The following is a 72089-nucleotide window of genomic DNA, read 5'->3' as shown; positions in this document are numbered from 1 at the left end:
GTTTTCTAGGCATTTTATAATTAATTATTACAATTTTAGTTATAGTACCTTAGGATTTAATTATTAGTAAAATAAGCATTTTTATGCATTTTATGATATTTTGGTGACTCGTAAGGCAAACTTGGGCCTCAAGAGTGATTAATGGGCTAATTAAGTGTATAGGATGCCAATTCAGGTCAAAGAATACAAGCGTAACACCCCTAACCCGTCTCCGTCACCGGATTAAGGTTACAGAGCATTACCGAACAATTAGAATAATATTAATACCATAACATTAAATAAATTAATCTCAATCAAAAACCTATCAAACATATGCATTTAGTCCCTAAATCTAGCCTTCATGGCCTTAAAAATAATTGTCGAAACCATTTTTTTGAAAACGGGAATCAACTTTGAAAATGAAAATGAGAGTCGCCACCAATCTTTTTTCGAGGTGTGATCGGGTCACCTTGAGATTTTAATAAAACATATTGATTTACTAAAATATTGATTTTGGTCTTTGAAACGTGAGAAAACAGGTTCGAGAGTCGGTTATGTGCGAGGAAAGTGAGCACCCTCGCGACGCCCAAAAATTGGTACCGAATTGATTGTTTAATATCTTAATATTGAAATTTTAAAAAGATTATAAAATACAATCCTCTGAAAGGAAAATTTGAATAAACCGAATTGAGTGATGAGATGCACTCATTTCAAAGAAATAAATTATCACAGTCAGTAAGTTAGGGTGAAATATTTTAATCTTCGAAGTTAAGTGTATCTTTTAACTTTTAAAACTCATATATTTGAAAATGATACTTGGTTATTTAGGTCAAACGACAAATTAGAACCTAGTAAGTTAGGATCCTATTTCTCAAAATTCCTGAACACCGAATATTGCCCTTATTTTAAAAATCCTTAATTCGAGGTAGTAAAATGTTAGATCCAGTAAGTTAGGGTCCAACATTTTGAAATCCCGAAAAAAACTTTATTTAGAACTTGTGTGGTTTTATTGCAAAATAAATACTTGGCTATCTAAATTCATCGAAAAGAATTGAAGCCCAATGAGTTAGGGCACAATCCTCTCGAGAATCGTGAACACCGAGCATATTTGTAAATTTACGAAATAGAATGACTTTAATGCTTTAATGAAACACCATTTTTAAAAGATTTCAAAATAATATTAAAGCAATGATATATATTTTAGAGATGAATAATTTAATAAGCTATTTATGAAAGAATAATAATATTATATGAGAAATATTATCATTTAAATATAATATATATAAAAAATATACAAAAGATGAGTTTTAAAACATAATAAAACATCAAAAACCTACACAAATCATATCAAAATTTCATAAAATATATAGAATAACCAATAATGAATTAAATAATAACAAGTCTAGTTTGAAAATAAAAGAATATAGTAGATTTAAAAGTTTAATGCATGATAAATTTAAAACGATATTAATTTAAAATATTAAAATAACACTAGGAAAAAGATAAATATGCCAAAATAATAACTAATTTAATTTAAAATTAAGTTAATAAAAGTTTAATTAAAATGGAACAACATTAAAGGAAAAATAAAGCAAAGTAAGATAAGGTAATGGAATAAAAATTAAACTGAAATAAAAACAAAATTAAACAAGCAACAAACATAAATAGAAAATAAAAGAAGGATTAAATTTATATTCAATTAAAAACTGAGGGACTAAAACAGCAAATAAACGCATAGGTTTGGACATCCAGGTCCAAACAATGAAAACGACGTCGCTTAATTGAGGACTTAAATGAAATCGAAGTTAAATACACAGTACAAATTAAAAAAAACAAAAGAGAACTGACTCGTAGCAGCACCCAAATATAAAGGGGCTTATAGTGCAAATAGACCATTGAGCAAAAACACGCGGATCCTTCCCTCGGGTCGGGTCACCGCGCGGGTCGCTATGGGCAACTGACGTCATTTTTGGCCATTGAGGTTAAGGCCCAAAATGGCGCCTTTTAGGTCCTCTATAAAAACTTTTTTTTTTAAATCTCATTTCTTCCTTTGTTTTCCAAAAAAAAATTCAGAAAACCTCTCCCCCCATCTCCTTCAAAACACCGAATTTGGCAGGTTAGCTCGCCGGACCAATGCGGCGACCGTCGGTCACCGGTGATGGTGGCACCGTACGCGGTGGCTGAAAAACCAAAAAGTCCCCGTTTTCCTTCGTTTTTTGATTTTAAGACTAAAAAGGGGCTAATTTTCATCAGAATCGGCAAACCTCGGTCTCGCGACGGCACGAAAGGTAAGTTTTTTAAGCTTTCCCTTGCTTATTCTACTCCTTTTTTCGAATCAAAAAGAAAAAGAAAAAAAACGAAAGAAAAAATAAACTATAAAATAAACGAGAGACTACTTTCAGAAAAAAAGACTTCTAAATTCGTTCTATTTTTTTGATTGTATTCGTCCGTAAAAAATTACAATGGCTTTCTGTTTTCTTTTATATTCGCCTATTCAAAATAAAAATAAAATAAGAAAATACAATCTATTTTTTTCTTTCTCTGTTGCGCTTGTTTGTTTGCGTTCGCTGCAGGTACGGGCATACGGAGGTGCAGTGACGTGGAGGGGATGCGTGGTGATGTGGCGCGGGGGGAAGCCTGCTGGATGTGGCGCTGAAGGTTGTTTGCTGCTAGGGTTTCTGCTATCGGGTTGGGCTGAATTAGGTTTTGGGTTAGGGTTTTAATCTATTGGGCTAGATGTTTTAGCTTTAATTTTGGGCTTCTGTTTATTGGACTGTTCAATGAACTTTGTTATTAATTTAGTATTTGGTTTTTTTATTTCTGGTTTGGGCCCCGGGCAAAATTGGCCTTACAATAATATAAAATTTATTTGGGACTAATTTGAAACAAAATAAAAGATTTGAGAAAAAGTTAAAAAATTTTGAAAATAGGGGTCACACGGTCGTGTCACAGGCCATGTACCAGATTGTGTAACTCTCTGACTTGTGAAACATGGTCATGTCGCAGGTCGTGTGCTAGGCCGTGTAACTCACAAACTTAAACCACTAAGAATTTACAAATGACAAACAACCGGGTACATAATCATGTGACAACCCGTGTCCCAGGCCATGTGATCCATAAATTGACCCTAACTTCAAGCCATTTCAAGGCCAAACCATACCTAACCAACCATTCCATTTGTGTACACATTCAAGAGACTTAAAAATCAGTCAAACACATCTAAACATACAATTTCAAAAATCCTATTTTATCTAACCAATATGCTTTTCAAATGGACCATATTTATACCAAAACATCATTAACCAAAACAAGTAAATATTTCCACTTTCCAAGCAAAAAAATCTAGTTCCTTAACTACCAATTATAATCACAAACATACCAGCAAATATCATGTATTTCAAGTACCTAAAAGCGGAAAAAATGACCTAACTTGACAAGGCATTAAAAGTCCATCAATCCCAAACACAAACTTCAAAAGCATATACATACTAAATCAACCATTAACACATTCATGAACTACCATTACAAAAGTTCCTATACATGTCATTTATAACCTTGGCCAAAATACACAAAAACTACCGAAATGGTTGTTGGATAGTGTGATTGATCCTCGACAAGCTTCCAACTGATCGAGCTTCTGATAATCTATAAAACAAAGGAAAGTAATTACGTAAGCAACGAGTGTTTAGTAAACTCGTATAAACTCAAACATAGCTTACCATTTCTTTAGTTCAAACTAAAGAATAATCATAATATCATTACCAAGACCATAAAATTAGCAAAAGCCTATACAAGCACCGTCAAACTCACAAGTTAGTAGATCCATCCATGATACATATGAGTTTTAAACATATAGTAAGTAGATTTCATGTATACATCATTTAATTCATCAACCTTTTCATAAGATCATGAATCATTTCATTTGTATACTTAACATGCCATTTCCTTTACTTACCCATTGAACCATCTTGAATTGTATTGGATACTCGAGAATGCTCACACATAGTGTGCCTTTCCATATAATTGTAACATTTCCTTTTCAATAATGCTCACACGAGCTATGAAATGGGCTTGCTCAACCGAGCTGTGGGTTAGAATGTTAGCTACACAATGCTGCTCACATGAGCTGTGGAGAATCCGCAACAAATGCAGGACCTCAATCATCGGTACGACATGTAAGACCAGCACCTGAAACATGAAATCTCTAATGACATGTCATTCGTATCCTAAGAATTCTTAAGGTTCAAACGTGATTCGTTGTCCGTCAGTTTTTCATACATTGATACGTATAAAATTTCAAGTCCATTTATATTAACACAACATTGTAAATAATCAATTTAGCTATTCATTAATACAATCTTAATTCATATGAACTTACCTCTATAACTTTGGTCGTAGATGTAGAGTTGAGCACTAATCTGAAGCTTTAGTCTTTCCTTGATTTAAGTCTGTTTGTTGTTTATATTGATCTAAATAGATAATGTTATTCAGTTAAGCACTTCAAGTATTCAATTCAATCCATAATTCATAGTTATGTAAAATTACAAAATTACCCTAATACTTTAACTTTTCACAATTTAGTCTTTAAGGTCATAAATTGAATATTACTCATTTTAACCTAAGTCCATGTTAACCAATGTTACAAGGGACATTGGAACAACCCATTATTACCAATATTTCACAATAAAACCCATGGATTTACACTTTCAACAATTTAATCCCTATTTTAAAATTCATCAAAAATCATTTAACAAAATATGTTTGTTTAACAACCAAGATTAATAATCTATCAAAGAACTTCAAAACCTATTCAAAAAAAACCATGGAAAGTCCCTCAACCTTTAACAGTTTTACAAATTAACCCCCGGGCTAGCTAGATTAACCTAAAACGAACTCAAAAACATAAAAATCATTAAAAACGAGTTGAAAAACACATACCATGCACTAGAACAAGCTTAGCCCAAACAAGCATTCAACAATAGAGTTCCTCTCCTCTTTATAATCGGTTAAAGACAAAAATAAAAAGACGATAACATGTTTTAATTTCTTTTGTTTTAGTTTACTTACTAAATTACTATTTTATCCTTGTTTATTAACTTACGAAACAACTACCTCATGTCTATATTTGTCCACCATAAACATATATGGTATAATTACCATCTAAGCCCGTTAACTTTCCTTTCCTTAGCTATTTAGCTCTTTTAACTAATAGATACTCACTTATACAACCTTTTTACTTACTTAACAATTTAAATTTCAAAATTTCTTAACGAAAATTTAATACAACCTTAAAATAATCTTGTAGACATTAAATAAATATTAAAATAATAATTCACTTGTCAGAATTGTAGTCCCAAAACCACTATTTTCGACACCACTGAAAATGGGTTGTTACAACTCTTACCTTAATGGAATTTTTGTCCCTGAAAATCTTATCCGAAAATAGGTTCTGGTATACTTTCATAACTTCTTTCGGTTCCCAAGTAGCTCCCTCAACTCCATGACGTTGCCAAAGAACCTTAACTAATGCTATATATTTATTCCTTAACTCTTTAACTTCTCGGAATAAAATTCTGATCGTTCTTAACTGTATAACATATTTGGCTGAATCTCAACATCAATAGGTGAAATCACATGTGAAGGGTCTGATCGATACTTCCGTAACATCGACACATGAAATAAATTATGTACTTTCTCCAACTTAGACGGTAAAGCCAAACGATAAGCCACTAGCCCAATCCTCTCAATGATCTCATATGGTCTGATGAATTGTGGACTAAGCTTCCCTTTTCACTCAAAACGGAGAACTTTTCTCCAAGGCGATACTTTTAGGAACGCTTCGTCGCCAATTTGAAATTCAATGTCTTTTCTATTCAAATCTGCATATGATTTTTGTCGATCAAAAGCAGCTTTCAAACTATTACGTATTACTTTAACTTTTTCTTCGATTTCTCGAATCAAATCAACATCGAATAGCTTTTTCTCACTCAGCTCAGACCATATAGTGGAGTTCTACATTTTCGTCCATACAAAGCTTCATACGGCGCCATTTTAATACTCGCTTGATAAATATTATTATAGGCAAACTCAGCCAACGAAAGAAATTTCTCCCAACTACCCTTGAACTTTAAAATACAACAACAGAGCATATCTTCGAGTACCTGTATCACTCGCTTAGACTGACCATCAATCTGTGGATGAAATGTTGTACTGAAATGCAGTCGAGTACCCAGAGATTCATGTAATTTACTCTAAAATCGAGAATTGAACCACGGATCTATATTAGAGATAATAGACACTGGAACCCTATGTAGTCTAACAATCTTAAAAATGTATAATTCTGCCAACTCTTCAAGTGTATAATCCGTACGCATCAGAATGGAATTTACAGATTTAGTCAAACGATTCATAATAACCCATATAGCATCTTTCTTCAGAGAAGATAAGGGTAGCCCTAATATATCGTAACTTGTTCCCATTTACACTCTGGAATCATCACAGGCTATAATAACCCAGAAGGTACTTGATGCTCAACTTTGACTTGCTGAGAAATCAAACATTTCGATACAAACTCTGAAATCACCAGTGCATCTGTTTCAAATCACCATATATTTTATTACTATAAGGGTGTATCAAAAAATTACTACTGTGAGCTTCTTGTAAAATTTCTGAATGACGTCAGAATTTCTCCAAACACATATTCTATTTCAAAAATACAAACTACCATTAGAAGTAACATGAAATTCTGAATCAGGTGTCGTTTCAAACAGCTTCTGATTAGAGATCACCTAGGAGTCACTTTTTTTAGCTTTATAAATCTAGTGTAGAAATATCGGTCTAGCTTTTAATTCTGCTACATTGGAACCATCATAAATCAACGTTAACTTAGTGTTCAAAGCTCGTAAAGCAAAGAAAGACTTTCTACATAAAGCATCGACAACAACATTAGTTTTTCCTAGATGATAATCAATGATCAAAACGTAATATTTTAGCAACTTTAACCATTTACGTTGTCTCAGATTTAATTCTTTAATCTTTTGTGATCCGTTAAGATATGAATTTTTTATCCATCCAAATATTTTTGCCAAATCTTTAAAGCAAACACAATAGCTACAAGCTCTAAATCATGAGTCGGGTAATTTTTCTCACACGATTTCAACTGACGGGAAGTATAAGCTACCACTTTGCACTTTTGCATTAAAGTACAGCCTAAACCATTCAGTGAAGCATCACTATAAATCACAAATTCATTGCCAGACTCAGGTTGAATCAACATAGGGGCTTCGATCAACAACACTTTCAACTGATCAAAACTTTATTGACATTTTTCGAGCCTTTCAAACTTGACATCTTTCTAAAATAGTTTCGTCAATGATGTAGAAATCATCGAAAACCCTTTTACAAATCTCCGAAAATATCTGGCTCGATCTAAGAAACTTCTTATATCAGAAACATTTCTCGGAGGCTTCCAGTCCACTACAAATCTGCCTAGATACAGTCAAAATATTCTGTTCATCAAATCCATAAACACAGCAGGTGCATTGGTTAAACCAAACGACATAACAAAAAATTCATAATGTCCGTACCTGGTTCTAAAAGCAATTTTTGACACATCCGAATCTTTAACTTGTAATTGATAATATCCAGAACGGAGGTCAATCTTTGAAAATATTGTCGCACTTTCAGTTGATCAAACAAATCATCGATACATAGTAAAGGATACTTGTTTTTTATCGTGACTTTGTTAAGCTGCCTATAGTTAATACATAATCTCATAGACCTATTTTTTTCTTAACAAACAATACAGGAGCACCATAGGGAGAAAAAATAGGCCAAACAAAGCCTCTGTCTATCAATTCGTACAACTGTGCTTTCAACTCTTTTAATTCTGTAGGTGCATTCTATACAGAGCTATCAATACCGGAGAAGTTCTCGGTACTAACTCAATAGAAAATTCAACCTCTCTGACTAGCAGTAACCCTATTAACTCATTTGGAAACACATCTGAGAATTCACAAACAGTCAGAATTGACTATAATTTCAATTTTGAAGCCCTGGAATCAAATATATAAGCTAGATACGCCTCACAACCCTTTTTGACATATTTCTGAGCAGAAATCATATTAGCTATACTATCAAATCTATCAGATTCAACATTGACTGTATCACCATTCTAACATTTCAACAAAATTTACTTTCGTCTACAATTCACAACAGCATCATGCAGAGTTAACCAATCTATACTAAGAATCACATCAAATTCATCAAATGGTAATAGCATCAAATCAATTGAAAGTTGCAATCCTAAATTATCAGGGGACATTTTCTACAAACCTTATTAACTAACACATACAAACCTAAAGGATTCGTTACTTTGATCACAAATTCAGTTGACTCATAAGGTATTTTCTTATCCGACACTAAGGTTGTGGATATATATAAGCGCGTTGACCCCAGCTCAATCAAAGCATTAAAATTAGTATCAAAGATAGAAAATGTATCGGTAATCATAACAGGTGTCGAAGCTTCCTCTCAAGCTCGAATTGCATATGCCCTAGCTAGTGCTCGAGCCTCAAATCTAACTATAGACTCTTTCATTCCACTTCAACTATTACCCACATTACCCACATTACCACTTCAACTATTACCCACATTACCACTATCTTTCATTCCACTCGAACGAGTGTTTTGAACTTTCTCTATCAGATCTTTCAGGGCAATCTCTAAGGAAATGGTCATAGGAACCACATTTGAAGCACAATCCGTCTCTCAATCTGCATTCTCCGAAATGTCGTCTATTACACTATTGACATTCAGGTTTATTATTTCGAACACTCCCTTCACTTACTACAGAAGTAGCCTGAGGTCCTGAACTTCAATGTTGCTTTCCTTTATCTCTTCCCGAAAATCCTGCTGAAGCTAATGTACAACTGTGACAGTCCTTTGTTTTCTTTGATGGAGACGAAAATAATTTTCCTATAGGTCATTTACCAGTGTCACGAGCCTCGAAATTTGCCTTTCTTTTAGCTTTACTTAGTTCTTCCACTTTATGTGCTCGATCTACAAAAACCATGAATTGTTTCAATTCTAGAATCTCAACTAACAGTTTGATATCTTCGTTGAAACCGTCTTCAAACTGGATACACATAACAGCCTCTGATGGTATACAGTTTCGAACATACTTTTTAAGTCATACAAACTCTCTTTCATATTCGGCTACAGCCATATGGCCCTATTTTAACTCAAGGAACTCTTTTCGTTGTTTGTCAAGATACCGCTAACTAACATATTTCTTCCTAAATTCTATCTGAAAGAATCACAATTCACACGATCCTTTGGTACCACAGTAATCAAAGTATTCCACCACTAATATGCTGAGTCTTTCAACAAAGATCCTGCACATTTTAAACATTCAACAAGAGAACAAGACAGTTAATCAAAAACCCTCACTGTATTTTCTAACCAAAATCCAGCTTTTTCAGGATCTTCTTCAGTTGTTCCACTAAACTCTTCAGCCTCATACTTATGCATTTTATCAACCAAAGGTTTTCTTACGCGTACTTGTTCCAAACCTTGAGAAATAAAGGGGACAGGTTGGGGTACAGGAGGGGGTGGTCGTTGAGCCATTGGGTTCATTCTAACAAACTCAGAAAATTCTTTAGACCTCATTTGGAACAAGGCTTCTTTCGCCTCACTTCCCCGACCCTCAGCTACAGGCCCACTTTTAGTTTCTCCATGAACGGAGGCTTGTGCATTACTGTCAACCTCATTGGAATCAACTCGGTTGGATGAGATCTTTTATCTATATGAAAACATAATTCATTTTGAGCCAGGAGATATCACACTACGACAGGTAATATAATGACATGTGTCGAAACCATTTTTTTGAAAACAAAAATTTAGTTGTCGACTTTAAAAAACAAAAACTGGAGTCGCCACCAATCCTTTATTGAGGTGTGATCGACTCACCTTAAAAATGATTCTGGTCTACGAAATTTGAGAAAATGGGTTCGGGAGTCAGTTACACACGAGGAAGGGTTAGCACCCTCGTAACGCCCAAAAATCGGTACCAAATTGATTATTGGATGTCTTAATGTCAAGGGTTAAAAAGATTTTTAAAATTCAAATGATGAAACTTGAAAAGGATAATCAATTGTTCAAGTCACGCGAAGAAATTGAGACCCAATACGTTAGGGTACAATTTCTCAAAATCCCCGAATTTTGAATATCACTTTTGCTTTATAAGTAAATATTCATTTCGAGGAAGCAATTATGTCATGCCCAATACGTTAGGACATAACAAATTAAGCTCCCAAAAATGATTTTTACTTATATATTTTAAATAACGAATATTCTCGGTTATTTGGAATTAACAAAGAAAATCGGAACCCAATACGTTAGGGCTCAATTTTCCTCGAAAATCCCTAACTTTGAATATCGTTTTTATTTTGAAAACCTTTGAATCATAAAAAATGATTTTAACGTTTTGACAAAATCAAAATGTATTTGAAAAATGTGTTAAAATGTTAATGCAATATGAAACAAATATTTTAATTTAAATTATGTGTATACATAAGTATGATATATAAACAATTTTAGCAAATATGTATATGGATATGAGAGAAAAACGTAAGTCATAAAAAACACAAAGATAAAATACATATAAAATATATTAATACATTTTTAAAAATGTATAAGTATAATGTATTAGTAAATATAAAAACATGAAAAATATTTAAAATAGCCTTGAAAGGATTGCAAAAATATATGTACACGTTATAAAAATGTATAAACATATGAATTATAAAACATGAAAATATAAATATCATAAAAAATATGAATGTATATAAAATATATATAAACTATAAAAATAAAATGATATGATAATAAAATATATCGTACTACATATATGCATTTAAAACATTTAGAATATATATATATATATTATATATATATATATATGCATATATATACATACAATAATAATAATATAGTAATAATTATACAAATAAACAATATAAACAATATAATAATGAAAATAATAAAAACTAAAAAAACAAATTAAAGATTAAGTTTCAAAACCAAACGGAATTTGAGAGCTAAATTTTAAAATAAAAATAAGAAAGGGAGTAATTTAAACACGCGCAACAAAGGGGAGGATCAAAAAAACAATTTACCCAAACCATCCGAAGCATTGCGCAATATTGGATTAAATCAAAACATTAATAATGTTTCATGGAAAAATTTGAAAATAAACAACAATGATTTTGAAATGATGAGATAAAATGGAAGGATTAAAAGTGTAAATAACCCATTAGTGCTTAAAACCCTTTTCAATCTCAAATTTAAATGCCATTCTGCAGCAGCAATAGCCGCAAAAACTGTTTCATCTCCTTCCCAGCTCTTCACGCCAAAATTCCCCCCTTTTAACTTCGATTTGGACAAAACGAAACAAACGATGCCGACGGCGCCTCTGCTGGTAAGAATCTCCTCCCTTTCTTTTACTTTTCGTTTTTAAAAAAAAAAGTAAAATACAAAAGAAAAAGATGAGACAAAAACCAAAAAAGAAACAGTAAAAAAAACTTGGAAAGAACAAATCACCTTCAAAAATTTGTTTTTCCGATTCTTTCTTTCGATTTCAAGATTTCAATATATGTGTGTGTAACCCTTTTACAGATTTGATTTGGCTTTATATAGCCGAAACAATAGAGAAAGAAACTATCGGGGGAAAAAAAACTCTCCTCCCTTTTGTCGTAATTTCTGCTATCATTTCTATTCGTGGTTCATGGCTTGTTCAGGTACGTGCATCGTGCGAAGCTACCAGACGTGGGTGAGACAATGTGGGCAGTTGCTATGCGTTCGTGCGTGAAGGCGATTGCTGCAACGTGGGGGCGAGGGTGACGCCGATCTGCGCTTATTGCCAAAGGTTTCATTGTTCATTTTTTGTGTTTTAGGCTAATGGGTTAGGTATTTGGGCTGTTTGGGTATTGGGCTTGTAATTTGGTTATCGGGTCAGGGTGTTATTGGGTTTAGTAATAGGCTATTATATACAGGTTTATGCATTTGGGCCCGAGCTAAAATGGTCTATTACAGCTGCCCCTCTTTGCTTGTTGTCGTGTAACGGGAACAGAGCAAAGACTTTAAGATGGCCAATTTTGCCCGGGCATACTGGACCTTAGCGCTCTTCAAATAGCCTCATTCCAACCTACTGCGTCTGCAGAGGTATAGGAATCGGTGCTTCAATCCACTCCACTGTAACATCAAGGAGATAGGACTTGTACCTTGTAGCTTCTCAAAAGAACAAAACTTGTAATCTCTAGTCTGCTCCACCGTAACTTCAGGGAGATAAGACTCGTAGCTTCAACTTATTCTGCTGCAACTTCAAAGATGAGTCTGATTCTATCTGCTTTACTGTAATTTTAGAAAGGTCCGTGGTGTTAATCCGCTCCACTGCATCTTCAGAGGGATAGGATTATCTTATTCAATTTATCCAATTACAATTTCGAGGAAACAAGATCCGCCGTCGTCGTTGAAATCTGTTCAACTGCACTGCTAAGGAGGTAAGATCCGCCGTTGTGGCTTCAATCTTTTTGATTGCGCTGTCGGGGAAACCAGATCTGCCGCTGTGACTTCAATCTGCTCCACTGCACTGCCAGGGAAGTAAGATCCATCGCTGTGGCTTCAATCCTTTTAATTGCGCTGTCGGGGAAACCAGATCTGCCGTTGTGACTTCAATCTACTCCACTGCACCGCCAGGGAAATAAGATCCGCCGTTGTGGCTTCAATCTTTTAAATTGCGCTATCGGGGAAACCAGATCCGCCGTTGTGACTTCAATCTGCTCCACTGCACCGCCAGGGAAGTAAGATCTGCCGTTGTGGCTTCAATCTTTTTAATTGCGCTGTCGAAGAAACCAGATCCGCCGTTGTGACTTCAATCTGCTCCAATACACCGCCAGAGAACTAAGATCCGCCGTTGTGGCTTTAATCTTTTAAATTGCGCTGTCGGGGAAACCAGATCTGCCGTTGTGACTTCAATCTGCTCCACTGCACCGCCAGGGAAGTAAGATCCGCCGTTGTGGCTTCAATCTTTTTAATTACGCTGTCGAAGAAACCAGATCCGCCGTTGTAACTTCAATCTGCTCCACTACACCGCCAGGGAAGTAAGATCTGCCGTTGTGGCTTCAATCTTTTAAATTGCGCTGTCGAGGAAACCAGATCCGCCGTTGTGACTTCAATCTGCTCCACTGCACCGCCAGGGAAGTAAGATCTGCCGTTGTGGCTTCAATCTTTTTAATTGCGCTGTCGAAGAAACCAGATCCGCCGTTGTGACTTCAATCTGCTCCACTGCACCGCCAAGGAAGTAAGATCCGCCATTGTGGCTTCAATCTTTTAAATTGCGCTGTCGAAGAAACCAGATCTGCCGTTGTGACTTCAATCTGCTCCACTACACCGCCAGGGAAGTAAGATCTGCCGTTGTGGCTTCAATCTTTTAAATTGCGCTGTCAGGGAAACCAGATCCGCCGTTGTGACTTCAATCTGCTCCACTGCACCACCAGGGAAGTAAGATTCGCCGTTGTGGCTTCAATCTTTTTAATTGCGCTGTCGAAGAAACTAGATACGCCGTTGTGACTTCAATCTACTCCACTGCACCGCCAGGGAAGTAAGATCCGCCATTGTGGCTTCAATCTTTTAAATTGCGCTGTCGGGGAGACCAGATCCGCCGTTGTGACTTCAATCTGCTCCGCTACAATGCCCAGGAAATAAGATCCGCCGTTGTGGCTTCAATCTTTTTAATTACGCTGTCGAAGAAACCAGATCCGCCGTTGTGACTTCAATCTGCTCCACTGCACCGCCAGGGAAGTAAGATCCGCCATTGTGGCTTCAATCTTTTAAATTACGCTGTCGAAGAAACCAGATCTGCCGTTGTGACTTCAATCTGCTCCACTACACTGCTAGGGAAGTAAGATCTGCCGTTGTGGCTTCAATCTTTTAAATTGCGCTGTCGGGGAAACCAGATCCGCCGTTGTGACTTCAATCTGCTCCACTGCACCGCCAGGGAAGTAAGATTCGCCGTTGTGGCTTCAATCTTTTTAATTACGCTGTCGAAGAAACCAGATCCGCCGTTGTGACTTCAATCTGCTCCACTGCACCGCCAGGGAAGTAAGATCCGCCATTGTGGCTTCAATCTTTTAAATTGCGCTGTCGGGGAAACCAGATCCGCCGTTGTGACTTCAATCTGCTCCGCTACAACGCCCAGGAAATAAGATCCGCCATTGTGGCTTCAATCTTTTTAATTGCGCTGTCGAAGAAACCAGATCCGCCGTTGTGACTTCAATCTGCACCGCCAAGGAAGTAAGATCCGCCATTGTGGCTTCAATCTTTTAAATTGCGCTGTCGAAGAAACCAGATCTGCCGTTGTGACTTCAATCTGCTCCACTACACTACTAGGGAAGTAAGATCTGACGTTGTGGCTTCAATCTTTTAAATTGCGCTGTCGGGGAAACCAGATCCGCCGTTGTGACTTCAATCTGCTCCACTGCACCGCCAGGGAAGTAAGATTCACCGTTGTGGCTTCAATCTTTTTAATTGCGCTGTCGAAGAAACCAGAACCGCCGTTGTGACTTCAATCTGCTCCACTGCACCGCCAGGGAAGTAAGATCCGCCATTGTGGCTTCAATCTTTTAAATTGCGCTGTCGGGGAAACCAGATCCGCCGTTGTGACTTCAATCTGCTCCGCTACAACGCCCAGGAAATAAAAATCTGTTATTTTCAACCTACTCCACTGCTGTTCAAGAAGATAAGGCTGAAGTTTTATCGGTTTGTTCTCTAGGGAACATGACCTGTAAAATTTAAATTATGAACCTAATTATGCCTAGTGATTAGGATGTCATGATCAGAATGAATCAAATGCTCCTAACTAGACATGTATGAATGATATTTGAATGAATGTAAAATATTTCGAGAATGATCCCGCTCAGGTTGTCATTACTCAAAGTTTGTTAAGACCGTATCACTGACGCACTACAACGTCCTCTTGCTCAGCTCGCATCTCCAAAGAAGCGCTTGATCAGATTGCCCCCACTGTGAACTTCAAAGTTCAATCCACTGGGATGCAACATTTGTACCGTCTTTCTCCCGCTGTAACCCAAGGGTAGAAAAATCTGGCCTTTTCTCAATCCTCTCCTATCGTAAATCAATGATATAGAATGTAAAGCTCTTTGGTCTTTTACACCAATTCTACGGCGCCATGCCAAATGCTCATGCACCAATGAAGGATTCTTATCCAAGGAAACCTCTTCCTATTGCTTGGTGATCGTTGTTTGCTTGTTTATTGAAGCCTCGTCACCAACCTAATCATCTTATCACTTTGTTCAATCAATGTTTTTGACAACAAAATCTAAAGAGAAAGTCTTAATTTAGACTCTTCCTTCTCGAATTTCCAACCTTTAAACTCGGTGCGTTCTAAACAATAGTTATGTTTCAGGTTACTGTATTATTTAGAAACTTCTAGAGTGGTACGCAAAACTTCCCTTGTGAAAGTTTTATTAGTCCATTGATCATTATTCTAATGCAACATGCTTGCAAAAAAATCATAACGATGGATAAAATAGAATTAATTTGAGAGCATATCTTGAAATTAATAAATTATCAAGGATATTAAGAATAAAAAAAGAATTGATTGGGAACACGTATCTTGAAAAAGAATGAAGTCTTTCAAGAACAACAAATTCAAAATAAATAGTATGAAGACTAGGTGCCCCAGATATCGCAGCTTGAACTTCTCTGTACAAACTTCCTGAAGACCATTCTGAGTTTGACATGTGTTTAGGAAATCTACAATACTCTGTCGATGCCCCCAAGATGTCGCGTACACTTTTCTGCTGATTCAGGTGTATAGCAAGAACACTGCATGCTTCATCCAATCAAAATCTGAGCCATTCTGATCACTTCCAGCCCTATTCTGATCAAAATTTGAGCCGCCATTATTACCTCATGCCCCATTTTGATCAATATTTGAGCAGCCCTTTTCAGGTTTTCAATTCAAATCCTCTTTGGTCTAAGGCACCCTTTGCGGGTTTTCACCTTAGCCTCTCCATTTTTACTTTTTCCATTTTTCATTTTTCATTTTCATTTTTTCACATCTTTTTTCTTCTTTTTTTTTTGTGACTCAAAGTGCCCTTTGCAGGTTTTTACCTTGACCCTCTCATTCTTTAAGCGAAGCATTTCTTGACTGAATCTGAGTTTACAGGATTAGACAAGTTTTTACTATCCATCTCACTCAAGATCAGTGCTCCTCCAGAAAAGGTCTTCTTTACACCATAAGGACATTCCCACTTTGGCACTCATTTTTCTCTAAAATCCTTTCGTAGAGGAAGGATCTTTTTCAATACCAGGTTTCCCTCGTGGAATTTTCTGGGACGAACCTTTTTGTTGTAAGCTAGCATCATCCGTTTTTGGTACATCTGACCGTGACGAATAGCCTTTTTCCTTCAATTAAGTTCAACTGATCTTATTGAGATTGGATCTTCATCCTACTTATTTCACCAATACCGGAGAAAAGAATTTCAACTTCAATGGAAAACTGTGATAAGCTAAAGAGAAAGGCATTGCCCCAGCGGGGTTCTCTTTCTTTTTTTTTTCCCCTTTTTTGTTTTTTTTTGTTTTCTCTCTTTTTTTAGATTGAATCTGCACTTATATGATTAGGCAAGTCCTGGTCATCTCTTTCGATCAGAATCAATATTATTCCCGATAAGGTCTTCCCCATAACTTCCACTTTCATTTTGTATGCGAAAGATCTTCTTTGGCATCAGGTTTCTCTCATAGAGCCTTTTGGGGTGAAATTTAACTATGACGAGAAAATTTTAGATCTTTCTCTTCAATTAGGATCAAATCTAACAAAAATACGGAAAAAATTACAACTTGACTTCAACGGAATAAGCCAGAGAAGAAGGTATTGCCCCGGTAAAGAATTCTAACTACATCGTTCATGATGTGAATCTTGAACATACTACTGATTTTTGACGTTGTCTTTGTTGCTCAAATTACAATATCGATTAACTCCAAGCACGCACCCCAAGATGACCATGCGATAACATCTTTGAACTCTCAAGTAACTTAACAAGGTCTTGCTTCATTTCTCCAGTTATGCATGTTCTCTTAAAGTCACAATCTCCATTGTCTCTTCAAAAGGTAAAAATTGTTCTCTTCTTGCTCTACCATCCTCAACAAGTCTGGAGATAGGCTACAATCTATGCCATTTCCAAAGTCATGAAATCCTTCTAAACACATGTTTTACTCAAAAGAGGATTCTGAATCTGTAGCAGCGTCACTCACGTCATTGATATCTAGGGACCCGTAATAAATACCAAAAAAAATATACAAAAGAAATGTATAAATTTATGAACAACTATTTATACAATATGATTATGAATGAATGAATAATGTGGAAGAAAATCCAAAAGAATGAAAGAATAACTTTTCAGACAGACTGGAAGAATATTGGTTCAAAAAAAATGATCGCAATGATGCACTTCATTAAAATAACGACATTCAGACATGAGCCTATTTCACAAAGGAATTCTTATTGCCTCTAGGCTAAAAACAACAAGTGCATTTTGAACATTACTCTAAATAAGTCCTAAATACTACAGAGATTTCTTTTGCAGTCTAATTGTTTAGGACACTCCCAAGTTTATAAGTATGGATATCTAATAAGGTCCCTTTTCAATTGTGTCTTCATGTATGGCATTGATGTGAACGTTCTCCTACACTTTTTCATACATCGCATTCACCCCATTATCAATATGATTAGGTAGCGAATTTTCTTCACTCGATGAATCCTCAAATCTAACAATGTCCATATTGATGAGCCTTTCAACCAATTTCTTGAAAGCGGTGCAATTTTCTATCGAATGCCCTGCAATTCCTGCATGGTATTCACACTGAGCATTTGCATTATACCATTTAGGAAATGGGGACAACATCGGTTTCAAATAGAAGGGAGACACCACATATGCATTAAATAGGCTTTGATACAGCTCACTATAGGACATCGGTATAGGCGTGAACTGAAGTCCTTCTGTATTTGTCTTCGTGTAAGATTCTCGCTTTAAAGGGCTCTGACGGTTAGTGATTTCTGTCTTTGGTCGGCCCACAGTGATTGGTTTTGAGTGACCCTTTTTATATCTACCTATATTATCCTCATTATTCCCCTTCTTCCTTGGGGCCTTTAAAGTATTGATTTGAGAGTTCCACTCTCGCCCCTTCCGTTTGTAACGATCTTCAAACTGTTTTAGGAACTCCACCCTTGTCTGTTCTATTTTTGCTTAATCATCAATGACAATAGGATTAGTTGAATCACCTATCGAGTTGGAACCTGAGCCAATCTGGAAATTCACCGTGTCGAGGTCTTTGATGCGATATTGGGGTGGGATGTTAACAATTACCCTTTGTGGATATGCATTTGGTTGTGCTTGGGTATTTGTTGGAGTGAAGCCTGAAGGATATTTAGAGTCCTCATTATTATCCCCAAAGTGGGCCACTGGGGTCTTTCCTCTTTCTAACCCTTTAGCCAATAAGCGGGTTAATCGGCACATTATATTTCTTTGGAATTCTAACAACCGATCTCTCATATCTTCTTTGAAATTTGGTCAATTGCTCTCTGTATTCCGCACTTGCATTTGCTCTAATTTCTCCAAACTTTGGTCCATTTCTCTAGTCTTTGCTTGAATGCCGTAAGGATGTTGGTTTTCCAAATTAACTGAAATAATTTTACTCAATTAGGCTATTTCAATAGATTTTAATGCATATGATGCAATGTAATGCAAATGCATGAGATGAATGCAAAAAGAGACGTTGATTCTGATTCAATTCCATTTAGAAAACTTTTCTAGAAGATAAATTTCTTTACATAAAGCGGATACATATATACAGCTTTGCCCTCATACTCCAAGCGAGGACATCTTTTCCTTCTTCATCTAGATGCTAAGATAAATCTTGTGAATTCTTCAAAAAGGGGTATCTCCTCTACCTCTTTTTTACTTGATCCTGGTTATAATCCAACGTCTACCCATCCCCGTAATGCTCCTCAATTTCTTTAAGGTAGTTGGAATGTCAGAAACTCTTGGATAATCAGCTTGACCTTGAGGCACGAAGCAAAGTTATGTATTCCTCCATCACCCTTCTCTTATCACTTTTTCTTGGACCATATTCGGACAACCATATTGTCATCCACTTTATCAAGAAACCCATTTTCTTATGACAAGCTCTCTATTTAGCAACCGAATGTGAATCAACATCTCTTTTCTATAATGAAATGCCATGCAGTCAAAATGTCATGCATTCAAAACAAAACACAATAAGTTAGTAACAGGTATAAACATTAAATCCAATACAATCAAGAAATAATAAAAACTCCTAGCCAGGTATCTACTAAGGTTCAAAGTAATTCTACCTAGGGTGGGTTCCTAAGGTTCACTATATGAGGTTTTGGCTTCTAGAGCAAGGGTACCCGAACCAGCAGATTCCTCGATCCTCATCCATCAAAAGTTCATATGGACCAAGTTTGGTTCAGGGGAATACATTTCCCTATGGCTGCACGGAGATGAAAATCTCACGAAGACATAGGTACAGATGTATTCCGAAAGCGATCCACTATCCTGCACGGAGGTGAAAACCTCACGAAGGACTAGTTTCTCATTCCCACCTAAAGGGGTAAAATTGACCATGAAATGGAAAATGCAAATAAACTAACGGACTTAGATCAATCAAGCAAGCATATGATAAAACCAATGAATGCAAATGGGAAAATCATGATTTAAATCAACTTTAATTTTCGATAAAAAAGACACAAAATAATCAATTTATGGCTTGACTCTCTAAGGTCCCCAGCGGAGTCGCCAAGCTGTCGAAACCATTTTTTTGAAAATAAAAATTTAGTTGTCGACTTTAAAAAACAAAAACTGGAGTCGCCACCGATCCTTTATTGAGGTGTGATCGGCTCACCTTAAAAATGATTCTGGTCTACGAAATTTGAGAAAATGGGTTTGGGAGTCAGTTACGCACGAGGAAGGGTTAGCACCCTCGTAACGTCCAAAAATCGGTACCAAATTGATTATTGGAAGTCTTAATGTCAAGGGTTAAAAAGATTTTTAAAATTCAAATGATGAAACTTGAAAAGGATAATCAATTGTTCTAGTCACGCGAAGAAATTGAGACCCAATACGTTAGGGTACAATTTCTCAAAATCCCCGAATTTTGAATATCACTTTTGCTTTATAAGTAAATCTTCATTTCGAGGAAGCAATTATGTCATGCCCAATACGTTAGGACATAACAAATTAAGTTCCCAAAAATGATTTTTACTTATATATTTTAAATAACGAATATTCTCGGTTATTTGGAATTAACAAAGAAAATCGGAACCCAATACGTTAGGGCTCAATTTTCCTCGAAAATCCCTAACTTTGAATATCATTTTATTTTGAAAACCTTTGAATCATAAAAATGATTTTAATGTTTTGACAAAATCAAAATGTATTTGAAAATGTGTTAAAATGTCAATGCAATATGAAACAAATATTTTAATTTAAATTATGTGTATACATAAGTATGATATATAAACAATTTTAGCAAATATGTATATGGATATGAGAGAAAAACGTAAGTCATAAAAAAACAAAGATAAAATACATATAAAATATATTAATACATTTTTAAAAATGTATAAGTATAATGTATTAGTAAATATAAAAACATGAAAAATATTTAAAATAGCCTTGAAAGGATTGCAAAAATATATGTACACGTTATAAAAATGTATAAACATATGAATTATAAAACATGAAAATATAAATATCATAAAAAATACGAATGTATATAAAATATATATAAACTATAAAAATAAAATGATATGATAATAAAATATATACGTACTACATATATGCATTTAAAACATTTAGAATATACATATATATATTAACATATATATATATGCGTACATATATACATACAATAATAATATAGTAATAATTATACTAATAAACAATATAAACAATATAATAATGAAAATAATAAAAAAACTAAAAAAAACAAATTAAAGATTAAGTTTCAAAACCAAATGGAATTTGAGAGCTAAATTTGAAAATAAAAATAAGAAAGGGAGTAATTTAAACACGCGCAACAAAGGGGAGGATCAAAAAAACAATTTACCCAAACCACCCGAAGCATTGCGCAATATTGGATTAAATCAAAACATTAATAATGTTTCATGGAAAAATTTGAAAACAAACAACAATGATTTTGAAATGATGAGATAAAATGGAAGGATTAAAAGTGTAAATAACCCATCAGTGCTTAAAACCCTTTTCAATCTCAAATTTAAACGCTATTCTGCAGCAGCAATAGCCACAAAAACTGTTTCATCTCCTTCCCAGCTCTTCACGCCAAAATTCCCCCCTTTTAACTTCGATTTGGACAAAACGAAACAAACGATGCCGACGGCACCTCTGCTGGTAAGAATCTCCTCCATTTCTTTTACTTTTCGTTTTTAAAAAAAAAGAAAGTAAGATACAAAAGAAAAAGATGAGACAAAAACAAAAAAAGAAACAGTAAAAAAAACTTGGAAAGAACAAATCACCTTCAAAATTTGTTTTTTCTGATTCTTTTCTTTCGTATTTCAGTATTTCAATATATGTGTGTGTAACCCTTTTACAGATTTGATTTGGCTTTATATAGCCGAAACAATGGAGAAAGAAACTATCGGGGAAAAAAAAATCTCCTCCCTTTTGTCGTAATTTTTGCTATCATTTCTATTCGTGGTTCATGGCTTGTTGCAGGTACGTGCATCGTGCGAAGCTACCAGACGTGGGCAGTTGCTATGCGTTCGTGCGTGAAGGCGATTGCCGCAACGTGGGGGCGAGGGCGACGCCGATCTGCTGCTTATTGCCAAAGGTTTCTGCTGTTCATTTTTTTGTGTTTTAGGCTAATGGGTTAGGTATTTGGGCTGTTTGGGTATTGGGCTTGTAATTTGGTTATTGGGTCAGGGTGTTATTGGGTTTAGTAATAGGCTATTATATACAGGTTTATGCATTTGGGCCCGGGCTAAAATGGCCTATTACAACATGTATTTCTAGACTCCATACATGCTACATTTAGTCCAAGAAACGACTAAGTCGTAGCTCTGATGCCACTAAATGTAACACCCTTAACCTGCATCCAATGTCAGATTTGGGTTACAAAGTATTACTGAACAACCAAAATAACATTAACATCATTACATTAAATAAATTAATTGTAATAAAAAATATATCAAACTTGTGCATTCAGTCCCTAAATCAAGACTTCGAGGCCCTAAAAATAACATAGAAGCAATTCGGGACTAATTTGAAACAAAACATAGTATTTGGGAAAATTTTGAAAGATACTAAAAACATGGGTAACACTGCCGTGTGACATAGCCCACGCCATGTAACAATCGAATAAGGGACACACGACTGTGTCCTTACTCGTGCAACTCACTAAGTTGGGTCACACGGCCATGTCGTAGGCCGTGTGCCAGATCGTGTAACTCTCAGACTTGCGACACATGGCCGTGTAAATCACTGACTTAAAGCACTAATAATTTACAAACGACACATGACCATGTTGTTGGATCACCGGCACCCCTACGGCGCAACGGAAAAATTTAATAATCGGCGACCCTAATCACGGATCCATGTGTGAGGAACGAATTGGGGTGAAAAGGGTTACGAAATTACCTAATGCTGTTCTGAGTAGACAGCAACTTCTCAACAACGTGTAGTCTGATCTACAGTCGAACTAAGCCACAATCTATCGAGACTCCGACCTCTACGTGATCCACCCAGTTGACTACGAATGGAAGAAATCCCCAAAAGCTTTTGAGAGTGAATTTTCTTTGACTTGCTAGACCAAAACAAAGAAAAACGGATACTTATATCCTTATTATTTATTTTTAGGGTTTTTTATTTATGAATTAAAATAAATATAATAATATTTTAAACCGAAAATTATAATTACATTAATTATAATATAATTTGGTAAACCATATATTTATTTGAATTCATATGATAACCTCATTATGTGTACAACAACCTTGTACATAATGTGTTGGAAATCGAATTAAATTAATTCTATAATTAATTTAATTCAAGTGACACCTATAAACAATACCAACTATGGTTTATTCCGTTCATTTTAACTATAGGGTGTGACCCTGTAGGTTCTTGTAACGTTAGCAGTAATACTAGAACGATTCCACTGTTACAAACAATGAGTGGCATCTAGCAATGCATCATTGCTACCTAAGTCACATCATGATTCGACATAACCTTTTATGATTATCCTTTTATGCAATAATCCTTAAGTTCTTTATCTCTGGATTGGACACAAGTCATGGAATAGTCACACTTGTATAGTCCATTCCATGTTCATTGATATTTTAAGCAGACTACGATATACAAATAAGTATGACATCTCATATCAACTTATTTGAGCATGGCCATGCATTTCTAGTCTCACTTAATCAAGTGGCCTAAGATATTACTCCCATTATGTAGGAGGGACTTATTCTATATCGACCAACCATATCCCTCTACATCGATTGTGGTATACCCAACACCAGCCTTTATAGAACAATCAGTTACGGTGTACATTTGACTGTATCAAAATATACTACTCACGATGTTGGGATTATGATGATCTCAAGTCTGAGGATCATATACATATTAATCACTATGAGTAATGTCGTGACAATTACATAATAATCCAAGAAACATACTCATAATGGGTCATCCAATATGTTGTTCTCTAACACACATATTCATGCATCGATTCGATATTCCATATCAATGATAACTCTTTATCATCAATCAACTACATGTTAGTCTTAATGCATTATTGTTGTCCTATCCAACAATAATACTTGACTAAGGATCTTTTAAGAATAATCATATTATTCTTAGTACATTATTAGAAAACAGTTTATTTATACACACAGAAAAGAAACTGAAATAATAATGGTAACGCCTTATATTAATAAACATGATAAATCAAGTATGTTATTACAACCATCTCATGATTGATCTTTGGGCATACTCTAACACATGTGACATACCGTGTCCCAGGCCGTGTGATCCATAAATTGACCTTAAATTTAAGACATTTTAAGGCTAAACCATACCTAACCAACCATTCCATTTGTGTACACATTCAAGAGACTTAAATATCATTCAAACAAATCTAACATACGATTTCAAACATCATATTTCATCAAACCAATATGCCATTCAAATGCACCACATTTATACCAAAACATCATTAACCAAAACAAGTAAATATTGCCATATTTCAAGCATAAAAATCTAGTTCCATAACTATCAAATAACAGCATATATAATCACTTGCATATCATCACAAACATACCAACAAAGATCATGTATTTCAAGTACCTAAAAGTGGCAAAAATGACCTAACTTGACAAGGCATTAAAAGTCCATCAATCCCAAACACAAACTTCAAAAGCATATACATACTAAATCAACCATTAACACATTCATGAACTACCATTACAAAAGGTCCTATACATTTCATTTATAACCTTGGCCAAAATACACAAAAACTACCGAAATGGTTGCTAGGTAGTGTGATTGAACCTTGACAAGCTTCCAACCAATCGAGCTTCTGGTAATTTATAAAACAAAGGAAAGTAAATACGTAAGTAACGAGTGTTTAGTAAGCTCGTATAAACTCAAATATAACATACCATTTCTTTAGTATAAACTATAGAATAAGCACAATATTGTTACCAAGACCATAAGCTTAGCAAAAGCAGATACAAGCACCATCTATTCATAAGTTAGTAGGTCCATCCATGATACATATGAGTTAAAACATATAGTAAGTAGATTTCATGTATAAATCATTTAATTCATCAACCTTTTCATAAGATCATGAATCATTTCATTTTTATACTTACCATGCCAATTCCATTACTTACCTGTTGAACCATCTAGAACTGCATTAGATACTCGGGAATGCTCACAGATAGTGTGCCTTTCCATACCGTAACATTTTCTTTTTAATAGTGCTCACACGAGCTGTGGGTCGGAATGTTAGCTACACAATGCTATTCACACGAGCTGTGGAGAATCTACAACAAATGCAGGACTTCAGCCATCAATAAGACTAATAGTACTAGAAAGAACATATATTTTCTCCTTACTTATTGGTTAATTTGTCCCCATTTAGTTATCTTTAGCACATATTTTAGCATTTTCAGTTCAGTAAATTGCATTTTATAACTCAGTGGATCTTAGCCTATTTATCTTTAATTTTGTCATGTTTTGGTACCAATGTCGCTACATGAGTATTTTCATATTGCGCCCAGAATTGTCACCGTATCTGACAGCTGTCCAAATAAGAACAAAAATGTGTGCGCTGTCCAGTCTAGTATAACCAACTTGTACGTACAGAGGCAACATGATTCTGATGAAAAGAACACATGGGCCATTTAGGAAGAACATAAATATTCACGTGAAAAGAAAAAAAAGAGGTTTTTTTGGGAGTATTATCTTCTTCAATCTATCTTTTGAAGCTTTCGACTATGCGGCTTAAGCCTTCTACGGGTGAACCGACATGAAAGGGATGCAGCTTAGCTCTTGATGAAGAGCCCTGAGTGCGACACAAGAAGGAGTTGAGAGATCAAGTCGAGATTTTCTAGGAAGAGTACTCTCCACTTGTTCTTTTATATTTCTTTTCTAAATGATGGTGATTACTTTCTATTTCATGTTTGTACGGAAGTACACATGATTTCTAGGTTAAATGTTATTTTATTCAGTCTTACTTCTACTGTTTAATCTTTGGGTTTGAATGTTTTTAGCATGGAAGTGTTATTGCAGTTACTGACATTGGAAAGTGCAGCGACAAATCAAGCAAACAAGCATGACAATGGAAGTTGCTTAAGGATTAAAGGAATTTAATCCACTTTTTCTTAACAGTGTTCCATTGCCATCATTGGAAGATGTGGCTAATGTGCATGTTTAAGTCTTAGATTCAATATGGAATTTAAGCTTGGTAAGATATTCATTGCAATTTAATAGATTGACAATCACCTATCCTTTTATACCTTTGAGCACTTAGTATTCTGTTGAATATTCACATTAGGGATCCCAATTTAGCTTTATCATATTTTATCTTATTGTTTTCAAGTTCTTAATTCGACAACTACCCTCACAATTTATCTTGTTCCTATCTATTTATTGCACTGACATTGATAGACAAAAGACAACCATCGTTGTGTGATCGATATCCTACAGACTCATATATGTCTACTATACTTGCATCGACAGTGTACGCTTGCACATTATTGCTGTGACGTTAAATAGTCGATCAAGTTTTGGCGCTGTTGCTGGGGATGGAGTTTGTTTGATGTTTATTTTTGTTTGTTCTTATTTCAAAATATTTAGTTGTTACTAACTATTTCTTTTTGTCGCTATTTTCATATTTTATTTTAGGTGTTGTATGACCCGAAGTAATTCAAAGTTTATTACAGATTTTGATCCAAAAATTGAAAGAACCGTTTGGAGGAGACTTCGAGAACAAAGGAATATGGCTTTACCAAGAAACTATGAAGTCATACCCCCGATGCAGAACCAAAATGGTAATGACTCATCATTGTCGCAAGACGCTCAAATACAAAACAGGACAATACGAGATTTTGTAGTACCTGTCTTGGATGACTTACAACCGGGAGTTGTTAGGCCAGCAATCCAAGCTGGAAATTTTGAACTCAAGCCAGTAATGTTTCAAATGCTGAATTCTAATGGGCAATATGTTGGACTACCTCATGAAGATGCAAGAAAACATCTTAAATTGTTTTTATTGATTTGTGATTCCTTTAGTCAACAAGGCATTCCTAATGACGATCTGAAGATGCAATTATTGCCTTATTCCTTATAGGGAAGAGCTCGTACTTGGTTCCTTAGGGTACATACCGGATCAATTACTTCTTGGAATGCACTAGCAACATAGTTTGTTTTACAATGAATACTCGTCTCCAAAATATTCACACTATATGGAAACGTTATAAATATTTGCTTCGACATTGTCCCATGCACGACATTCAAAAGGAAACACAAATATTTCTATAATGGGCTAAATTCACACACAAGGAATCTTGTCGACGCATCAGCCAATGGTCCCTTGTTGGATTGTACTTATAATGATGCTATTAGAATTCTAGAAAAAATTGCTCAGAATGATTATCGATATCCTATCTCTAGGCTACATAAGCAAAACCTACTCCGGGAGTTATTGAACTGGACGTAAAATCTACACTTAATGCTCAAGTTTTTTTTTTTTGCAAATATGATAAAAAAAATATGCAAGGGACCAGTGACATTGCACCTATACAAGTTGCTTAACAAGTTGATGTTCCTACCTTTTTTTGTGAGATTTTTAGTGACAACCATAGCTATGAAGATTGTCCACAACATGCAAAGAATTCCTTTTATGTCAGTAACATCTGAAATAATTCTTATGGCAACTCTTATAATAATTCTACACGCAATCAACAACCTTGGAAAACTCAAAATGCTAGAAAAATGTTGCGACATTCTGATATTGGAATATATCTACTCAAGGAAATTACAATCCAAGACAAGGGAATTATAATCAACAACAGCAGAACTGCAATCAACACACTCAGATTCATCCACAACAAAGCTAGATGCATCCACATCAGAATCAGATGCAACCACAACACTCTTTAATGCCGCATCAACATGTTCAAGAGCATCGACGACAACAGTACACGCAAGATTCTCGTTTTGACCTGTTAGCAGCTCTCGAGGCTTTAATGCGAGAGCATATGACTCGCACAGAAGCTATTATGTAAGGGAATTCATCTTCTATTCAAGTGTTAGAGGCACAATTAGGACAACTTGCTTCAAATATGAATACTCGACCATCGGGCACACTACCTACTAACACAAAAATTCCCAGTTTGAGGGGTAAAGAACACTATAAGACTATCCCTCTCAAGAGTGGTAAACAAACTGGCGAGCCGACTACAGGTTCTACTGTAACACCTCAAGATACTGGTGAAGTGATCCCTAGTGAGAAGGTTGAATCTGAAGAGCTTGTCGATGTACCAAACAAAGAAGTTCCACAAATTTTCACTCATATGCCTAATGTCTGACCCACGAAACTGTCGACACAATCAGATGTATCTCCACCTTTACCTTTTCCACAAAGATTCAAGGAGAATAAGCAAGACAAGTAGTACCAACAGTTCCTAAACACACTGAAGCAACTTCATGTCAATATTCCTTTAGTAGACGCTCTTGTGCGAATTCTAAATTATGGGAAATTTATGAAAGAGCTCTTGTCCAAGAAGAAGAAGCTCAGTGATATAGAAACAATTGCACTCACAGAAGGCTGTAGAACTATTTTGACAAATAAGTTGCCCCCTAAAATGAAAGATCTTAGGAGCTTTACTATCTCATATTCAATTGGCAACCATTATTTGGGCAAGGCTTTCTGCGACTTGGGAGCTAGCGTCAACCTAATTCTACTATCTACTTTCAGAAAGCTGGGAATTGGTCTCATGAAACCTACTACAGTGACATTACAACTAGTTGATCGATCCTTGGCTCAACCCGAACGAAAAATCAAAGATATCTTAGTTTGTATGGATAATTTTGTTTTTTCGGCTGATTTTATCATACTTGAATGTGAGGCAGACAAGAAGGTTCCTATAATCTTTGGACGACCATTTTTAGCCACCAAATGAACTCTTATTGATGTTTACAAAGGTGAACTGACCATGTGACTAAATGATAAGCACGTTACCTACAGTGTTTTCGAATCTATTCAATGCAAGGATAAAAAAATGTCATATTATCGATGTGTTAGATGATCTAATTGAAGAAGAATTTAATAAACAAAGCATAATACTTTCTGAAGAGTTTGCAGTGACATCTAATGATGAATTCATAGATAATTGTGACTGCATGGTTGAAGCTAATAATATTAAACTCAGGCATGGATGGAAAATTGAATCCTTAGACTTAGCCAATAGAACAATTCCAATTTTCAAGCCATCTATCAACAAAGCTCCTACTCTGGAATTGAAACCACTACCAACTCATCTTAAATGTGTCTTTCTTGGTGATAACAATACTCTCTCAGTTATTATCTTCGCAACACTGGATGTAACTCAAGAAGAGAAATTGGTCCATATTCTTAACCAACATAAACGAGCTATTACTTGGAGTATTACCGATATCTGAAGCATTAATCCATCTTTTTGCATGCACAAGATCAAGTTGGAAGATGAAGGTAACCAATTCATTGAGCAACAAAAAAGATTAAACGAGAAGATGAAGGAAGTTGTTAAGAAATAAATTATAAAATGGCTTGATGCTGGAATTAATTACCCTATTTCTGATAACAAGTAGGTAAGTCTAGTGCAATGCATTCTTAAAAAAATGGCATCACTATGGTTAGCAATGATAAAGACGAATTAATTCCTACACGTATTCCTACGGGATGGTGGGTCTGTATGGATTATTGCAAACTTAATGCTGCTAAAAGGAAGGACCACTTCCTACTTCCTTTCATTGACCAAATATTGGACAGGCTTGCTGGAAGAGCCTATTACTGCTTCTTAGACGACTATTTTGGATACAAACAAATTGCTATTGTACCGGAAGGTCAAGAGAAAACAACTTTCACCTGTCCCTTTGGTACTTTTGTTTTTTTCCGTATGCCTTTCGATCTTTACAATGCACCAGCCACATTTCAAAGGTGCATGATGGCAATATTCTCGGATATGATTAAAGATTCTTTAGAGGTTTTTATGGATTATTTCTCAGTTTATGGGAATGATTTTGATCATTGCGCTGACAATTTGGATAAAGCATTGCAACGATGTGAAGACACGCATCTTGTTCTAAATTGGGAAAAATGTCATTTCATGGCAACTGAAGACATTGTGTTAGGCCTTCGCATCTCTAGTCAAGACATTGAAGTAGACAAAGCTAAAGAGGAAATCATTGAGAAATTACCTCCACCAACAAATGTGAAAGGTATTCATAGTTTTCTTGGGCATACGGGGTTTTACCGAAGATTTATTAAAGATTTCTCAAAAATTGCAAAGCTCTTATGCTCATTGCTGGAACAAAATAAAAAATTCCTCTTTGACGATGCATGTTTGGAGGCATTCATTCAATTAAAGATGTATCTAGTAAATGCACCCATTGTCGTTGCACCAGATCGGTCTCAACCTTTTGAAGTTATGTGTGATGCAAACAACATTGCTTTGGGTGTTGTTCTAGGACAACGCAAAGGAAAAATATTTCATGCCATCTATTATGCTAGCAAAACTCTTACAGAGTCTCAAATCAATTATACCACTATAGAGAAAGAATTTTTGGTTGTAGTCTTTACTTTTGACAAGTTTCGTTCTTATCTTGTTAGTGCGAAGGTTACTATTTTTACTGATCACTCGGTGTTGAGATATCTTTTTGCAAGGAAGGATGCAAAACCAAGACTGATACGCTGGACCTTACTATTGCAAGAATTCGACATCGAGATAAAAGACCACAAGGGTTCAGAGAATCAAGTTGCAGACCATCTGTCTCAATTGGAAGTTTTTAGTGAAAATGGAAACATACTCCAAATTGTCGACACATTCCCAGATGAGAAGTTATTTGCTATAGATGCAACCCCTTGGTATGCGGATTTGGTTAATTATCTAGTGTGTGGAAAACCCCCGTTGGGTGTCACATGCCATAAGAAAGAAAGATTTGTTCTTGAAATAGTGAAGTATCATTGGAACAAGTCGTATTTATTAAAGGTATGCAATGACAAAATCATTCGGCATTGTGTTCCGGAAGAGGAGATGCTTTCAATCCTGAAGCACTATCATGATACTCCTTATGGAGGTCATTTCAGTGGCATGCGAACTGCTGCTAAGATTCTCCAATTAGGATTTTACTGGCCTTCATTATTAAAAGACGCCTACAATTTTGTGAATCAATACGATAGGTGTCAGTGCATTGGCTCTATATCCCGACACAATGAAATGTTGCAGTAGCCAATTATGGAGGTTGAATTATTCAATGTTTGGGGTATGGATTTTATGGGACCCTTTCCAAATTCATTTGGAAATCTTTATAAATTAGTAATTGTTGACTACGTCTCAAAGTGGGTTGAAGCTGTTGCAGTCCCAAAGGATGAAGTAAAGACAACGCTTAAATTTTTTCACAAGCATATAATCATCCGCTTTGGCACACCAAAAGCATTGATTAGTGATCAAGGTACACACTTTCATTACAACCAAGTGGCCGCTGCACTAAAGAGATATGGAGTTAATCATAGAATGGCTATTACTTATCATCCGCAAACTAATGGACAAGTCGAAGTATTGAATCAACAAATTAAAAACATTCTTGAAAAGGTTGTGAACTCTTCGAGGAAAGATTGGTCTTCCAAACTGGATGACACTTTATGGGCATTGCGGACATCATACAAAACCCATTAGGGATGTCGTCATATCAATTGGTTTTCGGGAAAGCATGTCACTTGCCAGTTGAACTGGAGCACAAAGCAATCTGGGCAATTAAACAAGTGAACATGGACTATGAAGCTATTGGAAAGAAAAAGCTGTTGGATATCACTGAACTAAAGGAAATTATGCAAAATACCTATGAAAACGCTACAATTTACAAGGAAAAGACCAAACGATGGCATGACAGAATTATTTTGCAGCGATAATTTATCGCGGATCAACAAGTTTTATTATTCAATTCTAGATGAAACTGCACCCGGGTAAATTGCGCTCACGTTGGTCTGGACCTTTCAAAATTGTTAAAATATTTCCTCATGGTGCAGTTACACTCAGAAATTTGCATGATGGACACCAATTCAAAGCAAATGGCCAGCGATTGAAACATTATTTTGGGAATATTAATCAAAAGCACGCAAAGACCATTAAATTGGTCCAAAATTTTTAATTTTTATTGAATTTATCATTATGTTATTTTATTTTTTTTGTTCAAGCTTGTTTTATTTTTTTATTTTATTTTTGCAAAATAATTAGGTTATCAACGCACTTGGGCTTTATTGTCAACGTAGTTTGTACTATTGTACTGTCACTTATGACTCATCAAGAATGAGAACATATTAGAAATTTCAATTCCCACCGTTTGATCAAAGTCACCTAGCCGTCTGATCTATCTGAGCAGGTGCAATTCTCATTCGACATAATTATACCAGCTAGCTTTATATCCCTTTACAAAATTCAAGCCTTTCCATCTTCTTCTTTCACTTACTATAAACCCCCATTCATTGTGCCGACTGTAACACATACAAAGTAGCCATTTTTATTCACTTTCTCTTCTCCAAAATCGTACCTTTACAACTTTAAACCATCTTCACTCCACAAAAAAAGAAAAATATGGCAAGAATGAAAGGATTAGTCAAGAAAGCCACCAATCCTGTTGAAGAACACTCATCCTCTGCAACTATAGTTTGTGAATCTGAATCCTTCATGCCAACAGAGAAAAAAGAGCTAGTGATATTGTTAATGAAAATAGCTGAGGACCAGTTTCAAGACAACATTTTGAAGCGACATTTCCACACAGAATAGGACATTCTCCTTTTGCAACAGTGAGACTTAGGCAAGCAAGTCTACAAAACCATCTCTAAGCTGAAGTGGGAGACTTTCTACACTTATCCTGAAAGCTATTCTCCTTCATTGGTACTTGAGTTTTACGCTAACCTTTATGACCATGAGTTAGAGTTTATCTTTGTTCGAGAAGGCTTAATCCCATGGGATGCTAAAATGATCAATGAGTTGTACAGCACTAAAGTTGATGTAGGTGAACATTTCAAGTTTATTCGGGATATCACCGATGACAAAAGGGGCCTATTGGTGAAGGATTTTTGTGTCGAAAGAGTGTTGTGGACAAGTTAACATCAAAAAAAATTATACGATGTACCGCCACTTCCTGACACTACAAAGCAAAATCTGGTTTCATTTTGTCAAATACAGGCTGCTGCCCTCTACTCACAGCACCACAGTCAACCTCGATAGAATGTGTCTGATACATTCAATTTTCAAGGGTAGAAAGATTGATGTTGGTGCAATACTCCACCAAGAAATTGCTGACTACACCGCAAGTCAAACTGGAATTTTGGTTTTCCCGTCGTTGGTGATGCTACTGTGCCAACAGAAAGGGATCGTGCCCCATGATGATGAAGAGATCCTGGAGAATAAGGGCCCAATAAATGAAACCTATATTTTAAGAATGACTCATGGCAAAGATACACTAAGAATAAAAGGAGCAGAGACTAACAAGATAAGGAAAGGAAAAACCAAGGCAGAAACCAAGGGAACAAACCTGACTACAGAGGCATCATTGTTGCACAAAATGCAGAATATAGAGAAGTTGGCCAATTCCATCAGCAATAAGTAGATTAGGCTTGTCGCTACAATAGAGGATATGGACAGACCACTTTAAGGGGAATGTTCACCTAAAATGTATGATTGATAATATCTGCCAGAGATTTACAGAGAAAGAGCATGTCCGTTAGGACTTTCTAGCGCAGAGAAGTCCAGTTGGGATTATCAAATGTTGAAATCCACTAATGACAATTTAGGGAAGAGATAGTCTGCTAGGGACTATTTGTTAGTGAGAGTATCTTAGTAGATTGGTCTGAAATGGAAAATCCTATAGGACTATCTTACAAGTACAAGTCTGCAAAGAAAGTGGAGTGTTTATCAATCAGCCAAATATCATATTCAAGACTACAAATAGGGATGTTAGATTGGTTCTTCCCTAAGGAAGGTTCTATGCAAGGGCTAAGTCAAAAAAAGATAATCACCGGGGTAGTATGGTAAACAAATGTTGAGTTTAGTGTGGAATGAATGGATCAGGGTAAGGATTCACCGTTGTGGCTAAGATAATTGTAAGTCCGCTAGTAGTAGTAGTTGACAATCCACATATTCACATGTATGGTTATCTTTGATGAACTAAGCTAGGAAGGTAAAAAAAGAAAGCCTGAGATGGAGCCAGAAAATATTAAGTCCCAAAAGAGGATTGCTTGAAAGAGTACACTAATGATTAGGTCAACCGCATGTCCGCCAATGATCAGTTCAGAGAAAGCATGGACGTCGACCATGCTAGTTAAATTACAGAATCTTCTAAGCCAACTAGGGAAATTTAATTCTATACTCTTATCCTTATTTATCCGAAAATTTAGAGCCTTTTATGAGAACTACTGTACAGAATCTCACTAGTTCATTTGAACTTACGATTGCATTACCTTATATGCAGGCTCAAAGATTGTTGGAGTCGTTATAGAAAGGGATCAACCCAAACACTGCCAAATTTGTGCAATGGGCATTGAGGTCATTCCGTGCGTATAGAGGGGCATCTTTAGAGGCTATGCGTCGGGGGTTAATTAAGCATTTCACAAGGAATTCTTAGTTTTAAGTCATTGTAATCAATTATTCATGCTCAATTAGGAGAATTGAATGTAAAAACCTTAGAATTGTATAGTTATAAGGTGAAATTGAACTAAACCTCGATGTTATTAAAGTTGTATATAAACCAAGTCAGATTATGGGTTAATTGTGACATTTGGCACTCAGACCTGGTGTAACACCCCTAACCCAAATCCATCGACGGAACAGTGTTACGGAGTATTACCAAAATTTTACAGATTAATTAACATCATTTCATATCATCTAGCATTCATATCAGTAACCAATCAAAATCAATTATATTGTCCCTTATGCGAGCCCTCGAGGCTCAAAATACACATTGAAAATAAGTCGGGACTAAATCAGTTACTCAAAAAAGTTTCAAAAAACATCAAAAATTTTCAAAGGTGCAGGGGACACATGCCCGTGTGGCTAGGCCGTGTGTCTCACACGGACAAGAGACACACTCGTGTCTCAGACCCTGTGGGCATTTGAAATTAGGACACACTACTGTGTCCCAACCCATGTCCAAACTTGTGAGCTCTCTGACTTGGGTCACACGGCCAAGCCACACGCCCGTGTGCGAGGCCATGTAAGCATTCTATTTTGTGCAAATTCAAGATACAGGGGACACACGACCATGTCACCTAGCCGTGTGTCACACACGGCTGAGACACACACCCATGTCTCTGCACGTGTGGACAAAAATAGGTCATTTTTCTAGCCATATTTCTCACCTAATTTGTCATAAACCTAAATTAATATTTTAAGACATCAAAAAGCCATAACAAGGTATTCAAATCAAGCCAAAATCAATACTTAAACATGTAATACTATCACATATCAACAATATGCCCTTAGGCTCTTTAAATGACAGCATAACTCATATCACCCAAATAATCAATTTCACCTACATGGCAAAATGCATATATGCATAATTTACCAAATATACCTATAGGATTTCCATCATTCAACCGTTTCAAACACACATGAAACATGATAAGACCACTTATATATACACATCCAAATATATCTATCACAAGCCATTCAAATGGCTAGTTCCAGCAAAACATTTATATGCCATCAATGGCCAAATTAACCTATACATGCCATTATAATCAAAATTAATATACTAATTATACCGAAAAGGCCGATGGATAGTGTGAAGTTACTCCGACCAGGTTCCAACCAAAATGAGCTTCCGAATTATTATAAAACATGGAAAATAACACAGAGTAAGCATTTAAGTTTAGCAAGTTCGTATAACAAGGAAATTAACTTACCATTTAATCACATTTAAGGTAAACATGCTAATATAACCAAACCAATTTGGCCAAAAGCCTAAACACATATCCTCAACATATTAGCCGTGTAACACTTTCCATAATCAATAAACATGGATGCACATAATTACTAGGTAAGATTCACATACATGTATTATCCATCTCATATTTCAATATATCATGTAATATCATTTCCATGTAATTCAAGTATATACCCATGATTATTCATTTCGAACTCATATATTCATTTCGAACTCATATTGTTTCGTATCAGAATTTTTCCCGTTGAACCATTTAAATTATCGTTGGATACACGGGTAGTACACACGTAGTGTACAAATCTGTAATCCTTCAATTCATGTACTTGTATGCTTATACAAGCATGTAAACGGGAAGCTCTTCCGAGCCATATAACGGGATGCTCATATGAGCTAAGCAACGAGAAGCTCATACGAGTCATATATCGGGAAGCTCATATGAGCTAGAAATCGGGAAGCTCATATGAGCTAAATATCGGGAAGCTCAAGAGAGTTGTGGTGTGTCTGCAACACATGCAGGCTCACAACCAAATCGGGAACCCTAATGACATGTCATTTGTATCTTTCGAATTTCTAAAGTTCAAATGGGACTCGATAATTATCAGATATGTGATCATAATTATAAATGGAAATTTGTACAAATCACACACAACAATATTCAATTTCAAAAATTTAAATAAACAATTTAGTTACACGAACTTACCTCGATAAGTATATATAGATACGAAGGCTACTAATCCGATACTTTTTCTTTGCCTCGATCTAACTCCTTATTAGGTCTATCCGAATCTATATGAATGAAATTAACTCAATTTAATAAATTCATATTCAATTTAATCCAAAACACATCTTTGGCAAAATTAATATTTTTCCTTATACTTTTAATTAATTACAATTTAGTCTCTAGGCTTGAAAAATGAAATCTATACAATTTAATCTTTATTCAAGCCTAGTCGATTTTCATACATATCAATAGCAGCCTATGTATTTCACAAAATTTAGAATTTTTCCATAAATTTTTCATCTTTTCAATTTAGTCCCTAATTAATTCATCAAAATTCTCTTTACAAAAGTTGTTTATCTAACAATAACCTTTCATTTTCTATCATAAAACTTCAAAATTCAACTATACTCATCCATGGAAAAACCTAATACTTTAACAATTTTTCAAATTAATCCTCGAGATAGCTAGATTATGCTATTACGATCTCGAAACATAAAATTATTAAAATGGGACAAAAATACATACCTAAATGAGTAAAAATAAGCTTGCTCACTTCAAGCTTCCATGGCTAGGCTTTCTATGTTTTTTTATTTTTTTATGAAAGATGACAAAACTAGATTTTTTTTCTTTTATTTAATCTTACTTTAAATATCAAATTTCAAAAATTAACCTTAATAATTTATCCAATTTCCAATGATGAAAAATAATTCTTGTCCACTAACTACTCTAAATGGTCTATTTAATATATAAGGACCTCCAATTTAAAATTCCATAGCTATTTGATACCTTTAGCTACTAGAATTCAACTTTTGCACTTTATACAATTTAGTCCTTTTTATCAAGCTAGGCATATAAACAGTAAAATTTCTTAACGAAATTTCCATACATATTTCTATCATACTATAGACCATAAAATAATATTCAAATAAATTTTCTTCTGACCTCAGATTTTTGGCCCCGAAACTACTATTCCAATTTTACTGAAAAGGAGTTGTTACAACTCTCTTCCCTAAAGAAATTTTCATCCTCGAAAAACTTACCTGTAAAGAGGTTCAAATATTGCTTTCTCATAATTTTCTCTAGTTCCCAGGTAGCTTCTTCTATTATGTGTCGCTACCAGAGAACCTTTACTAAAGCTATCTTTTATTTCTCAATTCTTTCACCTCTCGTGCCAGAATTCTGATCGTTTCTTCACTGTATGTCATGTCAAGCTGAATCTCGACATCCATCGGGGACATAACATGTGAAGGGTCAGATTGGTACCGTTGTAACATAGACACATGAAATACATCGATACGCAACAGGTCTAATTCTCTCAATTATCTCATACGACCCAATAAATTGGAGATTCTTCCTTTTTGACCTAACCAAAGAACTTTCTTCCAAGGTGAAACTTTCAAAAATACTTTGTCGCCAACTTGAAACTCTATTTCTTTATGTTTAAGATCCACATAAGATTTCTGACAATTAGAAGCTGCTTTCAAGCTATCTTGAATCACTTTCACTTTTTCCTCAGTCTCATGAATCCAATCAACTCTGTATATCTTTTTCTCACTAAGCTCAGTCCAATATAACGGAGTTCGGCATTTGCAACCATGCAAAGTCTCATACGGTGCCATTTTTATGCTTGACTAAAAACTATTGTTATATGCGAATTCGACTAACGGTAAATATTTCTCCCAATTTCCTTCGAACTTTAAAACACAACACCGAAGCATATATTTAAGAATCTGAATCACACACTCTGACTGACCATCAGTCTGAGAGTGAAATGCCGTACTAAAATGTAATCGGGTACCCAGAGCTTCCTGTAATTTTTTCAGAACTGTGATGTGAATCGTGAATCTCTATCTGAAATAATAAAGACCGACACTCTATGTAGTCTGACAATTTCTGAAACATATAATTCTGCTAATCTATCCAGAGAGAAATCTATACGTATCGGAATAAAATGTGTAGACTTTGTCAAATGATTGACGATATCCCAAATGGCATCTTTTTTTCGGAGATAGGGCTAACCCCGATACAAAATCCATTGTAACTCTATCTCATTTCCACTCTGGTATCATCACTGGCTGTAATAGTCCTGAAGGTACCTAATGTTCAGCTTTAACTTGTAGACATATCAAACATCTAGATACAAAATCTGAAATATCATGTTTCATTCCTGGCCACCAGTACATCTGTTTCAAATCATTGTACACTTTATTACTTCTCGGATGAACAGACATACTACCACTATGAGCTTTGTGAAAAATTTTCTGTACAAGCTCTGAATTCTTCGGTACACAAACTCTACCTCTAAATAACAAACAATCATCAGATCCTACCAGAAATTTTGAACCAGAAGTCGACTCACACTGTACCCATTTAGCTTGCAACTCATTATCACATTTCTGAGCTTCGCAGATCTACTGTAAAAACATCAGTTTAGCTTTTAACTCGGCTAAAATTGATCCATCATCAGACAATGACAATCGAGTATTCATTGCTCGCAAAGCAAACAACGATTTTCTACTCAGAGCATCCGCAACTACATTTGTCTTTCTCGGATGATAATCAATAACCAACTCATAATCTTTTAACAGTTTGAGCCATCTACGCTATCTCAGATTCCAATCTTTCTGTGACATTAGATACTTTAAGCTTTTATGATCGGTAAATATATGACACTTTTCACCGAACAAATAGTGTCGCCAAATTTTCAGCGCAAATACAATAGCTACCAATTCTAGATCATGTGTCAGATAGTTCTTTTCATATGGCTTTAACTGTCTACAAGCATAAGTTATTATTTTACCTTCTTGCATCAAAACACAGCCTAATCGGTTTAATGACGCATCATTGAAAATCACAAATTCCTTACCCGATTCAGGCTGGACCAAAACTGGTGCTTCAGTCAACACGGCTTTCAACTGGTCAAAACTTTGCTGACATTTATCAGACTATTTAAATTTCACATTTTTCTGTAATAGTCGTGTCATCGGTGTAGCCATCATCGAAAACCCTTTTATAAATCTCTGATAATAACCAACTAATCCTAGAAAACTTCTAACTTCAAATACATTTTCAGTGGTTTCCAATTAACAATAGCTGAAATTTTATTCCAATCAACTCTAATACCTTCAGCCGATACTATGTGTCCCAGAAAACTCACTTCCCAAAGCCAAAATTCACATTTGCTAAATTTAGCAAACAATTGTTTATTTCACAAAGTTTGCAGAACAATTCTTAGATGCTCGACATGTTTGATCTCATCTCGAGAATATACAAAAATATCATCAATAAATACCACAACAAATTTATCCAAATACGGTGTGATACTATATACCATAAAATAATATACCATAAAATAATATTAAAATAAATTTTCTTTCGACCTCGGATCTGTGGTCTCGAAACCACTATTTCAATTTCACTGAAAACGAGTTGTTACACTTGGTGATCGGGTTTGGTTAGGGTATTATAATTACAATTTGACTTGTTCACCTGTAGGCACTATACATTCCATTTCTATTTAATTACATTATTTTAAGCCTCGGTGCATGTACACTGGGGCACGGTTAAGTTGTTGGTGTCATTGCCAAGAGTTTTTGGTACTAAGTTTAATTAGTAGTAGTAATATTTGCATGCTTATAAGGATAAGTAGCGAATTCAAACATTATAGATACAATATCTTTATTTATTTTTATTGTGGTCTGTTCTTGGTGTTATTTAATTTTATTGTTCATTGAATTTTGGTGTGATAATTGTGGATAATTAAGACTGTTAGTTGAGGATATTTAGGATTGCTTGTATGTAATTAATGCTTTGTTAAGCGCAAAATGGCCTCACTCCTTAGTTAAGCATTCTTCGACAAAAGCTAGCTCAAATCTAGCATCGCCACTCTGCAAACTAATGTTCCATATTTTGAGATTAACCTTGCATTGTTGGCCTCGATATTAGCAAATTTATAGTTTTGGATTATTAAAATGATGGACCTGGTAACATTTCTTCGATAATTTGAATAGGTAAGCAATATAGATGTTTATGAGGGGTATCAAATGAGAGTATTAAATTGTTATTATTCCCCTTGGGAGGTGAAGCCAAGGCATGGTGTAACACCCCCATACCTGACCCGGTTGCTAGGTCAAGGCACCAGGATGCTACATTCGTTTTCGAAGCAACTTTAGATAATTAGAAACCATTTTATTAATTTAATAATATCATTTTACACATATAATAACAATTAAACTCATATTGGAATGATTTTCGCACTTAAATTAGCTCATTCGTTCTCCCATAGTTGATCAGGGACTAAATTGTAATTTTTCAAAATATCCAGAATGATGTCGCGACATCGGGAGCTCAAATTTCACTTCTTTTATCAAATATTCCATTCATATAAATTCATTCTCAACTTTTAACATCATAATTTCTACTATACCAATATATATTTATGTCTTACCACTTGCCTTTCGATCCTTGTTGATGAGATGAGATGTGTCAGAGTTGTCACCTCAAATACTTTGAGTCTATAGCTTCTTCCCAATCATTCACCTACCCTTTAAGCTCATGAAATCTGAGTAAGTACCCATGAATTCCAATCTCATTTGTACATTGATTTTTTTATCATAAGTATTACTACTATTGTAATTAACAAAGTACATCTTAATAATCAATAGTTTATTTTGTATTTACAGAATTTATCATCAATATAATTCCTTAATTTTATCTTTTCGTGGATTAACAAAAACAAAATCTTTTCTAGTTTACTTCATTACATTATAACTTTACAGTTTAATAGAAATTTGCTATCAGGATCCATTACGTGTCATTTTACTATGTGATAGAATCCTTTCATCAGAACTTGCTTATCAAAACTTTTACATTCCCATTGATTTTTGGAAGCAAAACTTTTGTCAGAAATCACTTACTATAATCTTTTTTATTAGCCCATGCTAGACACGACTAAACAAGATGGATACACAAAAAGAACAAAACAGAGAGCACCGAAGTGCTGTATCAGAACATAACAGAGAGCACTAAAGTGTTGAATTCATAATAGAGAGTGAGCTAAAGTGTTCCTATGGCATACCAACTATATCCACAGAGTTCAACATTAGTCTACATGAGCAATTACATTAGAATCAATTCCATCTTTTCCTTTTTAGAACATAATTTGCATGCTTTAGACGTATTTCAATTTGGTCGTTTTTATCATAAAATTCACTATTCTTTTTAATCCAATATTTTCTTGTAAACTTTCATAACCTTTCAATTTAGTCCTTTTTGTCATAAAAGTTCACTATTCTAATTAACCATATTAAATTAACTTTCTTTCTTATTACACTTTAATCACATAATTTATCTCAATATTATATTTCACACATCAAATTTCTATGTAGCCCACTTATATTATTTCATCCACATATTTTCTCAAGTTTGACAATTCAGTTATTGTCATCATAAAATTCCATATTTTTCCACAATTTCAATTTTACAATACTCCATGCATATTTCATCATCTCATACTACATTCATTAAACTTTTATTATAATTTTCTTATTCAAATATTAACTTGTTTCACACTTTATTTTACTAATTTACCACAAAAGTTTACCAATTCTACATTTTAATCCTTAAATAACAAAAGAATTCATGGGTACTTACATTGTTCAACCTCAAATCACTTCTTCGATTTTCATCATTACTTGATTCACTTTCTCAATTACTTTCTTAGTAAACATGTCAAAAACATAAAACATCCCATAAGTAAACTTTACTTTAACTTAATTTTCATTTTCTAACAATATTAAACTTGAAAATAATATGAAACTGTAACACCCCTTACCCGACCCGCTAGTCGAGTCCGAGTTACAAGATTTCACATTCGTTGTTGGAGCAACTATAGTCAATTATATAGTAAAATAATATTTCAAACATACAATTACATGTTAAACACATGTACATGATGATTCACAACCAAATTTGAGCCTTAATTGAGCTTACGAAAGCTCTTTTGTTGAATTGAGAATGAAATAGGACTAAACTAAAAATTTTCAGACCATATCAAATGGATATCACAATATCTAGGGATTGGTATCGCGATTTCAAAGACACTAGCCAAACTTCCCAACATGAGGACCAAATTGCAAAGTTTTCAAAATAATTCAAGGTCGATATCACGATATCAAAGGTGTGGTATCACGATACCAGTAATAGTCTACTAAATCCCTGTTTTAAGTAAAATGCCATCTAGTACCTATTTTGATTTTACCAACCAAACCATTAACATATACTCATATATCACTATTTTTACCTAAATCAAACATATCAAAACATGTCAAAGGAAACAATTTACCCATTTTCATTCAACCAATTTCCATACAACTTCATTTTCGCACAATCTATACTATTTCAACTTATTCAAACATAAACCAGTTATCCAACCTTGCTATTACCAATTCACATCCAAACATACCATTTCAACTGTCACATACATATATCAAATATGTTTACCTAAGCATACACATTCAACTAGGCATTAACTTTGCCAAAAATCATGCATTAGATAAGTTTTAAGCAACATTCCATATCAAAGATAACATAGACAAAAAAACGTATATACATGCCACAATTTTGGAGTTAAAATGTTTGAAAAGTTACCGATTCAAAAAATGGGATAGTGTGAGCTTCTGGATAGTGTGAGCTTCTAGACAATCCATTTGACATGTTCCGCAAAGTGATAATCTACAAGAAAAGGGGAAACAAAGGGGTAAGCATATTGAAAGCTTAGTAAGTTTATATGGAATTTACTTAACTTACCTAGGCATTACAACAAACTAAACATTTAAACACATTTACATTCAAAATGGAATCCCTTAGCATACTTTGTAGTATCATATGCATATCATCATTTACAACAAATAGGTTAGTAAAATTTTCATGAAGTGAAATTGTAACCATGACCATAGACAACAACTCACATTAGAAGCATTTATAATTCAATTCATATCCAAACCATTTCAATATTTTCATTAGGTTAAGGTTTCGCCCGAGAGAACCTTAGTGAATCGAACTAAGATACATGAGACTATAGTGCTCACACAAGCTGACAAAGATAAAGGTTGCTCAAACAAGCTGAATAGGATCGTTCACATAAGGTGACATTATAATATTATACTCACACAAGCTGACATTATAATAGGATTGCTCATCCTGATAAACCAATGATATATATGTAATTTCAAAATCCAAAACAAAAACTATATATCCTAATAACATATCAAATCCTTGATGCACCGCACGTATCCCTAATAGTAAATATACATATCCTAATCTTTTACTAAGTTTAAACGAACATCATTTCCACATATATATATATATATATATCATTTCAATCCTCGTAAAAGATCACACAATTCATTTTCATGTTCGGAATTAATAAAATTCAACACTTATACAATATACTCTCTATTAATACTTATCAATCAAGAATCAAAAGACATTTCAATTCAAATCAAAATTAGCCATTTATGTCGAAATTATTATAAATTAAATATATCTAAACCTATACAGTAATTTAAATGCAAATTCACACACACAATATAACATTAGCTAATAGGTTCTATATGAAATTACCTAGAAAAAAAAGCAAGAAACGATACTTTAAGGACTAATCAACAATTTTACTTTTCCCTATTATCTTCAGTTTGATTCAATTCTCAATCTATACAATTATTCAACTTAATTTATCATTACCAAACATTTTATAATATCCCATAATATGCATGAATCAATTCAATTTTATTTTTGAATGCCCTAAAGTTTTGTATTTTATTTAATTTAGTCCCTAAAACTAAATTTGGCATAACTTTCAATTTTGAGCTTCGATTTCAAAACCGATCTCAATTACATTCTTTTAGAATCCTTTACTATCTATAATTATAGAAATTTCATATCAAATATTCAATTTATACACTTTACTCATTTTTTACAAAATAGAAATTTAAACTTTACAATCTAGTCTTTTTCACATGTAAGCTTAAAATCTAGAAATTTAACACCAATTTCTTCATGAAATCAACAATGAAAACTTTTAAAAAATTTAACAATTTTACAAATTGGTACATGTGCAAGTTAAATCAAGCTCCCATGACCTCAAAAACATAGAAATTACAAAAAAAATTTGGCATATAATGGAAAACTAATCTGTTTGGCGAAGTGTAATCTACCCATATGTTTTTTTTGGCGCATAGGTCTAACACCCCAAAATAGGGTCAAAGAGTTTTAGGGGTATTTTAGGAATTTTAGCCCTAGAGTGTTCAAAATTTTGTGACATGGTATATCGGTAATGTTTTCGATTATGGTTTTTAGAAAATCAAATCAATTTCTGAAAAAAAAAAGTTTAGAAACCTATAATTTTTGGAAAATGACCGATTTGTAATAAGGTCAAAATTTAGAATGTTATTGTTGCAGCTAGACCAAATTTTAAAATTGAACCTAATATCTTCCCCCATGTACAGTTTTCACGTTAATTTTCTCCTTTGCATTGTTTGTGTTATCCCTTGTTTGAAAAAGCTTCTCCCAATTGATTTTTTTCCCAAACTCCATACTCTTGAATTCTTTCACTTTCCCAACATTAAACCTCCATAATATTCAAGAAAACACCCAAAAATCTCATTGATTTAATTATCTTCCTCACTTGTGGATTTTCTGGATTTTCAACAAACGCTTAATTTTTCTTCCATTAAAGGTAACCACTAATCTACATATTAGTTTTTAATATTAATTAGTCTTTGAAACTAAATTTTTAGCTGGTAAATCACATGTTTTGATTAAAAGCCAAAAATTAAGTTATTAATGGTGGATTTCAGGATTTTGGGTAAAACGTGGTTTTAAAGTGTTTTCCAATTAGTTTTGATGTGATTAGGAGGTTTCTAAACTGAGCTTAAAGTTTTGTTAAATATTACTAATTTTTTAATGAATTTTCGTAGAAATTGACATAAACATGTCGAAAAAGTCGATACCATGAATTGAGTAGTTTTGTGTAGTTAAAAGGTTGAGAATTAGTTGTAGGTGAACTATAAGATGAATAAAATTTGTTTTAGGCAAAAATATTAAGTGTAGACTGAGTTATTTAGATTTCAAGTTGGATATCTTAAAGGTTACGGTTACATGAGAATATAGCTTAGGCTTATGTCTTTGATTGCTTGTGGTGAGTCCTTAGCTAATTCTTAAATGTATTATTGTGTGATTTATTGTGTAGAAGATTCAGATTCGCTAGGAACATATACGAGTTAGGAAAGGCTAGTTTGGGCTTTAGGTGTTTCGGAGAAAGCGAATTTGGTAAGTGTTTGGAATAATTGTTTGTAAATATTATTCATTGCATTAATTGGGAATGTAGTAGTACCCTAAACCCCTACTCTAAATTTTGAGTGTAAGCTTTTTCATAATCGTAAGTTAATGTGTGCTTTTTTAATGTGAAATTATGAATCGAGATAAGATGCTATATTATGTCATTGGTATTCATGAATACCATTGAGAAAGTGTAAATGTAAGCATGTTATACATGCTATATAATAGTGATAATGTTGTGTTATAATGTGATATTTGTAGTTAATAAGTGTAGTGAACGATAAGTAATATGTGTGTATTAATAACAAAAATTTTGGCCCTGTGATTCTTGAGACCGTTGGATATAGTTGGCATGCTATATGATTGTGAGTACTCACTTATATGTTATATGATTTAGGCGTTAAGGCCCTAGGACAAGTTTGGAGGGATAAAGGAATGTGAGCTAAGCTCCATTCAACGGGACATGTTTGGTGTGTTGGAGAGTGTTAGCTTTATGCTTCGCTTTTGGGACATGTTTGACTCTATGAGTCTATGTGGTGTGTTGGAGATCCGTGTATCTGATGAATGGTGGTAGTGCCCACTTTACGTTTCATAGCTCAAATGTCAAATTATCTATAAATATGTTTATGTGTACTATGATGTATGCATGAATATGTATGTATTAACTCTGTAAATAAACTACAGAATATGCATGAGAAGTAAAATATGTCAACTAAGTTGAGGCTACTATAATTATGCTACTTATATGTTTCACTAATACTTGATGAGTTGTTTATATGGTAGCTGTTCTAGGCATTCATTGAACGAACTCCTTGTCTAATTAGTAGTATAGGTGGCGGCAAAGCATCTTATAAAAGTAACAATATGGTCTTTGATACTGCGCTTTTGCTAGGCATTCATCAAGCTAGTTATAGCAATCGAGCCAAGTCAGTTTGGCCTCCGAACATGTCTTCTAGCTTATCCAAAATTGCTTTGGCAATCTTACAGCTTTCCAGTTGCTTATATAAGGTGCTAGTCACACTTCCCAGTATATAGCAATGAGTTATCTGATCAAACCCCTCCCAACATTTTTTAGCCTCAGCTTGAGTGGTCGGAGGGCACTTATTATCAATAACTGATTTAAGTTTCTCACGGCTCAAAACAATTATCAGGTTCATTTTCCAATCCTTATAGTTATTTATGTTCAGTTTGTTTTCATTGGCTATGTTCAATAAGGGAGTTAGTGTAATTTTCAAACTTAAAAAAACATTCATATATTAATATCTTTATATTAAGAAAATTCTTGAAAGCATTTTTGCAACATTACGGTATGCATTAAGATGATGCATGTATGTTACATTTGTTGGGAAATGTGTCAATATTGTAGTGAACATGTAATTATTTTTATGTATTTGAACGATAAATAAATAAATGTCAATTTCACTATTCTATCTTTTGTATTTCTATCTTTAATATTTTACATGCATAGCGAAATTGTGAGAAGCAAATATTAGCTCATCAATTTTCTAAGTTCAAACTGATGATAAATGGCATTGGAAGAACGTTTACATTGCAAGAAAGACAATTTATTTCAGTAGATAATCTAAATGAGTCTGTAATAACGTAAAAAAATCAAAGTGAGCATTTGATTCAAATACTGAGAAGGATTATTATGTCATCTACAATTCCAATTAAGAAGAAGGCTAGTATTGGCTATCGGAGAAGTTGACTCCACGCGTAGAGACATAAATGTATTTATTGGAAGAAAGATACATTGGACTGGACCTAAGATGAATTAATTTTGAATCCATTTGTGAATTAATTCAATTATGACATTCATGGTGTGTTTTACCTAAATCCTGAGTTAGTCACTGCCCATGCGTATGTAACTCATCTACTTTTATATAACTGGAGGTTTATACTCTAAAGATGATATAGCCGATAGTCGATATGTTGGGTACATGACTTGTGTATGGCATGGCTTTACTAGCAACAGTGGAATTCATAGCTCAATTAAAGAATTAACAATATCCTCTCATTGACATTTTGTGTATTGATAAATATGAAAAGTGGCCACGGGTTGCTTATTCTTGAATGAACGATTTATCATAGTCATTTGTTGGAAGTGATCATATTAACCATTAAGAAGACACAATAGTGACAATGAGATAACATATGATTGTATTGAGTGAACGAATTTATCTCAAAGGAATCAAGGATATCATATGAGGGTAACACACACATGATGAGGTCATTGGACAAAGCAGTTGGATGAATTGCAAAGAGTATACAATAAGGAGTTTTCAAGCATGCTACTTCTTGTAGACTGACTCCATGATTAAGTAATTGTGAATTATCGGAATGATGCTTCTGGATATAATTACAATTACTAGAGCCTAATTGTATATGTCTGATTGGTCCCTCTGCTAGCTCAACAAAAGATCGATTGGACTGCATTTGAATTAGAAGTAAATTCTACGACTTTGGAAATAATTTAATTGAGTCGATTTATTCGATGTGCAATTAAATTGGGAGGTCATAAGAATTGTTCAACTAGAGAATTTGATTAAAGAGTTTTCTTGAAAAATTAATTTGGAAAATCTAAGTGATTTTTGGGAAATTTAATTCTGATCAAGTAAAATTAAATTAATCAAATTAATTAGAATTAATATGATATTTTTGGAAATTGGTTTTCAAGTCAAACAATTGGCACAATGGGTAATTAGACCGGATATCATAAATTGGGCTCGGGAGTCCAAAACTGAGAGCAAGGCCCAAAAACTAGTCAAATCGGGCCTGGTATGTGAAATTGGGCCGACGATCCAACCACTGGTTGGACCGGACCAATCGAGCCCTCTTTGGTCCGGACCAAAATGGAAAAAAACCAAACCAGCTCAAGGTGTTGACGGCTGCGATGGCGGTGTTCTGATGATCAAAAAATGGTCAGTGATGGTGGGTCTTCGGTGGTTGAGCAGTGGAAGAATTACATTCCTACTTGGCTTTGTCAGGAAAATTTAGGTAACTAAATAAATAACAAAATAAAAAATTTGTGTGAAGATGATAATTCACGATCTGAAATGTACATTCCTGAGATAATAATAAATTACAATTAAATTTTTAGAAATCACGACTTTGGAAAAATTATTTTATCATCCATAATAATAAAATAATATCATACACTCATTTGCATACATTCCCCTAAACATGCATACAATTACAAGAATGTCACATCTTATCAAATATAATCATGCATGAAGAAGAGAGAAAATTTTAGTCTCGATTTACACTATAAACATAGCACAATAGTAGCTATGATACCAGTTGCTGGAAAAAATCGATTTGAAAATGGTTTTCTTGCACATCGAAAATTTAAAATTTTGAAAATCGATCCGATTTTTTATATTTATAACAATAAACCCTAAATTAAAATCGTGCTTGTGTTTCGGATAGACGGATCATTGTCGTTCCCAACTTTCAACCAAACGATCTTTTCTATTATTCTCATATCACGAACTACTTCGAGTGTGGGCTCGAACCAATTGAAACAAAACACAGGACAAGAAATTATTTTCTTTTATGTGGAAAGAAAAATTCTCTTTTCAAATTGAAACTGTTAGAATTGTTATTCCAAAAAAATATATTTAATAGTTGAGAATAAATTCTCTCCATTTTTCGACAGAGTAACAATATCTTAAAGTTGTGTTAATAGCTCTACCGGTGCCATCAATTTATAGAGAGAGAAGGCAGAACTCTTATTGAATTAGAGAAGTTTATTTCAACTAGAAAATCAAACTCCTTGTTTAATTAGGAGTATAGATGGCAGCAACCCTAGTTAATATTAACTAGGGTTAGCCGTCCACCCTATTAACATAAGGGGTTTATGGGTCTCTTCTATATTAGGTCCAATTACAAGTACTTTCTAGGATTTTAACTCATACTTTATAATTTGATCCAACCCGAAATTTGTTTTTATATTTCCCAAAAATAAACTTCAATATTTATATTAAAAAATTTTCTTATCCCAATTTTACCCACGATAAAATTATGATGATTTTATCCCTTGTAAAATTTTGAGAAAATATATTTAATATTTAACCGTTCAACTTGTTTGCTATGATCGAATGATTTATTTTCATTTTTCGCTTTAAAATAGATCAAAATATAAACTCATTCTTCCGATCATTTTGACAAATTCATTTTCATTTACAAATTAATAATTTCTTATTTTCATTTCCATTTCCATTTTGAGAAAACCACATTTATTTCCAAATGATTTCATTTCTCCATTTCGAAGAAAATCATAATCACTTTTGAATGTTTTTCATTTCTCTATTTCTATTCGTTTTGTTCATTTTGATTCAACATGCAATTCATTTCTAGTTTCAACGAGCTAGTGGAGGGACCAATTGGACATATGCAATTGAGACTCAAATGATTTATAATTAAGTTCTAGCTTTTCATCTATTAATTATAAACTCATTTAGTCACAAAGTCATTCCACCGTAGTTTCGTGACTAAGCTCTCCCCAAAGGCATATCATTACAAAAGCAAATCAATTAGTGTTTGTCCAATGACCTTGTCATAAGTGTGTTACCTCATAGGATATATTTAATCTCTTTGGGATAATATTTATTCTCCCAATATGATCCTATTTTATCTCATGTAACCATTATTACATATTTTCTCGTGAAAAGTTAATTAATATCAAATAGTAATCAATTTATTCATCACAAAGATGAATGACCCATGGTCATGTTTACTTTTCATCAACCATGTAATGCCAATGAGTGGGTATCGTTTACCCATGTCTCGGTGATGCAGTCGTAAACCAACTAAAAATTTGACAAAGGCAAGTGCACCTATTAATTAATAGTATAGTTACGGTGAGCACATATATTGTTCTCACAAAGATTAAAAGTACTAGTAATTACCGTCTTTCTATTATTTAACCGACAAATTGAAGAGATTGATTAAAACTAAAATTAACTAAATTAATTAACTAAAGAACACGATAAAAAATGAATCAGGAAAATAAACGATTAACAACTAAGAAGCGAAACAATACCCAAGAAAGAATCCACCTAGATTTCGTCTGTCATTATCAATCTGAATTAAACAATTTCTTCACTTAGTATCTTGATCCATAAAAATCCCTAAATTATGCTAATATCTCTTTCGAGAGTAAGAGCAACTAACTCTAGGTTGATTAATTAAATTTTTTTCTAATTAAAACCCTTATTATCGTATTAACTCGATCTATGGATCCCCCTATTAGATTTGACTCTAATTTGATAGATTTATGTTGTCCTATTTCAAGGATTGCATGCAACTTCACTCAATTATACTAGATCTACTCTTAAACAGGGTATATTCCTCCTATGATTCAAACATATCAAACATGGATTAATACTCCGAAAATATTAAACCAAGTATTAAGCACACATAATTGAGAACAAGATCCAAGTATTTATTGCATAAAACAAAAATCAAAAGACAGAACCCATCCCAGGGTTCACCTCCCTAGTTATTTAGAAAATTAGTTCATAATCGCAAGTAAAAATATCTCAAAAACAATATAACCATAAGAAATAAAGAAACTCATAATAAAGTTCAAAGAAATCAAAAGGATATCTTCAATCTTGACGGAAATCTGCTTCAGAGTCGGCTTCGATGGTGTTTTTCGAGTTTTTTTCTTCAATATTCTATGACGACTCATTCCCTTCTTATTTTTGGCATATATAGGTCTTAGAATGCCCAAAAAAACCTAAAATTTATGTTTTTCCGCGTGTTTGAAGTGCGATTCGCGAAATCCACACCGGCTGGCACATGGTCGTGTTGTAGCCCATGTGGCTCACACAGTTATGTGTCCAAGCCATACGGAATGGCCCAGCCCGTGTGGCTCTTGAAACTTGCTTCGATTTTCTAATTTTTGCTCATTTTTCGTTCCTTTTGCTCCCAAATGCTCTTCTAAATATAGAAACATGAATATAAATGATTAGGAGCATAAAATTCACCATTTTACATCAAATAATCATCCAAAAATGCGTTAAGAATGAGATTAAAACATGTTACTTTTAGAACTTATCACTCGAGGTTTTGAATCTTTAGTTAAATATTTCATAGTCATTATTTAAAAGATTGTAAATAATTGTACGTCATCTCCGTTGTATATTATAAATATAAATACAGATCAATTGCAAATAATGATACTTCAATCAAATAATGATTATGAAATACATAACTAAAGATTAAAAATCGTTGTTTAAACATAGCTTTTGTCCCAACAACGATTTTAAATATTTAGTTATATATTTCATAATCATTATTTGATTGAAGTATCATGAATCCACTCATCGATATTGCAAAATTATTTAAAAGAAAAGGAGAGACAAAACACACAAAGGAATAATGAAATACCAACGTTTATTGGGCCTAGTGATAATGAATTTTAGTTCTTTTAAATAAAATTTTGAGCTAAAATCTTTTAATAGAGAAAACATAACTAAAAGTTTTGTTTCACATTTAAAAATCCTATCTAACTTGACTCACTTAAATTTTAAGTAGAACTCAATTCAATTATTAGATATAAGAAATCTTAGACAAAAATAAAGAAAGGTATAGCAATGAAAGTCGTAGATAAGAGAATCTTAGACATTGCTGCATAATATTTTCTAAGAGTTATTTTACAATGTGTTATTTCGAAATTTAGAGCAGAAATTTGATTCAAAGATTTAACTAATAATAATGTACTTAGATACTTAAAATCCAACTTTTATCATATAAAATTAAATATGTTTCGAATTGATATTCATATCAAGTATAGATATTCTTCGCTTAATCAATATTGTGCTACCTTTCCTTTTAGTTGTTGCAATTAGTGGAAGGTGGACATAAATCATAAGGTATCATTTTTAAGGCATCAAAAATTTTTAATCCCCCATTACTGGCCATTAAACTTTTAGTTGTCACTTCACTTTATTCTGTCTGGGGCTGCCTTTGGGCTACCAGCAAAATATGCGTACTGAATAAAAAGACCATCATTTTTCCAACTTTTAATAAAATTACTTTTCTTATTTCTTTAATTAAAGTATTAGTATAGTTACTAACTCACATTTCGCGTTAAATTAATTATTTGTTGGTATTAAATTATAAAATAAAATTTAAAATTTAAAATATGTTTTAAATATGTTTACACTTTATATATTTAAAATTTATTCTTTTATTTTATTTTTATTTTAGAAATCTAACCAAATTATATTAAAATTTTAAAATATAAAAATTAAATTTCAAAGAAATTAAAATTAAAATCTAACCATTTTATAAAGCAAAAAGAAAAATGGTGCATCCACGTGTCGACGAAAAACTTCCTTTTATATGGAGTTATATAATTTTCGTTTTCACGAGGATAAATTAATAATTAATATTAGAAAAGAGAGAAAAAATTCATCTACAATATTTGAAAGAAAAATAGAAACAATAACTACATTAAAATTTTCATTTTCACCAAAGAAAATTGCTTCAAACTGACTGAATAAACGATTTGACTGTAATAGATACTTAGGAGATATAAATTGTGGTATAATTTGACACATGGGTTTTACTCTTTTTTTTTTTTTTAGGTTTAGAAACGGTATTTAAATTATATTCAGTTTTCGGTGTTTAAAACATATTTTTCCTCGGTATCTAAATTATATTTTTTACTTAAAATGATATCTAAATTATACTTCTCTATTCAAATTACCTCAGCAGTTAAAAAATTTCTTAACTAATCATTTTGTGACACATAACAATTTTAACTAAAAGTCATAAAATATTAAATATTGTTTCCTTGAATTTTTTAAAAGAACTTATAAACATATTCATTATTTTTCTTCACCCAAGAACTTAAGTTATAGAAAATTCAAAACTGTCGTAAAAATCATCCAAACCCAATTTTCAGTAACAAAACCAAAATTCTTACGAACTTCTTTTCCTTTTTAAACCTCGATTTTGATTCCTTTCTCACCCCAATTTAAAATTTATATATTGTTTTTATTAAAAATAACTTTCTCCATTCTTTTCTATATATTTTGTATAAAATAGTTATATTCGTGAACTTCTATAATGAAAAAAACTCAAGATAAAGCATGAAATCTAAATACAAAGAAGAAATTTAGTAGAAAAAAGATAAGAGATTTGAAAAAAAAAAATCTAACGATCAAAAAAGTGTATTAGAAGAGAAGAAAGAATCAAAGGGAGGGAGAGACTCAAAAAAAATTGTAATTTAATTGAAGAAAAATTATCTCGCACACCACTTGTGAAATTTTTTAAATTTCATAAGTGAGTTAAAGGTGTTATATGGTCCAATAGGGTATATTAAAAAGTTAAAAAGGAAAAAAAAGTTCATCGAAATTTGGGTAGTCACCGAAAATTGGGTTCAAATGAGTTTTTTCAATAGATTCTCAAATTTTCGATCATAGAATTTTGGGGTGAAAAACAAAAAAGATGGATGTGTTTATAAGTTTAAAAAAAACTTAAAGAAAATAATATTTAATCTTTTGGGATTTTTTTAGTTAAAATTATCACATACATTAACTAAGAGATTTTTTAACGGCCAGGATAATTTGGGTAATAGAATATAATTTAGATACATAGTTGTAAAAAAATAAAATGTCGGTAATGACAATATATCACAAAAAAAAGAGAAATAAAATAAAGAACACGCAGATTTTTACGTGGAAACCCTTTTGGGAAAAAAATCACGGGCAGAGAAGAAAATTTAGTATGTCGAATTCGAATCATTACAATAGAAGTAGACTATGTCTATTTATAGGCTTGTAAAACCATATTCTAATAGGAGTGTAGTAAGATTGAAACACATTATTCTAATCAATATCAAATAGATGAAGTTTAATAAGGTTTAAAAAACCTTATTCTAAAATAAAATAAAAGAAGTATAGTTTTATAGGGATTTTACTTTTATTTTATTTTACCATTGTATTTTATTTAAATAAGGATTCGGGCCACTTAATTCTAACAATCTCCACCTTGACACTAATTCTCAATGAACAAGTTCTTCATCGCGAACTTTCAACGAACAAGTTCTCCACCTCTTCCATAAAACCCCTTAAGGGTTTAACTTCAACAATGAACACCAATCAAGTCTAAGCAATGCTCAAACTTGGTTATAGGAAATGACTCATTCATCATATTTACAAGATTTTCATGAGTACTAATTTTTCTCACAACAATATCACCACGAGCAATAATATCATGAACAAAATGATACCGAACATCAATGTATTTTGTTCTCTCATGAAACATTTGATCTTTTGTAAGGAAAATGGCACTCTGACTGTCACAAAATACTGTATTGATTTAAAGGTCTTCATTGAGTTCACTAAAGAGTCCCTTCAACCAAATAGCTTCTTTACAAAACTCAGTAATCGCTATGTACTCAGCTTCAGTGGTAGACAAAGCAACTGTAGTTTGCAAAGTGGCTTTCCAACTGATTGCACAACCTCCAATTGTAAAGACATAACCTGTGAGAGATCTTCTTTTATCAAGGTCTCCAGCAAAATCAGCATAAACATACCCAATGACTTCATCTCTAATTCTTCCAAACTGTAAGCAAACATCATTAGTACCTCGTAAATATCTTAAAATCCATTGAACTATTTTCCAATGTTCTTTACCAGGATTTACCATGTATCTGCTAACTGCACTGACTGCATCTGATAAATTTAGACGTGAAAAAACCATAGCATACATGAGAGATCCCACTGCACTAGAGTATAGAACATGTGACATGTACTCAATCTCATCATCTGATTGTGGAGACAAAGTCGATGAAAGTCTGAAATGGGCTGCTAAAGGAGTACTAACAGGCTTAGCATTCTGCATATTGAATCTAAAAAGAACTTTCTCAATGTACCTTTTCTGACTTAGGTACAATTTACTTGCTTTTCAATCTCTGAGAATCTCCATACCAAGTATATTCTTTGCTGGTCCCAAATCTTTCATCTCAAATTCTTCACTTAGTTGGGCTTTGACCTTTCTTATCTCTCATTTATCTTTCGCTACTATCAACATGTCATCAACATAAAGGAGTAGATACATAAAAGAACCATCACTATTTTTCTTAAAGTAAACACAACTATTAAAGCTACTTCTTTTAAAATCATGAGAAGTCATAAAGGAATCAAACCTCTTGTACCTTTGTCTTGGTTACTGTTTCAAACCGTAAAGGGACTTTTTCAGCAAGCAAACATAGTCTTCTTTTTTCTGAGACTGTAAAACACTTTGGTTGTTGCATATAAATATCCTTCTCAAGTTCTCCATGCAAAAATGCAGTTTTTACATCTAACTGCTCAAGCTCCAAATCATGCATGGTCAAAATACCAAGCAAAGCTCGAATCGAACTATGCTTTACAACTGGGGAGAACACATCTATGAAGTCCACTCCTGGAATTTGGCTATAACCCTTTGCAACAAGCCTTGCTTTATATCTGGGTTCTTCAACTCCTGGAGTCCCTTCTTTCTTTCTTTTTAAACACCCATTTGCAACAAGCAACCTTTTAACATTTAGGAAGTTTAATAAGATCCCATGTTTTGTTTTTGTTGAGTGATTTCATCTCCTCTTGTATAGCAAACATCCACTTTTCCGAGTCTTCACAGCTAACCGCATCAGAAAAATAAGATGGCTCTTGGTTTGCATCTATATCTTCAACCACATTTAAAGCATAAGCAACTAGATCAGCCTCGGCATACTTCTTTAGAGGTTTAATTTCTCTTCTAGTTATGTTCTTGGCAATAGAGTATTGTGGTGAAGAAGCAACTCTATTTTGACTTTTTGTACTGGCTTGAAGAGTCAACTCTGTTGCAGATTCTGGATTAATCTAATGCTCCACCTGTTTTTGATTTTCTTTATTGGAAGAGTCTTTAAGAGAAAAGTTAGGTAGCATAGCGGTTTCATCAAAAAACATCTCTGCTATTTACAACTTTTCTATTTTTAGGACACCATAACTTATACCATTTTACACTAGCTTTATAACCAAGAAAAACACATTTAATAGATGTCGATTCTAATTTTCCATTATCAACATGAGCATACGTAGGACACCCAAAGATCTTTAAATCAGAATAGTCAGTAGGATTACCAGACTATACCTCTTGTGAAGTCTTTTTCTCAATGGCAACGGATGGAGATCGGTTGATCAAAAAACATGCAGTAGAGGCTGCTTTGGCCCAAAATGACTTTGGTAAGTTGGCATTTGACAACATACATCGAACCTTCTCCATGATCGTTTTGTTCATTAGTTCTGCAACGCCGTTTTGTTGTGGAGTATGACGAACTGTCAAGTGTCTCACGATCCCTTCTAACTTGCACAGCTTATTAAACTCATCATAACAAAACTCTAAGCCATTGTCTGTGCGAAGGTATTTTATTTGTTTTCTTGTCTGTTTTTCAATCATAGTTTTCCAAGACTTAAATGCGGAAAACATATCGCTTTTTTGCTTCAGGAAGAATGCCCACACTTTTCTGAAAAAATCATCAATAAAAGTTAGCATATAATTAGCTTCGCCTCTCGAAGGCACTCTGGATGGCCCCCACATATCAGAATGAATATACTCCAATGTTTCCTTCGTGTTATGGATTCCTCTAGTGAATCGAACTCTCTTTTTCTTCCCAAACACGCAGTGCTCACAGAACTACAGTTTACAAATTCCTTGCCCATCAAGAAGCCCTCTTTTGCTCAATTCTGTCATGTCATTCTCACTCATATGCCTTAGGCGCATATGCCAAAGTTTAGTAATATCATCATCTAACAAAGAAGAGGATGCGACAGCTACATCACCAGTAACAGTAGAACCCTGCAAAACATATAACTTGGTAGTCTTTCTCTACCCTTTCGTCACAACGAGGGAACCTTTGGAAATATTCAAAACCCCACTTTTAGCTGTGTATTTGCACCCTTTTGAATCAAGAGTACTCAATGAAATTAAATTTCTCTTCAATTCTGGAACATGTCGTACGCCACTAAGTGTTCTAACAACTCCATCAAACATCTTAACTTTAATTATTCCAACACTTGCAATTCTACATGAAGCATTATTTCCCATCAGAACAACACCTTCAGACACTATTTTGTAAGTTGTAAACCAATCCCGATTGAGACTCATGTGGAAGGTGCAGCCCGAATCAAGGACTCACTCCTCGCTCACTTTAGAATTGTTGACAGAAGTGACTAGAAGTTCACCATCGCTGTAGTCTTCTACAACATCAGCTTTACCAGAATTTTCTGGTTGTTTTCCATTTTGATTCGCAGATTCCCTTTTGATCTTGTTCTGTAACTTATAACACTCAGATTAAATGTGTCCTTTCTTTTTGCAGAAGTTACAAGTTTTACCTCTATTTAAAAACTTTGATCTACCCTTAGATTTACTGCGAGGATTCCGTTCCTGTGTCTTTTCACGATCATCATCAGCATTCCGATCTTGTCTCTCACAAATAATGAGACTCTCTCCCTGAGAGTCAATTTTAGCCACAAGGTCCTTCATCTTATAATACGAGGTTAAAGAATCATAAACCTCATAAACTGTGAGAGACTCACGGCTATATAAAATTGTATCTCTAAAGGTTGAATAAGACGGTGGCAACGAACAAAGTAAAATCAACCCTAGATCTTCCTTATCATACTGAACCTCCATGGCCTCCAAGTTTCAGAGAATTTCTTTAAACACTGTTCAGTGTTCGTGCACAGATGCACATTCCTCCAAACGATGAGCATAAAGACGCTGCTTCATATGTAGCTTGCTAGTTAGAGTTTTCGACATACATATTTGTTCCAACCTCTTCCATAATCCAACGGTGGTCTTATCTTTCATCACATCCTGCAAAATTTAGTTAGACAAATGCAGATGTAATTGTGTTAATGTCTTTCGATCCTTTTGCTTCTTCTCTTCCTCCGTCAATGTTGAAGGCATCTTATCTACCCCTAGCAGTGCTTCCTCTAAGCCCATCTGTGCAAGAACTGCCTGTATCTTTATCTGCCACAACGCGAATTTAGTGTTGGATCCAACAGCGAAATTTCATACTTCAAAGATGCCATTACCGTGATTGAGATGAACAACCCGAAAGCTCTGATACCAATTTGTAAAAACTAAATGTCGATAATGACAATATATCACAAAGAAAAGAGAAATAAAATAAAGAACACAGATTTTTACGTGGAAACCCTTTTGGGAAAAAAATCACAGGTAGAGGAGAAGAAAATTCAGTATGTCGAATTCGAATCATTACAAGAGAAGTAGACTATGTCTATTTATAGGCTTGTAAAACGATATTCTAATAGGAGTGTAGTAAGATTGAAACACCTTATTCTAATCAATATCATATAGATAGAGTTTAATAAGGTTTAAAAAACCTTATTCTAAAATAAAATAAAAGAAGTATAGTCCTATAGGGACTTTGCTTTTATTTTATTTTATTTTACCACGTATTTTATTTAAATAAGAATTTGGTTACTTAATTCTAACAATAGTAAATTTAGATAACTTTGAGAAAATGAGTATAATTTTGTGATTTAAGCAGGTTTTAAAAGAAATGCATTATTTCATATGTTTTAGGATGTATGATAGATGCTAACTATAATTGTATTTAATTGTAAGCTTAAAATTGTAAGAATTTTGAAATTTTAGATTTGAATTTTACTTATTATAATTTATAATGATAGATTATAATCATAGGTATTTAGAAATATATTATTTGCAATTGATCTGTATTTATATTTATAATATAAAGCGGAGACTACGTACAAAAATAATATACTTCATTGGAGAAAAAAAGAACCAAGAATCCGTTTCGGGTATAGTTTCTCCCTATAATTTGAATAGATTGTGTGATCTCAATAAAAATCTGATAAGAATGGCAGATAAAAAGTTGATGGAGACTGATACTTGTTGATAAGGTTTGTAGGACTCCATCATCAAGTGGATAAAAGAACAAATCACGTGTATTCGTTTCTAGGTTGTTTGGATATTATATATGGTTAATTATATGATATATTGTTAGTGGTTTTTAAGATTTTATTATATTTTACAATATATTTGTTAACTTTTAAACTGTTTTTGAGCTAAAAACTGTATTAAATAATTTTCATATATATAAATATATATTATTTATAAAGCCCTCAAGTATACATTAATCTATTAATAATATTGTTGATTAAGATGGTGTTATAAATTAACTCGACACCAACTTAAAATTGAGGACAACACCATGATAAATAATTGTATTCATTTAATAATCTTAAGTTAATGTGTATACACGTGTTTAAATTTAGTTTTACTTACAATTCAATCTAATTTTTATTTTAATATTGTGCATATTTCATGTGTTACTATTAATTAGTTTTAAATCATATATTTTATTATTTATTGTATTATTTTTAAACACAAATATGTGTTATAAATATGTGATTTTCATATATATGCACGTGATAGAGTTTTGGCACGCTATTCTATGTGTCTGTTGACACGAGTGTTAGGGTATACTTTCCTAGGTGTACTGGTCTCAAAGAAAACAGAGGAAGAATTAGCCAATTTGAATATCATAGATAAGGAGGAAGTGGCTTTTCGAGAAGAGACGCTGGTGGTGGAAGATGATTACAAACTATGTGTGGTGGGACGATGTCTGATAGAATACTATGGTTTATTTATGATACCCAATTAGAAGGACATTCATTTCAGATCTTGGTGAGAAAAGGTATTTATTCCAATTTTTTTATGAAGTGGGCATGAACAGGGTGTTAAAGGGTACCCCATGGATTTTTAATAATAACTTACTATTGATGCATAAGATCCAGCCAGGGGAGAATCCGATGTTAGTACTACTACTATTGTTGTGTTTTATGCGTGGAAAACTTGGCCGTCAAAAATTGTGTTTGGCTAGAACATCTCATTGAATACGGCGGCGAAGAGGAGAAACGCAGTGGTTAGCCGGTGGCTGCATGAATCTAGTGGATTGATTTGCAAAAATTCGGATATGGAATGTGGGGAAAATAGACGTAATCTTTGAGATGGAGGGGGCATGCAGAGTCATCGGTGGGATAACATGGACAAAATATATCCTAATCCCAATCTCATTCCATTAGGGCCTAGAATTATGTCGTCAAATAGGATCCAAATAATAAATAGTTTATGGATCATGGGTTGGAAAACAAATGCATGAATGTTGTTGGGCCTATGGACCTGACTATGGACAGGGATGAGGATCCCCTTATGACAATGGAAGGGAAGAAAAGGCAAAGCCTAGGGGGGGAACCGTCTATTATTTTGAATGAAGTAGGAATGGACCATAATGAGAAATCAACTAGCTCTTTCATGCAGAGCAATCGAATTCAATGAAAACCCTAAGTTAAAACGTCTGTGGGTTGGGGAAGCCACGGGCTGTTAATCGTCTCCGGGATAAAACTGAGAGATGTTTCCCCTCGACTTTTGTTTCTCAGAGAAACAAAAATTAGTGCTAAACGAATGGAAAGTGTTCGAAGGAAGTGTGGTTTTGGCAATGGCATCGATGTGGGGGCTATAGGGTCCAAGGGAGGTCTATTATTAGGATGGAAAGACAACTATTTAGTTACTTTAAAGAGTTTCTCACAACGCCATATTGATGTCACTATTCAAGATGATGATGAGGGATCTTTGTGGAGGTTCATGAGCTTTTATGGGAATCCAGAAGAAAGAGATAGGAGCTTGTCATGGGACTTACTCAGACAATTCAGTCACGATCAGACGATTCATTGGTTGGTTGTAAGGGATTTCAATGAGATAACTTTTTCATTTAAGATGAGAGGTGGATGTTTCCTATCAAAAAGGCAGATGCATGATTTTCGTTCGGTGTTGGAAGATTGCAATTTAAGTGACTTGGGATTTATTGGTAGATGGTTCACATGGGAAAGAGGTAGGTTTGCATCTAATAATATCATGGAGAGACTTGATTGGGGTGTCGCAAATTCAGCATAGTGGAATCTATTTCTCGATTATACAGTTGCGCATTTGTATCACTCCAAATCTGATCATTGTCCTATTTTATTTGACACGAGGGGAGGTGCTCGGCGAAGGTTAAGGATGGGTAGTTATAAGTTTCGTTTTGACACTAACTGGTGTTTAGAGGAATCTTGTAAAGATGAAATCCGGTGAGGGTGGGCACTTTCATCAGAAGAGGTGCTTATTAAGTTAGAAAAAACTAGGAGGACATTTACAGAGGTGGAGCCATCACGTTAAAATGGATAGAGTGGTGGGAAAAGGAATTTGGAATAATGACTATTGGAACTTTATGATCAGGACCCAGGGGATGATGTTTTAGCAAAAATTGCTGAGATCCAATTAGGTGTCAGTTTGGAAGCAAACAAGGAGGAATTGTTTTGGGAACAAAGGGCCCATGTCAACTGGTTAAAAAATGGTGATCGCAATATTAGTTTTTTCCATAAGGCTGTAGTAAGTCGAAAGCAGAGGAATAAAATTAGGGGTTTGGAGAATGGTGAAGGCAGTTAGGTTACTAAGAAAGCAGAGATGTTGCGTATTGCATTAGATTATTTTATGGACATGTTCACTGCATCGGATGCGTGGGATGACATGAGAATTTTGGGCCTAGTACAACGAAAGATTACGAATAGCATGAATGATGATCTTTTGCAGTCGTTTACTGAGGAAAAGATTCGGGCTACAGTCAAAGCAATGTCCCCTGTTCGAGCCCCAGGTATTAATGCGTTTCTAATGCTTCTTTATCAAAGGTACCGGCATATAATAGGCCATCATGTTACTCAATATTGTTTAGCGATTTTGAGTGGGGAGGTTGGGATGAGTGAAGTTAATAAAACCCATATTGTCTTGAATCCAAAAGTTGATAGGCCCAAAAATATGACGCAATTTAGACCCATTAATCTGTGCAATGTCATTTACAAAATAATTACAAGAGTCATTGTTGGACGGATGAGTGGGCTATTGGACTATTGCATAGATGAGGCCCAGGAGGCTTTTACACTGGGTAGGCAAATTTCAGATAATGTTTTTGTCTACAAGGTTTTACACTTGCTCAAGATGAGAAAAATGGGTAAAAAGGGAAACTTTGCGCTTAAACTCAGTATGAGTAAAGCATAAGACTGAGTGGAGTGAGATTTTTTGGTCGAGATGATGACAAATTTGGGACTTCATGCTGACTGGGTCACTTTAGTAATGAGGTTTGTTTGTTCGGTATCCTATACGGTGGGGGTAATTGATGCAGTCGGTGATCCATTTTGGCCTTCGAGATGACTACAGCAATTTTTTTTTTTTTTTTGCTATGTGCTGAGGGTTTTTCTACCCTATTGAATGTGGCAAAGTTGACTTGGGAAATGAAGGGGGCACAGATTGGTAGAGAAAGGTTTGTTCTTAATCATCTATTCTTTGCATATGAATGCGTACTATTTAGCGATGCCTCTAGGGCAAATGCACAGGTTGTCTGTAATTTAGTTTTGGAGTATGAATCTGTTTCTGGTCAAGAGGTTAACTTTGACAAGTCTCTTATATTCTTTGGTTCGAATGTGGAAGCACAAGAAAGAGATGCGGTGGGAGAGGTTTTGGGTGTTAGAATTGTGCAAGACCCAGAAAAATATTTAGGCTTGCCAATGATGGTAGGAAGGCAGAAAAGGAGAGCTTTTTTGCACCATGTTGATCGATTCCGTAAGAGGGTCGAAGGGTGGAGTACTCGATTTTTATCGGTAGGGGGAAGGAGGTCTTCATAAGATCAGGCTACAAGTGATTCTAGTTTATGCAATGTAATGCTTTCTCTTACCGAAATTATTGTGTCGTAAGTTGGAAGGCATTTTAAGTAAGTTCTGATGGTCCTATGACAAATCTTTTCAAGGTATCAGTTAGACCAATTGGTTATCATTATGCAAGCCGAAAGATGATGGTGGGTTGGGGTTCCGTGATTTATCTAAATTTAATATTGCAGTGTTGGCGTATATTAACCGAGCCCACTTGTTTATTAGCGAAGGTGTTTAAAGCCAGATATTTTCCACAAACAGATTTTATGTCTACAAAAATAGGTGCTTCCCCATCTCTTACCTAGAGGAGCATTCGGAGTGGGGAGCGAGTGAACATACGGAATGATTCATGGCTGCCTGAACGTAGGGATGAGAGGGTCCCGTGTCAGAACATTAATATCAGATTGACTACGGTGAACCAATTAATTAATGATGATACTGTTACCTGGAATGAAGATAGGATTTGCATGCTGCTTGGATCGGATCAAGCTGAGAGGGTCCTCAAAATTCCTTTTTAACTTTTTCAAGGCTTCCAGAAACAGTGGTGCGGAGGTATGAAGGGTCTGGTGAATACTCAATCAAGAGTGGGTTAAAACTCCTCCTTGAGGATGAATTACATAGTATGGGTGTTTACCCATATGACACTGCTACAATTACAAAATTTTACAAGAAAATGTAGGCACTACAACTTCCAACAAAGGTGAAAATCTACGTGTGGAAATTACATAACAACTATTTGCCTACTTTTGAGACCCTAGCTAAAAGAAAACTGTCAGTTGAAGGTGTTTGTCCACTGTGTAAGGACGCGGAGGAGACTGCTGAGCATCTGGTACGGTCCTGACATATCCTGCAGCAGTTATGGATGCATCTAAAGATTGCGGTGACTCCAACGATGGTGCCCTCATATTACAAAGAATGGTTAGGCCAGGTGTTTATTAATGCAGATAACAAAACCAGGAAACTAATGGTCACATCTTATTGGGCTATTTGGTACATGCGTAATTGACTGGTTCACGAGGGGATAAAGTGGACAATTCATGAATTGGTGGGTTTTGTCTAGGGGTATGTTCTGGAAATTGAGGCCATTTGGGCCTAAGATTACCAGTCCAGACTACTATGAAGGAATTGTGGAGGCCTCCAAAAAGGGGCAGCATAAAAATAATTTTGGATGCATTGTTTCATGTAGCAAGCAACGTATCTATCTCTGGGATTATTGCTAGAAATGAATCGGGTCAGATTATGGGAGCATGTACTTACCCTCACCTTGATGTAGCGAATGCGTTTTTAGCAGAGGCCTGCGTGTGTGAAAGAGCGATCACCTTTGCAGAAGAGATGACATTCCAGGATGTCCATTTTGAAGGAGACTCGCTGACAGTAATTAAAAAGATTAACTCAAGAGAAGAAGATAAATCGGTGCTCAGGCCAGTTCTCCAAAACATTAAGGATTATAAAGGGAATTTTGACAGGGCTACCTTTTGTTTTGTTCGTAGAAAAGCTAACGTGGCGGCGTATGTGCTCGCGAGCAAAGGTCGTCGGTACCAAGAGCCCATGTACTGGGTTGAAGAAGCCCCGGAGGTGGTGGATCGGACTGTGGCTGAGGACTGGGTTAAATGGCTTTGTGGTATGGAGAAACTCTATTTCGTACTCCATGAAGGTCACCAAAGTTTTTTCTCTCTGAAATCAATCGTTTCAATCTCATACAGGTGTGTTGGGTCAGTATTTGGGGAGATTTCGTCTGGTTTTCCTCTGTTGTTTTGGTTTTCTAGGGTATGGTTGGGGGTTTTTGTTTTTGATTTCTTTAATGGTCTTTTATTGCTGCTTGTTTTTTTTTTTTTTTTTGCATTTTCAACTTGTTTTGATTGGTGGTATGTGTCGGTCATGTAACCTCGGGCCTGAGACCCCTTTATTTAATGAAAGTCATGTGTTTTAAACCCAAAAAAGAATAAAAAAATTCAGGCTTAAAGTCTACTTATTTTATCACTTTTTGGCCTTAATTATTTTTTATCATTTTTATCTTCAAGTTTTCAAATTTAACCAAATTGATTTATTTTCAATAAAATTTGATTGAAATTTTAATGACATTAACATGATAACCTATCTAACAGTTTACATATACTTCACCGCTAATATAGATATATTTTTATAAAGTTTTTATGGTTTTAATTTTTTAATTTTAAAATATATATTTTTAATTTTATGAAGTATAAATAGATTTTCATGCAAATGATCACGTCATTGTTGTTAAAATTTTAATGGTATAGTTAAAATTTTCATTTAAAAGAAAATAACTTAACTAAAGTTTAAAGGCAAGAATTAAAATAATTTCAAAAATTAAGAATAAAAAAACATTAAAGCATCTAAAAAGCAATATTGTAAAATTTTCGAAGGAATGGAAATTCTTGAGTAGTACATCATCGTATTCAGCTGTTGGCATTATAATGATGTCATTTGTCTTATTTAATTTAGCCACTAGAATTTGAATTATAAAACTATACTTGTTGATTATATAACAAAGGACAAATTATATTTAATACTACTAATTTATTAGTAAGTTTATGTTTTTTATTCTAATTTAAAATGTTATAAAATGGTCATTGAATATTCGAAAGTTTTTATTCAAGTAATTGAAATATTCAAAAGTTTTTATTTAAGTCATTGAGCTGTTCAATTTTTAAAAAAAAAACTAGACTAGCGAGCTCTAAGTATTTGATGATTAGCACAGTGGATCAGTACCTATCAATGAGTAGAACATACCTATCCAAGTCGATATGAAGGTTAGTGATAGAGATTGAAGAAGAAAATTATTTGGATTTTGGTTTACAGATTCGTGATGTTCAAAGTTGTTTCATGAAAAAAATTGAACCATAAAAAGAAGAGTAAGGAGAGCTTTCGATTGGTTTAAGTGGTGCGAACAAAGGTCATATAATAGCCATTTTAATAGCCCAATGACTTAAATGAAAACTTTTGAATAATTCAATGAGTATTTTATAACTTTTGAAATTGAATGACCAAAATATAAAATTATTAATAGTTTAGTTACATTTGGTATACCTCATCCTATAAAAAAGTAATAATAACTATATGTGTTTTGGTCCTCTTAAAGGGCAGCAATGAAATCGAACAGGATCCTCAAAGAAAGGACACTTTTACTTTGGTTAAAATTTTTTGGCTAAATTAGGCAATTATGTCATTTTTTTTAAAAAATTAGGGAAATAAGCTAATTTTAAAGGCAACCGTTGTTGCCCCAAAAGGAGCATCATCTTTACTCTATCGAAACAGTTATTGCCTGTCTAAGAGTCCTCCTACGTCCACGGTAGTACCGACCTTTGGATAAGAAGGAAGGTTAAAGATATCGGTTGCATGGAAATTGAGGAAAGAATTACGCCGATTATATTAAGAAGCCCCACAGTTTTTCCCTATGATTATGCCTTTAAACTTCTGTATGCTATTTATATGGCAACATTTTCGGGTATCCGAAAAGTTTGAGCTTTCGACTACGTAAAGATCTTCAATTGCCTCTCCCGTTATTCTCTAATCTATAATTGCATAACAATAGTCGATTGAGACCCCTACGTAGACTTCCACCCACGACCGTACAAAGTAAAATAACCCAATAACCCGACTTACACAAGATAGGATTTGGAGGTTGTCGAAACCATTTTTTTCGAAATTTGAAAAATGGGTATCGATTTTGAAAATGGAAATGGAGTCGCCACCAATCTTTTATTGTGGTGTGATCGAATCACCTTGAAAATAATTTTAGGTCTGCGAATTTTGAGAAAACAGGTTCGGGAGTCGCTTACGCACGAGGAAGGGTTAGCACCCTCGTGACGCCCAAAATTGGTACCGAATTGATTGTCTAATGTCTTAATGTCGAGATTTTGAAAAGATTTTAAAATACAATCCTTTTATTTTGAAGTTAAATTTGACCTTTAAAAACTATGCATTTTGAGAAGGATATCGATTATTTGGGCCAAGAGAGAAGATCAAAACCCAGTAAGTTAGGGTTCGATTTCACCAAATTCCCAAATATCGAATATTGCATTTATTTTTATTTGTTAGAAAAATCCTCGTCTCAAGAAAACAATATGCCATGCCCAATACGTTAGGACACCACGTATCGAATTCTCGAGAACGAGCTATTTATTTATTTCGATTAAAGCACATCCTCAATTATTTAGCTTCAACGATAAAAATTAAAACCCAATACGTTAGGGCTCAATTCTCTCGAGGATTCCAAATTTCGGGTATTGCCTTTATTTTAAAACGAGACGATAAAACGCCACATCCAGTAAGTTAGGATCCAACATTTTGTAATCTTAGGAGCTTTATTTTAACAATTGTATGGTTTTACCAAAAAATTAGATACTTGATGATATAAATTCATCGAGAAGAATTGAAGCTCAGTAAGTTAGGGCACAATTCTCTCGAGAATTATTTAACACCAAGCCTTTTTTTGAATTTTGAAATGAAACGATTGTGAGGCTTTAATAAAATTCAACTCTTATAAACAACATAATTGAATAGCAATATTCAAAATAAAAGATAAATGGCAAACTAAATTTACATTAAGGAATATCCAAGCATACAATACATCAAAATTAACAATCAATTTCCTAAAGGTATTCGAGTAAAATAAAATAACAATAAAAATAGTATGATGATTTAAAACAATTTGATAATAATGCTAAAGAAACAAAGAAAATGTTTAAATGAATCTTAACGAAAGAATTAAAAGAGAAAAACTTAAAATTAATATATACATTTCAATTTATATAAGTCAAATCTAATGTAAATAATAGTATGTAATAATAATATATAAAAATTTAAAATAAGTAAAATAAAATAACAAATTTAAAAGGAATAAGGCTTTTGTAAAAAAATTATCATTTGAAATCAATACTATGTTGTTATATATATACGTAAAAATACTACATATACATATATATAAAAATATGAAATATTATGAAGTTAGAAAATTAGGTTAACTAATATATATATAAATATACTATTAAAATAATAACAACAAGTGAAATTAATAATAATAAATCAGTTAATTTAATGAAAATGGATTTATTTTGAATTCAAACAAAATTCTAAGGCTTGATTTGAAATAAATATGCAAACGACTGAATTGAAAGCCATTTAACATCCAAGGGACTATTACAGCAATTTAACGCAAAAATCTTCTCTAGCATATGATTTGAATATTCAAAACGGCGCCGTTCAAACATGGATCTAAATGAAAATAAAATAAAATCTGCGATACGATTAAAAAAACTGGAGGAAAACCGATTTGAAATAAAATCTGATGCGAATGGACTAATTTCAGAAATAAACCATTGAGTAGAAATGTGCGGATCCTCCCCGGGTCAAGTCACCGCGCGAGTTAAAGGCCTTTAAACGGCGCCGTTTTCAAAGCTACTGAGACATGCTTGAAACGGTGTCGTTTCAAATATCAGCATAAAAATAAAAAGGAGAAACCCTAAACTAAGCCTAATTTGTCACTTGAAGCAAACCCTAAGCAAGCCTCCTCTTGTTGCTGCGCCGTTTCGTGCCTTTGATCTCCTTCCGGCTCCGATTGCGACGAAGTAGAAGGTAAGACCGGCCACGAGGTACGCTCCTCCCCTTTTCTCTCTTCCTTTTCTATATTCTGTATATGTGCCTCTATGTATATAGCTACTAAAAAAAACTAAAAAAAGAAAGAAAAACAGTCGAAAAAGAAAAACAAAATGGTAAAGAAGAAAACCTTCTCTTGATTTCTTTGTATTGATTTTTGTGTGTGTAGAGGAGAAAAAAGAAGCCCCCTTTACAGATTCAAAAAATGGCTTTCTATAGCCGAAAATAAAAAATTACAAAATAATGATATATTTTTGCTCTGCTCTTTCTTTTCTTATTTCTATTTTTTTTTGCTAGCCTATTCGCTCTGCTGTTGTTCTCTTTCTGCTTTTCTTGCTACGTGTTTTTGCAAGTGCAACCGTCGTACGGAAGAGGCCGTTCGTATGGTGACGTGGAAAGGGCCAGAGGCGCGCATGTGGGGCGTGCTCGTACGGAGGCTCGCGCACACACACGAGAGGGGGCTCGTGCTCGATTGCGGCGCGGTAATCGCTGCAAGCTACTAGGGTTCCCCACTTCTGACTTTGCGTTGGGCCGCTTCATGATTGGGCTAGGGGGAATTGGGCCTACTTGGATTTAGGCCTGCTAATGTAAAAAAATGGACTGTATTATTATTTTTTGGACTTTAATTTTTAATTTTGGTTTACTTATTACGGGCCCGGGCAAAAATGGGCTATTACAGAGGCAATGGTACCATCTCGGCAGGATATATGAAATGCGTGGATCTCAAAGCAATATCGCATCACCGATGGCTCAAGAATACCTCAAACCGAAAATTATATTAGCGACGAAAAGTTTTAACACTGAAGCAGGGAAAAAATGAGAGAGAAATATTATAAAGTGGAGGGATAAAGGCTAGGTGAGATAATGTTTTTGAGATGATGGAGTATGGAGGGGGAACCCCTCTTTCAAGTGTGGGGGAAGGGTGAGATTTTAAAGGAAAAAATGTCGTGGTCGAAAACACGTTGCAAGACCAGCGTTTTCATCGAATATCTTCAAAACATTCTTCAAATCTACAAAAAAAAGTCAGGTTCAAGTAGTTTTTTTTCCAAAATTTATGAAAATTTTAGTGAAAACTCGTCCAGCTTCGTTCTCTATTTCTATTTGAGAAAATCCTTAGGAAAAGCATTTTATTTCCACCGAGCTAAAACAAGATGTAAATGTCTCTAGTAAACCAAAGTTATCGTTTAATAGCTATTTTGCTTCAATCTATCCCATCAAAAAAAATTGAAGATTTAGTTACGATTAGAAATACATTTTTCTATCTTTATCCATAGATCTTTTCCTCATACTTATTCAATTGGAAGTATTGATCCAATTGAAAAAAAAATTATATTTCATAATTTCATAATCCAATTTTTCAATTTTTAGTTAGAATATAATTAAAAAATTATATATAATTTAATTGGCCCTTGGATCCAAATCACGAGAATGTATAGTCTTCCTCAAATCTTTCATTGAGAGGTAAAGGATTATTCCTGCCATGTTGGTAGGAAAGCTCAGCTAGCTGGACGAGTTTTCACTAATATTTTCATAAAGTCTGAAAAAATACTTGACCTCGGGAATCCCGGGTAAAATTTGAAGTACGTTTTGAGGCACTGAATGCAAGTGTCTAATTTTAATTAGTGATATGTAAAACGCATTTTCGAGCACTGAAGAGCATTTCATTACCATTATTCGACAAAAGTGCTTCCTCAGAAACATATTTTGAAGTACGCATTACCTCTTTCTTTGTTCAATTTTGCTATTAAAGCACCAAAATATTCAGAACTTAGGCACGCAACAAATTCATACCAAACATCGAAGAGTTGAGTTACGAGAATCATCTACATTTCTTTGGATAATCGTTTAAAGATTTTTTTGGTTTTAAATATCCAATTTTTATTAAATTAAAATGAGTCAACGAGTGAAATCCGTCATTTATTACGACGGTCAAATCTGTAATACAAAAGTCAGGATCGTATTTGTGTGAGCCCAGCCCATAGAATTGGCTTTCAATCGTACCATTCAATTACGTGAGCTACAGAGTAGAATAATGAGGAAAGTCAAGGGTTATCTGATATGAAAGGTGAGCTCAAGGTGAAGGTAATCATATCATTACACTACTCAAGCAAAAATGCTGTAAAGGAGTTATATGTCGAGTTTGTCGAAGCTGATGGAGCTACTCCATCTTCGGCCATCGTTGCGGCTAATGTTGGAATCGAAGCTGAAGCAAAAAGTCCTACAACACAGTTGTGCGGTGCGTTCACTGGTTTACTACAAAACTTTTACTATGATGTCCCTGAAACATCAATGGATAGAGATTCCTCAGTTTTCAGCACCGATTTAAACTTCAATAGCCACTATTAGTCGAGGTATTTGTGAAACCCAAACCTCAACAGCCAGGCACGATATTCAATTAATGCTTTCAATTTCAACTTTGGTGGATTGATGTCTTGGGGTGGAAGCACTTATAGGGTGGGGTATCAACCTACACTGGTTCGTAATGCGATATAATTTTTTGGGGCACTTAAGGTATCGAAGAACCAATAACTTACTCCCTACGATCAAGTCCAACGAGGGTACATCGAAACCTTAAGTTGAAGATGACAATGAATGTGTAGATTCGGAAGAAGATGCAACCGAGGAAGAAGGGACAACGGATGTAGCTGATGGATCAAAGTCAAAACCCGATCCAATTTGACAGTTCAGCAGCCCGGATGGTTCAAAAGTAGCACTATTTTTTGAACCAGAGTAGGTTCCAACTGAGCCAGAACCTTACGATTTTGACGATGATGGCTCAAACAATACTCTCGCTCTAAATCCGCAATTTAGGGCGTATGAACCTCCGACCAC

At 34.2% G+C, this 72089-nt stretch overlaps 1 protein-coding gene and 1 long non-coding RNA gene across 2 annotated transcripts; one reads left to right on the top strand and one right to left on the bottom strand.

The window, feature by feature from the left end:
• Positions 1-63224: 63224 nt before the first annotated feature.
• On the top strand, positions 63225-63614 carry LOC128039947 (uncharacterized). Its single transcript, XM_052628887.1, has one exon. The coding sequence runs from the start codon at positions 63225-63227 to the stop codon at positions 63612-63614; it is 390 nt and encodes a 129-aa protein (XP_052484847.1).
• A 220-nt stretch (positions 63615-63834) lies between these two features.
• LOC128039784 (uncharacterized) lies at positions 63835-65479 on the bottom strand. The gene is made up of 3 exons (XR_008194431.1): positions 65111-65479; positions 64084-65006; positions 63835-63995 (listed from the first exon to the last, which is right to left on the bottom strand). It is a non-coding gene; the product is annotated as an uncharacterized LOC128039784 (long non-coding RNA).
• Positions 65480-72089: the final 6610 nt, after the last annotated feature.

The sequence above is a fragment of the Gossypium raimondii genome, chromosome 3 (assembly GCF_025698545.1).
Source record: "Gossypium raimondii isolate GPD5lz chromosome 3, ASM2569854v1, whole genome shotgun sequence".
In the NCBI taxonomy this organism is placed as follows: Eukaryota; Viridiplantae; Streptophyta; class Magnoliopsida; order Malvales; family Malvaceae; genus Gossypium; species Gossypium raimondii.
The sequence above is the reverse complement of the archived record's forward strand: the minus strand, read 5'-3'. Positions and strand labels throughout refer to the sequence as shown.

What these genes read in the sequence shown, in the direction of transcription:
- LOC128039947 (XM_052628887.1), top strand. Translation starts at nt 63,225, where the DNA reads ATGAAGGGGGCACAGATTGGTAGAGAAAGGTTTGTTCTTAATCATCTA.